Here is a 72089-nt window from a genome sequence, read left to right on the forward strand (position 1 = left end):
GTTAATGATACTTTTTTATCCGTTTACCCGACTCATACCGTATTCGAAAATATGAGTAAGAATAAAGATATTTTTTCGTTATCATAACGGATATGAGTATGAAAATATCTCCACCCGACCCGTATCGTACCCGTTAACACCCCTAACTACTAGGTTATTACTAATTGTCATCTTCTTTGAATAAAAGCTAGTGGAGCATTTAATTCCCCATTTGTCATATATTCATATCTATATGTAAGTCTGCTATCGTATATATATCGTACCTAGCTAAGTGTAAATATCTAATAGTAGAAGACAAAATAAAATCATTCGTCAATTATTTTCTTAGGAGAATTTCATATATATCACTCAAAAACTTTGAAATTACATATTTACCACTTTAAATTCTATGTATTTACCATTGTAACAAAATTTAAATTAATTATGTTTAAAATTCTAAAAGTTACAATTACTTAACAATTAATTAAAACTGGACTCATTCTCCACATTTAGATTAGAGATCTTATTTTCTCCAGCTCTTGCCTACGCTCATTGGATGCTTTTTATAACCTCTATCGTTGTCTCTCGTATGATTCGCTGCCCCTTTATTACAGTTAGTTTCTGATAGCGCGCATGAGTGTTAGTGGTTGTAGTTGGCTGCTTGCGCTGGTGGTAGGAGAAGGCCTGACCAAATTAAATAAATATATGAGTTATTAGAATTTAGAATGATAAATATGAAATTATAGAATTTAGAGTGATAAATACATAATTTCATAGTTTTTGAGTGTGTACACATGAAATTCCCCCTATTTTTTTTTCAAAGCGTATAAATAGCTTTAATTTCCGTCTCTAGCACCACAACAACAAAGTAGGCACTTTTCGCGAGAGAAAAAACGTATTTATGACGGGACTCCATCGCAAAAAGTATCGTCGCAAATAGAAAAAACACGTTTATGACGGTACTCCGTCGTGAAAAGTCATTTCCTGAGTACAAAATTGTAATTAATTACTCTCTAAAATACAAAAAGCACATTTATGACAACACAACAACTGCATCTTTTGTCATCTTTAAAGACAACACAACAACTGCAGTTTCTGGTTATTTCTTTCTAAAATGTAGCTCAGTCTAATTGTAAAGAGAGCTCTTACTTTCAATCAAGATTTTAAATAGTGATTATCGCGTCATGGCAGAAAGGCTAAAAAAAAGCTATCATGAATAGTGCATCTATAGCGGAAGCTATCATACATAGCGTTTTTTGTTTAAAAAAATATATTTTATATTTCTACTAATTATCAACATTATCTAAAGGCTCATAGAACAATAAGTAACACAAACTTGATTAAGGAATTAGAATATTCATATTGAACTAGTACAAAGTCCAAATTGTTATTCAAAATATCCTAATAATATTATAAACTATTTATCTTTTTTCATTCAAAATAACCTAAGTATCATGGCATAAAATATATATATATTTTTCTATTAAAAAAACATAGACATCATGGAATAAACTATCTATTTTTTTTCTATTTAAAAACAAAATCAATATAGATATTGAAAAAATTGATTTTTAAAATTATTTTCAGTTTAAGCCTTTATATAAAAGCCTATGTAGCATAGCGTGCACTATAGCACGTAATGTGTAGCGCAGATAGCAGACCACTATCACCGCTATAGCGGTCGTAGCTGAAATAACACACTTTTATCTTATAGCGTAGCATTCAAGATCCGAAAACGCTATTAGCGCCGCTATTACGTTGCTATAGCGCGCTATTTAAAACACTGCTTTCAATTGATATTTGAATTGGAATTTATAAGTTTCTTTCATCTTTTCTTTTTTTTTTTCAACCAAGGAGCCCAAAGGGCATTTGAAAATTTAGTTGGGTTCATGGGAAAATGAGAATTGATGTGTTCTTCAAATGCATTTAAAAACAAGTAGTTACTATATTAGAATTCATAACTTGGGCTATATTTGACTAGGAAACAAGAAATTTGGTCCCTGGAGGCAGAGGCAAGGGCTAGGCTAACTCAGAAATAATTTCAGAGCTCTGTTTAGTAACATTTCCCTTGAAAGCAACTTATTTTGCAGGGTGATATGAAATGAAGCACAGAGCCAGGTACCTAAGGGCATTAAATATAAATATAAATAAATTCGCCTAACCTCTCTAATTAATCACAACAAATATTTGTTGAATAATTAATATGTTTCAAGTTCTCTAACAATCAGATCAGTTATAACAAGGTTTTGATTTTAAAAGAAAGAGTGTGTGTGTGTGTGTGTGTATAAACCCTAGATCTTAGTGTGGGGGAAGGGGGATTAGAATACATATTATTTGTTTTAATCCTTGCTATTTTTGAAGGAAAAAAAAAACAATCCAAAATAAAAAAATTCGGATTGGAATGTTGAAATAGCATGAACCATAGTGACAAATGAATGATTCGAGAAATGTTCAACATGATCAAAAGTTTGTGATTCGAGAATAATTAGAATATAATTCGGAATTATATATTGAGTTTGGATCAGAGATCTTAGTCCTACAAGAGAGCAAAGGAAAAATTCAACAGTCTGAATATAGCGATTTTGTTAAATACTTAATAAATAGTAAAAAAAATTTCAAAAAATGCAAAATTTGATATGCAAGCACATTTTAACATATCCAACAAGTTGAACGCTTTGGATCGATTGTTTGGACTTTGTAAACTTTAAAAATGAAGAGTGTAATTCGGTGTCACCAAAAAAAAGGTGTAATTAGATCCTCCTCTTGTTTAAGAGAGAATTCAAATCAGAATTATTCACAAACAAATAATTTGCAAAACCTTATCTGTGAAACAGCAGTGAAACGGTAGCAAAATAAAGGGTGAGAATTGAAATCCGTGATGCGCACTATCCAAGATCCATTATCTTGCTGAGTATGAAGAAAGGCTATTTATTAGATCGAGAAGTGGTAGCGCTCAAATCCATCTTATATTAATTGTTTGGCACTATTATAAAAAAAAAAAAAAAAATTAAATTGCAGATGTCGGCAAACAATTGTAAGTTTTTATTAATGAAGATTTTATAATTTTATGATGAATCAATCAAATATCAAATAAATTTTATTTTTATTTAAATAATATTAAAGATATACAAGTGGATGTACCACAAAAGTTGGATCTAAGATAGAATTATCCAAAAGGAAAAACACAAGAAACTCTTGATTAAATTAAAAAAAACCCACAAACTAATAATTGAGCTCTAAAACTAAGTGTTTTAATTAGTGGCCTAAATAATTTAGGCTCAAACACATACAAGGCGACAAAAATTGGAATAAGCAGCATATGGGCCTTTTTTTTTTTTTTTTTTCTTCTTCTTCTTTTTTGAAGTAACCACTATTGTTTTTTTGTTAGAAGTGGATCGGAAACTTTTAAGTGATACAATGTAGGTAAGTACATCGATTTGATTTATAAAAAGGAAAAATAAAAAGAGGAGGGATCGGATGACACCGTTTTTTGGTGATATCGGATAACATCGTGCATTTTCAAAGTTTTCAAAGTCCAAACAGTCGATCCAAACCGTTCAACTTGATGGATATGTTAAAATGTGCTTGCAGATCAAATTTTACATTTTTTGGAATTTTTTTACTATTTATTAAGTATTTAACAAAATCGCTATATTCGTACCATTGAATTTTTGTACCCATCTTAATAAATAGTAAAAAAATTCAGAAAAATATAAAATTTGATCTACAAGCACATTTTAACATATCCATCAAGTTGAACGGTTTGGATCGACTGTTTGGGCTTTGAAAATGCACGGTGTCATCTGATGTTACCAAAAAATGGTGTCATCCAATCCCTCAAATAAAAATTATAATGTACTGATCAGCTGTTAAAAGCGTGATGATCATATAAGTTAACTGCATTGGTGCATGCTGTAATTAATGTGTAAATTGGATAAACAACACTGTATATGTTACCTTGTTGCTTCAACATCACTGGTACAGAAACACAAAACATACAATGCGTATTATACACATTTGCTTAAAATTTCTACTAAATATGTGTCTAAAGCAAAAGAGCCACTGTTCCGAAAATATGGTCAAATTGTACACGATTTTACTGTTTACAATCGTATATAAATGTGCTCCAACATTCATACACGGCTATAAACAGTAAAACTGTGTACAATTTGATAATCCATGTGTGATGCTCCTACAATTTGAGAAGTTCTGGAACGTATTTTCGGATGGGCATTTTATAATGGTCCTACGATTCTACACAGTTTTACTATATAATCCGTGTGTGATGAAAGAAATACAAACTTAGCCTTCCTGTTATAATGCATTTCTCTTTATTTTTTTCTAAGTCATTTCTAAAACATCTCCTCTTCTCTGTAAGTTGCACATGTATTTCTCTGAGTCATGTAAATCTAAACAAGTGAGGCTATGGCTAAAGATAAGGCAAGAGAGACGATATATTCACTGAAAAGACAATTTTTGGCGAAGAAATTTCAAACATACATATCTCGAAGCTCGAGTGTTTGATTTCAGCAAAAGACCACTTTCCAACGAAGATGCATGCATTGTTGATGGCTAGCTATGCGAATCGCAAAAAAAAAAAAACAAAGGAAAGAGCCTTAAAACTTGAGTTGAAGTTTCCGATTAAGTTTTTTATTTCTAATTTTTGATTTTTTTTTTGTCTTTTACTATACTTTTTCTTAGACATTATTCATATAAATGCATGACGTCTCAAATCTAGGGTTTTTTTGGTATATTTTTTTGTTAGAATATTATTCATGTAAGTAATAATTATACGTGATATATTTATAATTGTTGTTTATATATTGGTAAATGTAGTGTTGTTGTGTTTATATTTGAAATTTAGTTTAGTGTTTTTGGTATTTAGATCAAGAATTTAATTTTAAATTTTAGTTAGAGTTTGATTTGAATTCATATCTAGGGTTTTATGTGATTTTTTTTTAATTCTTGAATTATACATGGTTTTTTATATGAAAGACCATATAAGATGTGCGATTAATTTATACACGGTTTTACTTTTAAAACTGTGTATGATAACCTTAGAGATCGATTATACACCGTTTTTAATAAAAAATTCCGTATATAATATTAGTGTTTATGTACAAGGTTCGAAAACTATGTTAAATTTAGCGATCCTATTGTACACGATTTCCATAGACACAGATTGAAAAACATGTAAAAATCTGTTTTTTATTTTACTGTAGTTAGTAGCGCTTTCTGTACTAGTGCAGATATATATTTCTCTCATCCCTTATCTGTTTGAAATTGACATGGATATTATTATTAGTAGAAGGTGGCAAAATAAAGCTAACTCTAGGAGCACTAGGTAGCAGTACAGATCAGGCGCTCTTTCTTTGGCCTTTCCTTTGGTCTCAGCGCTCTCTCTCTCTAGATCTCTCTCTCTGATGCATGATGCATGATGCAGTGGCATATGCGTAGGAGTTGCAACAAGCCATTTGCGGAGTGGATTTAGCCTATTGGGTTAGAATTTATTTAAAACCAACCAAGTTTGTCGTTCATCAAATTCAATTAAGGACAAATCAACCTCTCATGCCTAGCTAGCTAGCTACATATATATATATATAGATATATCTTTACCTATTTAATTGTCTATTTCCTTCATGTATATATTCCTACTGGTGTATTTAATTGTCTATTTCCTTCATGTATATATTCCTACTGGTGTATTTAATTGTCTATTTCCTTCATATATATATTCCTACTGGTGTATTTAATTGTCTATTTCCTTCATATATATATTCCTACTGGTGTAGTGTGCAGACACATTAACTTTTGTTCATATATCCAACACCTTTTTTATTTAACCAATTTTGACGAATTTATTGATGTTAATTGGTGTGTATATCTGAAAATAGAGTAGGGTTAAAAAGTATTATTGGTTTTATGCTTCAATTAATCATGCTCCACGTTATTTTCTCTATTTTCAAAATTTGAACAATCAATCTGAACTGTTCAATATGATCTTCATATCAAAATGTGTTTAGAGACAATATTTTATATTTTTTAGAATTTCTAAAACTATTATTTTAGATAAGTACAAAATCACTGTTTTAGATGGTCCATAATATTCTAAAAACAATGATTTTGTACCTATTTAGAAAAATTCAAAAAAAAAAAAAATAATTTGGTCTCCAAGCATATTTTAATATGAAGATTACGGTGAATTATTTGGATCGACTGTTCAGACTTTGAAAATAAAAATAAGAATGTAGAGCATAAATAGAGTACAAAATAATTAATGATGTATTTTAACCTTCCTGAAAATATATCATGGTAATAACTAATATATATATAAGAAACTTGAGATTTAATTTGTTTAGTGGAGAGATTAAATATAAACAAGGTGAGCTAGCTAAACGACATAAGCTAGGCCACAAAAGTTGATAATTAATTAAATGAATGGGAGAAAAGTGTGAGGCCTTTATAGGTAAAACACTATTGCCAAAGATTCACTACAAATTTAAAAAAATTAAAAGAATAAATGCACTACATAGTACATACTGCTTTGCTAATTAATTAATTATAAGGACAAAAAGCAGTACCGTTGGTAATCAACCCCGGCTTCAATTATATATATATATATATATATAATATTTTTACAATTATATATTTGAGCGATCTTAATTATGTGCCATAGGTGTAGGTTTGAGTGCAATCTCTAACAAATTCATAAAATAGGAAGACCATCCGGTCAACTATACATATTAATATATATGGAGCATGCATGAACTAATTTATTTTTACTTATTCTTTAATTTAAGGGAACCATATAGGAACTAGTTCTTGTTGTTAATTAAAATTGTTAAATTCTATTTTTCATTCGTCTTTTTAGAATAAGAGTTGGTTAATTTCAATCTTAGGGCATGTTCGGCATTTACTGTTCACGTGGGAAAAAAACAAATTCACTCAGATTGAATTTTTTTTTTCCCACGGGAACAGTAATTTTTCAGTTCAAAATTTCCCGTTCCTATTCCTATTCCTATTCCCAAGCCTCCGCCGAACAGGTCCTTAATTAACCAGTACATGAATTAAACTAACATGTGTTCATATCGGAATTAATTATTAGGAAATTAATCTTGTGAATTATACATGTATTATTTATTGTCGCTTATATCTACCTCAAACTATTCATCATGAAATTAACAAAACACATGTTTTCTAGTTTCTAAAAATATATATTTGACTATATTATTTGCATTAAAAACAATCTGTTTTTGATTTATATTTGTATTATATCCTAATCACGAATTTTAGACTTCCCTAAATTATATATATAGTCGAAATTTATTACTATTCTCTGTATTATAGAACAATTAATTAATGCTACTGATCATCATTATAAAGCAACAGGAAGTTCCTAAACTACCTTATAGCCCTTCATTACTTTTATATTGCAACTATATGTGTGTGTGTGTGTGTGTGTGTGTATTAGCTTAAATAATTATCTGTTTTTTGGGATGCAATAGCATGTTGCCTACTTAATTAAATAATCCATGCATGCATGTTAAGTAATTTATAGCATTATATCGAATAGTCCAATTACTAAATTAAATATCGAAAAATAAAATTCTAGTATTTTTTATTTATAGTTTAATATCAAATTTGATAAACTTGAAATTAATTGGTCAACTAAATGCATTAAATGTTTAGCGTTCAATTTAATGGCCATGTATTGATAATCAAATAATTGTTAAGATAAGTATACTAAAATGTTGATACATGCATTAACGTTGAAATAGCAAAGAGCAAGCATATAGTTTTTTTTTTATTTTTTATTTCGACATATTTTGATGTTTCATTGTCATACATTCTTATTCAATAAGTATTTTTTGAGATAAAAATGAATCAAACCTTTCAATTTTAAAAAATAAAAAAAATCAATTGAATTATATACTTGCGAGTTTTTTAGATGAAAGACATTTAGATACTAAATAAATTAGTTCTCATTACTATTCAAGAAGTTAAGTTTCAGTATATGAATTTCGTCAAGAATCAGTCTTTGATTCAGTGATAATGACAATGCTCTTCATATGATAATTCTTTATGAATATTTAAAAGTGAGAGGCTTATTTTCTATCTTTATAATATTAAAAAAAAAATACTAATTAACATTTGATTTAGTGGCTAAATGTAATACTTTATGTGTAAGAAGTTGCTGTAAATTCAAATATGAGGTATTTTGTATAGGTATTTAAAGGTAGCATATATGGAAAACTTGTCTTCCATCTTTAAGACTTTATTTTAAAAATATAGTTACATGTCAATGCACAAATTTCAATTTCAAAGATGAAGACTCAATCTCTAATTTTTCAATGTATGCATATATGTATGCACGCACGCACGCACGCACGCACGCACGCATGCATGGACAAATCTACCTTGATTGAATGGGGGTCAATTGAACCTCATTCATTTTCAATTTCAATTGATCCCCATTCATTTTTATTTATTTTTTATATTTTTATCTTATTTTTAATATAGTTTAAAGAAAAATATTATGGATAGTGCAAAATTTATTCCTATTCGTAGTAGGAAAATCTTATATGCTTGTCTCCATTCACGTTTGATCCTTATAGTCTAGAAGTCTGACTCAGTTTTTGAATGTATGTATGTATGTATGTAAGTGAAAGAGTATATATTTTTGGATAAATAGTTTGTCTATTTCTAAAAGTTTTTTTTACAAAGAGACGTGGCTATCAGTGAAAAGTGACGGATAGACTAAGAACATCATTATCTATTTAATTTGTCACTGACAAATTACAAAGGCAGTGCACTCTCCACTTGGTGCAGATAGAGAATATATATATATATATATATATATATAATCTCTACCTGTCTTAGGCTTTTCAAGAAAAAAAGAATTGTGTGGATGCATGTGCACTTGTGCATACATTAATTTATATAATTGATTGAGGGATGTTTACATCCTTTGTTCAAGGTAGACAAGATAAAAATTCAATGTCCGGATGTCTGTCTGTATTAAAGCACTTTGATTTTGCTTTGATGTTACACATGCCCGGTTTCCATGTTTTCTTTTCTTTCTTTCTCTTTTATTAAAAGTTGGTGGCCTTGTCACTTTTTATCCAAAATTTATTTTTTCTTACAATGTACTTTCACTAAATTAGGTTTAGTAAAAGTTGGTGGCCTTGACAATATTTTGTACTGAAATTTAGCAAAAAATAAATAAATTGACCTCTTTCTTTCCTTAAAAAGAAAATAGGAGAACTCTTGATATTTCACAATTTTTATGTAAATAGCTTATTATCAAAATGTTAAGTATTCGAGTGAGGCTATGATACTTTGCAATGTGCGGATCATTCCGTGCATTCAAATGGGATCCAATTGGTACATGTTGCTGCTCATAATTAGCAGGACAAAAAAAGGGGATCCAATTGGCGTCCAAATGAGACAAGAGATGAGGCAAAATACTACTGAAGAATACATAATTATATTAAACCATGTAAAGACAATTAACATCCACTATTTGAAGTAAGGAATTTTAGTGCAGATTAACATGCCCGGTTCTGAGGCAAGGCACCCAGAGCAATGGCCCCGGGCTCTAAGATTCAAAGGGCCCCAAAAAAAAAATTTAGTATGTATATATTAAAAATAAATAAAATATTATAAATCAAACTTTGTACAAATAAAAGCTCTAAATTTTTCTATAAATAAGAATGATCTATTAGCATATTAATAAAATAAAGATAAGGGTGTAAAACTGTAAACAGTCGGATATGGATCGGATAGTTATCAAACTGTATCTTTATCCATTATAATTTTTCAAATACGGATGCAAATATGGATAGTCTCAGATACGGATACAGATTGGATATTAAATGTATACGAATACGGATCAGATATCGGATGGATATGAATATAATTCGGATAATTAAAAAAAATTACTAATATGCATTCTAGTAAAGTATAATATCGAAATATAATTTTTTTTTCATTCATTAATTATATCTCACTAATATTTTGATACTATGATTTATGTTTTGTATCCAACAAATTTATTATGAAAAATATTAGATATAATTAATGAATGAAAAAAAAAACTATATTTCAATATTATACTTTACTAGAATGCATATTAGTAATTTTTTTTAATTATCCGAATTATATTCATATCCATCCAATATATGATCCGTATTCGTATACATTTAATATCTAATCTGTATCTGTATCTGAGACTATCCATATTTGCATCCGTATTTGAAAAATTATAATGGATAAAGATATAGTACTATCTGATCCATATCCGACTGATTACAGTTTTACACCCTTACCTTTATTTTATTAATATGCTAATAGATCATTTCTATTTATAGAAAAGTTTAGAGCTTTTATTTGTACAAAGTTTGATTTATAATATTTTATTTATTTTTAATATATACATACTAAATTTTTTTTTGGGGCCCTTTGAATCTTAGAGCCCGGGGCCATTGCTCTGGGTGCCTTGCCTCAGAACCAGGCATGTTAATCTGCACTACAATTCCTTACTTCAAATAGTGGATGTTAATTGTCTTTACATGGTTTAATATAATTATGTTTTCTTCAGTAGTATTTTGTCTCATGTCATGTCTCATTTGGACGCCAATTGGATCCCCTTTTTTTGTCCTGCTAATTATGAGCAGCAACATGATCGACCAATAATTAATTAATTTCATAATTTGGTTTGGTAAACAACAATAAATGTGACAAATAACAACTTGGAAGTTGGAAATCATATCATGCACAAATGTACAAACCACACGATCACAATATAAATAAAACAAAAATTATGAATAATTGCTTTTAGGATACCCCAATTTGTACCCTAATGAACTCATCTTCTTTTTTTACAGAAGCTCACACTAAGTGTTTTAGAAGACAAACAACAAAATATATATTCCTGCGTGTCGTAGTTGCATTGCATGTGCTATTTTTGTTGGGCATTTGATTTTCAGCTCATTTCTTGTCGCCATTCGCACTTTGGAAAAGCAATTCATGTTAAATTAAATGATGTGATCCATCAAAAACAAGGCCACCATAGTCACTTTACTTTGTCCAAATTAACTGGTAAATTTTCTAAAAAAATGTTTTATTCAATTAACATTCGATTCATTATGATTTCAAAAATTTGCAAGTAACATCTTTGGTACCATAACTATCTTTTACTTGTTAGTTGCATAGTATTGGTATGTGATTGTTAATGTAGCTGGTTCAAGACTTTTTTTTTTTTTATTCTATATGCTTAGAAAAAAACATTATTGATCTTGAATTGATATATTATGATTAACAATATAACATTATGAGATGAATAGTGACTAATATTTTGATACTATGATATATGTTTTGTATTCAACAAATTTATTATGAAAAATATTAGATATAATGAATGAATGAAAAAAAAACACTATATTTCGATATTATACTTTACTAGAATGCATATTAGTAATTTTTTTTAATTATCCGAATTATTTTCATATCCATCCGATATCTGATCCGTATTCGTATACATTTAATATCTAATCTGTATCCGTATCTGAGACTATCCATATTTGCATCCGTATTTGAAAAATTATAATGGATAAAGATACAGTTTGATCACTATCCGATCCATATCCGACTGTTTACAGTTTTACACCCTTACCTTTAATATGCTAATAGATCATTCTTATTTATAGAAAAGTTTAGAGCTTTTATTTGTACAAAGTTTGATTCATAATATTTTATTTATTTTTAATATATACATACTATTTTTTTTTTTGGGGCCCTTTGAATCTTAGAGCCCGGGGCCATTGCTCTGGGTGCCTTGCCCCAGAACCGGGCATGTTAATCTTCACTGCAATTCCTTACTTCAAATAGTGGATGTTAATTGTCTTTACATGGTTTAATATAGTTATGTTTTCTTCAGTAGTATTTTGTCTCATGTCATGTCTCATTTGGACGCCAATTGGATCCCATTTTTTTGTCCTGCTAATTATGAGCAGCAACATGATCGACCAATAATTTATTAATTTCATAATTTGGTTTGGTAAACAACAATAAATGTGACAAATAACAACTTGGAAGTTGGAAATCATATCATGCACAAATGTACAAACCACACGATCACAATATAAATAAAACAAAAATTATGAATAATTGCTTTTAGGATACCCCAATTTGTACCCTAATGAACTCATCTTCTTTTTTTACACACGCTCACACTAAGTGTTTTAGAAAACAAACAAAAAATATATATTCCTGCGTGTTGTAGTTGCATTGCATGTGCTATTTTTGTTGGGCATTTGGCTGTGAAGCTGATTTTCAGCTCATTTCTTGTCGCCATTCGCACTTTGGAAAAGCAATTCATGTTGTTTATTGGTCGATCATGTTGGAACTCATCTTCTTTTGGTTTTACATTTTTTTGGAACTCATCTTCTTTTGGTTTTACATAATTAAATGATGTGATCCATCGAAAACAAGGCCACCATAGTCACTTTACTTGTCCAAATTAACTGGTAAATTTTCTAAAAAAATGTTTTATTTCAGGGGAATTAATTATGTAAAACCAAAAGAAAGCATCAAAATACTGGGTGTGTCTAGAGGTGCTACTTTTACCCGATTATCCGGATCCGATCCGAAACCGAACCAGATCCAACCCGGAACCGACCCGGATCCGATTAATTTGGATATGATATGGTTTAAAAAATATAACCGGTTAAATTATGGGTAATGGTTACCAAATTAATAATTTAATATCTGATCCGGATCCGAACCGGAACCGATACTGTAATGGGTAGGATATGAGTTTCATTTAATTATCCGACCCATAACCAAACCCGACCCGATACTCGTATAAATACCCGATAAAACATATATTAATAACTATTAATATATAAAAATATAACTTTACATATTAATTTTTGCATAAACCGTGGTGAGCCCAGTACTTTTTTTAATATGAGAAAATAGAATACAATGACATATTCGCTATGTTTATACACATAGATGGATGTCAAATTTATTCCTTCTATAACAACCGCATTAATTTTTTAAATAAAATTTATTACTATGGATATATCTTCAATATTTGCCTTGATATCCTCTGCATAATAATGAAAATTTATTGCTCTCATTGATATATCATTTCTACAAATTATTAGTATTTAATTCATATATTTTTTGAACCATAGAAAATGAAATCGTCATCTCTAATATTTTACTTTTTAAAAATTATATCTCTTCTTCAATATTTTTTTTTCAAAAGTTATTCTCTCCATCCTCCTGATTTTTTTGTGACATATACCCGCTCCGGATCCGGAACCGCCCCGTATTCGAACCGGATCCGATAATCTACAAACAAGTTATGGGTATATATCTACCCAGAACCGAAAGACTGGACCCGAAATATCTACGGGTAGATAGGTACCCGGATCCGGACCCGACCCGAATTGAAACAGATAAGTGTGTGGATCGAAATTTGGACCCGAACACTTTTAGGATACAGGTCCAAATATAATAGTATCCGGACCGGACCGGACCCAATAGCACCTCTAGGTGTGTCATATATAAAGAGAGCACAAAAACACTGGTGGTGGCATTCCAGTCAACCGGAATGGATTTAAAAGGCTTTACCATATTCCATTTGTGATTCCATTTCCTTTTATTTTCTTTTTTTGTAGGGGGGGGGGGGGGGGGGTCTCAATTGTAACAGTATTTTGTTATATACAAACAGAAGATGTATGCTCGAATAATGATTTACATGTACAAAATTAGTTATCTCACAAGAGTTTTGTTTATTAGAAGTACAGAAAGTAGAGCTTCATATACAAACTAAAATCCTACTTTTTTAGCCATGTTCTTTAAATTTAGCTGCAATAAATAGTTGAAAATAGAACATGTTAGCATTTTGTATTAATACAGACTGGACACTACCAGAATTGTATGGTTCTATGCCAAATTGTCTCTTCTATTGGCAACTAGTTTAAACTACAAAAAGCTTTTCACAAAATAAGAAAATCAAAAAGGTCAGTACTGAACCCACCAGTACAGGCATTACCAGTACTGGTGACGAACTGACCATACCAGTCCATTAGTATTATGTTTTCTTTGACAAGAGATCAATGTTTAATTTTACTTATCCCTCAATCACAAGAATTAACTAAATAAGCCATATTCTCAACACAAAAGAGAGGTAAAATACAATAAATAAATAAAATGTAAAATAACTTGTACCTTGGTTCAAGCTTCTGCAGGTTCAGGTAGAGTAATCAGGCGTGACTTTGAATCATAAACCAGTTCTGTAGCACAACTGAACAAGTACATGTAACCATATTCCATTAGAGGACAGTTCAATACATCATAGTTAAATTTTGCAAATATTATAAATAAGATTCAAGGGTGGAAGTGCAAAAAGAAGATTTATGTAACTGTAAGTGCAAATAAAGAAAGAACATCTATAATGATACTTACTTGGCACATTTCACTGTATTTGTTTTACCGCCGCTTGGAACTGTTAGTATAGTTCCAAAGAAGGAGAGGTTCTCTGTACCGCAATTCGGACATGGTCCCTGCAATTCAAGCACCATAATTAAAGGGTTGGTGACCTATTAAACCAAATATAATAGTTGAAAGGGCCAAAATCAGAACTTTTCCCTACATAAAACTGCCCATAGTATTCATACAACAACCAAATTCCAGGAAACTGTCACTACCAGTCCTCTCTTAATCAAAACCGCCCATAATTTTCAAGCGCCACTAATTTCACTATGTGCCTGCTATTGATTCACTGTATCATTTATAATGGCCACTATGGTACAATCTGTTAAAATACGCAATAAAATTATCGTGCCATAACATTTATATAGCTGATAGCTACTTAAACTTTTTGGGCCGCTCAACAGTCATGTTTAAGAGATGCCCAAATAATCTAACTTGAATAAGAGAAGACTGACACGTATAATTTTTTTGTTCTATTTCACAGAGTATAAATGATTCAGTTAAAATAAAGCGTACCTTCAATATCAAAAAGTCTTTGATAACCGCATTAGTTATTCCAGCGGAGATGTAAAAGATAAGAGGCAATGCTGCAAACCATGTGAAGATGAAACTGAATGGCTCTGGCAACTGTATCACACAAAAAAATGTTAAAGGCAGGTCTCAGAGAAAGAAAGAAAAAATTAAAAAAAAAAACAGAGAAAGAGATAGAGCAGAAAAATCAGGTGAAACTAAGGTGTATTAATTACCTCCATAAGATATGTGAGCTCAAATCCAGTCAAATCATCCAGAAAGAAAAACCTACAAGAGTAATGAATTTAAGGATCAACTAATTAAATAATAATAAACAAATTAAGGTTTCCACAGTTTTCATCTAACATCTGAGCTTCTACTATGTTGATGAAGTTATACAACAATTTGCAACGAGTGGAATTCAAAATTTAAAAAAATTCTACATTGTTCCAACTTTGCCCTTTGCAAGGGACATATGCACAACTAAGGTGCAGTAGTGAAAAAGAATTAAGAATTAAAAAAAAAAAAACTCACAATCCAAGAGCCACCACAGCTGCTGGCACATTCAATAAAAACATCTTGAAATAGTCAACCGTCAAATCACTGTACACCTGCAAATACAATAAGATACCCCCATTTAACTATCTTAGAAATTTGGTGTTGCTTGAAGAGTGATGTAAAAATCATTATACTAGATACCTAATACCTTTGGAGAAAAATGAAATGATACATTCACAAAAAGGAAATTATTCAGAAAATAGAATGAAAAAGAGAAGTTGCCTTTCTACTTCGCAGACTGCATCGTGGGCCCTCCACCACAATAGTGCTACCATCTTGCTGGAAAGAAAAATGAATTTTGCATGAAATAATAAAACTACAAATTAAATATTATTAAGATTTTTAGAAAACTGAATTTGAACTGCCATCAAACTCAGTAGTTATCTGTGGCCAGTTTGTCTCAGTGCCAAGTGGCCAACTGGTGCATACCAGTTTGTCTAAGTTTCCAATGCGTTTGCAATATTTTAAAAAAGTTCACCCAAATAAACAGAAACAGTAAAAGATCTGAACAAACATAACTTAAAACCTAAGTTCAACAGTATAGTTCTTCATTATAATTTGTTAGTTTTATGATATTTAAATAGTTTATTGATGAGCAGAAAACCTTTAGTCGCATCTTCAATTCATCAAATTCAGCATCAGACATAATGGCTTTTCCTTCTGCATAAGCCATTGAAGCCTCCAAAAGCCTCTGTTCATCACCACCTTTATATTAAAAAAAAAAAAGACAAAGAAAGAAAGAATGACTCATAAGTTGTTTGTTCTAATTTTCTTCAAAAGAAAATTTGTATTTCAAATCAACCTGTTATGTTAGCTTCATTGATGAAGAAAAATAAAGGTTAAGAATAAATAAACAGGACAGGAAATGCAAATCAAACAAGTACTAGATATACTGCCATATATCAAATGCAGACTCTTAAGTTTCTATGGTCGCTCTTATCTCTTACATTGCATAAATTACAGTGTCAGAGAATGCATCTATATATTTAATAAGTAAAAATAAAATTACAGTAAGTAAGCAACATACTGAGCATAACAACACTGCTTCCCTCCCACATGAGTTCTTCTTTGAGGTTGTCGAACTCTTCATTCGACATAATGGCCTTCTTGTCATAGTAAAACGACTGAAAAATTGAACCATATATATAGCCATAAGTAAAGAAGAGCCACACCCGATCCTTAAATTAAAAAAATAAAATTTTTGCTATGGTGTTCCCCATAAAAAATTATTTTAATCACCACTCTTGATATGCGAAAGGGCAAATTAGTCAAATAAAAAATTATTAATCATAGGCATTAATTTCTTCCTTCAAGGAATCCTCTTACGATTAATGGAAACAAATAAAAAGGAAATATGCTAGAACAAAGGAAGTGGGAAAAATTAATTAAGATCTTCCTGCCCTCAAAATTGGGTAAAGATTTTAATAATGCAGTTTTCGCTTCATGCAGCACAAGTACTATAGAATCAAAACAGCGCTGCATGAAGCCAAAACTGCTCTGTTAACTCTTTACCCTTAAAATTTATATGCATCAGTTTCTCATTTTTCCCCAGCATTTAAGCTTAACCATTATTACTGCTAGTTAAATAAATAAACAATTCTTACTTAAGTTCACCATGTTTAAAAAGGTACAGAAGCATGCATATTCACATTAAAATGGAATAATGGATCAGTGAATAGTGTATTATTTTAATTATTTGAATTTATATTATTTTTATGATCAATAACTAAAAGGTTTAAAATATGAAATATAATTTTCACTAAAAGATACATCAAGATAGTATTATCCATTCAAAATTAATAATATCATATTTGCTAAGCATGACTTTTTTTAGCAAAACTTTCCCTTAGCATTGTATACTTCCCACCAGCATATATTCAAATAAATGCTCAAAATAATTCCATACAGCTTTAAATAACATATAATAAAATATACAATTTTTTATTGTTGACAATTAATAGTGAAATCTATCTTACGGATGAGACAATCTTAGTTAACAAGTAACAACTATGATGAGTAGATGGAATCTTGAAGTTTTACTAGTTTACTGGTAATTGAATCAGTGATAGATCAAATGTGTTTTATTGTGCTGACAAATTTGAAACTTTTAAAGGAAATTACCACATTGTTCCCATTTAATTAGATTTTGGGGAACATCATAGTAAATAAAACCCAAAAGTAAAAATAATAAAGTAGAATTGTTTTGTTACTTGTAAAGCTTGTAGGAATTCTTGTTCCATCTCTCCGAGACTCTTTTTTCGTTTCTTGTCTATGCTGCAGTAGGGGAGAATTTTGCTATCTTCTATTTCATCCTCCTCCTGCTGTACCTGACCTTGTTGCTCAGAGGTTGCACGGAGGCGGTGCACATGCAATCTGACTACTTGTCCACGACTCCGAAGCAAAGAACATCTCAAAGAAGAAGAGAAAGAAGGTGAAAGCTTGGCGAGGCGAGGCGATGAGGAGTGAAGGAGGCGCGGTGGCAGAGAGAAAGATGAAAGCCAAACCTCAGACGCCATTACCATTTAGTTGAGCAAACGAAGTCACTCCCAAGAGTCACAAGTGGTGGAAGAATCGAGAGAGAAGGATAAGAGGGTAGAGAAAGAGGAGGCAACGAGTGGTGGAGCAAAGGAGAAACGAGAGGATCTTTTTCGCTTCTGCTCTGATGTGGCGCTCGTTGAGTGGGACTTACTGATCTGGTGGGTCCCACGAGACTCACAACCGGTTTAATTTGGTCCTCTAGTAACCCAACCCAACCCAACCCGGTCCGGTCCATTCATTTCATTATGTTTACTTGGAACAATTTGCATATGTTTATTTCAACAACAAATTACTTTAGTATGCATTTACCCACCTACTAATATTCAATATAAATTTATTGAGCCAGATTATGGTACTTTATAATGTATATTTACTTTCAACATAACATGCATTAAATTTTTGTCAAAATACTTATTGGATGAAAATCTAAACATATCTAGGAATTATGATTGTATGAAGCACACTTAACTGACCAACTTGCAAAATTGCTTATTGCATCAAGGAACAATTACGTCAAATTATAGCTTGCTTGACCTTTTGGGGCTACCAAACTAAGAATCCGTATCCTCTCCGGTATTGCAGAGGATCACCCTCACTTTACAGTTTGAGATTAAATTTCAACCGTTTTGGTATTCGGGCAGCAATAGGGGCAGTATTTTTGGGCTTTGAGATTCGTGCCAAGTTAAAAGAAAGGTTCGGATCTAGTAATTGTAAAAGATTCCCTTATCAATCAGGTATTGGAGAGGATGTGAATTCCCAAACTAAAGGGTTCATTGCATGTCAAAATTTGACCATTTTTGACACCACCAACAAGACAATCCGGTAGATTTCATGGCCTGCTAAAATCTATACAAAGTTACAAACAATGGAAATAAATAAAAATCTGAATCACCCGAGTTTCACAGCCCATAAAGAAGCCCGTTTAGCGCCTCATCGTTAGCCCTGATGATCTTCGAAGCCCAGCCCCTTGTCCTTGCCAATACTACCATGCTGCGTGGAGTTTTTTTTTTTTTTTTTCGTTTTGGCTACGTGTCCGTACAGCGGAGAGAGAAAAATTAGAAAAACATTATTACCACCCGGCGTATCCTAACTGTATCGGAAACGTATCGACCAATTATAAATATTAAAATAACTCGATATGTCACCGGTGTCAAACGCATATCAGTATCTGATACGGATACGGGACTATATACAAAGTATCGAGTACGCATCGATATCTCATATTTTGCGTGACCTACGTGTCCGGTGCCTATTCGGGGATAGCGCGGGGCCAGTATTGTTCGAGCTTTGAGATTCGTGCAGAATGTTTTTGAACGGTTGGGATTTTCCAAAAAGTCACGCAAAATATGAGATATCTCAGAGGATGCGAATTCCAAAGTATCCGATACAGTTAGGGGTGGCAACGAACCAAACCGAACCGAACTTATCTTAGGTTTGAGTTTGGTTTGAATTAATTTCGAACCGAACCTGGTTTGATTCGTTTCGAACCGAACCCATTTCGAATCTAATTAATTGTGAACTACACATTTTTCGAATCGAACCCGAATCGAACCACGAACTAAATTATTTTTTAACAGTCCTAGTTATACTGGTAGTTTATACATTAATTTTTTCTCGCAGGACAATTCACATGGCTTCCTTTTACCGGTATGAACTATGAAATGAGTGTTTTTAAGTTGAAAAATTGTTTATGAAAAAATACATCAGAGACGGCTTTCCTGGTATAAACTATGAGAGACAACCGAAGAGAGAGAGAAGAGACAGTCATCTAGGCCGGAGAGAGGAGTGACAGCCGGAGAGACAGCCAATCGCCGAGAGCGTCGGCTAGATTTTAGAGCTAGAGGGAGAGTGAGTTAGGGAGAGGTGGAGAGAGAACTAGGTTATTGAGATTTGAGAGTGAGGAAGTGTCGGCTAAGTTAAATTATGACTCTCTATCTTGGATTTTAATTTCATCAGGTAAATGGACGGCCGATGTTATTATGAGATTCGAACCATAAAAATGATCGAACCCATTTCGATCGAACCAGGCTAGGTTTGGGTTTGGTTTGAATTAATTCCGAACCGAACCTGATTTGGTTTGTTTCAATTCGAATCTATTTCGAATCGAATTAAACTCGAATCAAATCCGAATCGAATCACGAACCTCGAATTTTTTTGCCAGCCCTAGATACAGTACGTTAGATATTTCGTTATATTTTCTTGGAAAAACTCCATAAAAATTAACAGTGTAACATCTCGTGTTGCGAGTATAAATAAGCAGATATATGCGGCAAATCCGGTGTGGCCGGTGTGTGGCAATTTTCTGGTGCATATTTTGTGTAAATTTCTTTGCACAAATTCCGATTGTGCAAAGCACTCAACTCACATGAACTTAAAAAAAGAATAAGGGGGTCTTCGTTGACTACTTTGACTGATATACTACTTGTCTACTTCTTGTCCGATTTAAAAATATCTTAAGTAGGACAAACTCAACCATGGTATTTTTTTTTTTTCTTTTTTTGAAAGGAGATGTTAATCTTTGCTAGTTGGCCTACGCGGACATTGGACAGAGTAAAAGATCGTATTTCCTTCTTGATCTCCAGTTTCCAAGTATCCAGTTTCCAACCCACCGACTATTTAATATAGAATGGATATATCTGGTTTTTGATAATGGAGAGCTGGAATGGGGATCAGGATAAGGTGTATTGTCGCTTTCTGACTCATCGACGTCGAGCCCCTTCCAGACTTATCCCTTTGCTGCGATTCTGAATCTGCATTTTTTATCACTTCACCCTTATAAAATATTTTTTCAATTCTATATTGGTAATTCACAGTGAATTCAGTCAGATGTTGTTAAAAATAAAATAATAATACTTTCTGGGGTTATGTTATAAAAATGCCAGATTCATCACTATATACTTCACTACTGCTCTTCCAGTCTTCCTCTCGTCTTTCTCGAAGGAACCCTCGAATTTATTTATTTATTTTGATTGAATGACAGCCATGGCGGCAGTGATGCACCATCTCTCATCTCCGCATCCCTCTCTAATCTCCATTAATAAGCGCAATTCCTCTTCTTGTGCTTCGTTATCCCTCAACTGCAGCTTCTTCGGTCACTCAGTATCATTGGTTAGAAGAATTGGAGAGAGTAGGAGTGAGAAGAGAAAGGGAAAGGCAATTGATGTGCTGTGTATGTCATGGAATGGGTCCCTCTCGTCAGTCAACCTCATCATGCAAGGTCGTAATATTCAAGTACGTACCAGTTTCCTACATTACATTCTAAAATGTATCTCATTAATTAATTGATTAGCCGTTGATTTGTAATTTAGCAATAACAATAATAATGCAAATTGTATGTAGTTGAATGATAGTTTGAAGGAGCATATACAAGAGAAGATAGGCAAAGTGGTAGAAAAACACAGTTACTTGGTACGGGAAGTGGATGTCAGAATCTCTGGTCGTGGCGGTGGCGAATTCGGTAAAGGACCCAAAACCCGTAGATGTGAGGTAATTTTCATGGTGAAATTTCAAATTTTATGAAATTAAGGTTGAATTTCCAACATTTGGTTGCAACTGGAATTACAGGTAACTATATTTACAAAGAAGTACGGGGTAATACGTGCAGAGGAGGATGCCGGGAGCAGCTATGCATGCATTGACTTAGCTTCAAAAATAGTGAAAAGAAAACTAAGGAAGTTGAAAGATAAAGTGGTTGATTCTAGAAAACGTTCAGGTAAAGAGTACGAGGATCTTGATTCGGAGATGTTTAGCGAATCTGACGATGACGAAGAGGAAGATGAGCCTTACTTGGATGAAGATGAAATTGAACCAGTTGAAAACCATCAGGATAAAGTTGTCAAAAAGGTTCTTATAAATATTACACTTTTGAGTATTACCAGAAACCATTTTCATTTTCTTGTTGTACCATGTTGTACCAGTTAAGGTTCTCATTTTCTTGTTGTACTGTGTATGTATGTATGTATGTATTTCAGGTGGTTCGTACAAAGGTATTTGAAATTCCACCATTGTCACTTGAAGAAGCCAAGGAGCAGCTTGAGTATGTTGATCATGATTTCTATGCCTTTAGGAGTGAGGAGAATGGTATGATCTTCTTTGAATTTATTTTAGTTTTTTTTGGAATTAATTTGTTCACACTGCAACTGTAGTATTAATGTATAATTTATTTATTGTTGCAGGTGAGGTAAACATATTGTACAAAAGAAAAGAAGGTGGTTTTGGTCTCATAATTCCTAAACCAGATGGCCACGTAGAGAAGGAGATCATCCAACCTGCATCACCAAAGGAAACAGAGAGGTCTGCTCAGAATAATTGACAAATCTAGACTCGTTCTTAAGAATTTCGCTTTTCATGTACAGACTGACACCGGATCTTAGCTTTGTATGCCTTATTTTTGTTACAAGCAATAGCAAGCCAAGTGAAGTAAAAGGAAAACGATATCTTTGCCAAAAAAAAAAAAAAAAAAAATTGATATTTGCTAAGAAGTCTTGATATCTTTTTCAACTAAGAATTTCTGGATTTGAGATCTTTTACGGGGGTAATGTTGTCAGACATATCTGTGGCAAAAGAGTAGAATTAGGGTGTTCTTGAGTTCACCAAGTTATTGGATTGATTTCAAATTACGAATTCAAGTTATTGGATTGATTTCAAATGACAAATTCGTAATGTTAAAATCTGTCTACCTTATTAGGCAATATTTTTATATTTTTAAATTAATTTTGTGTAGAGTTAAGTAGTTAAATTTTTTTAAAAATAAATGTATTAAAATTAATTTATCAATTTATTAATTTTGACCGATTAATTTTATACTAAATTAATTTAATTTGAAAGTTCAAAATTTTGATATGGAAATATATCATTCGTGAGGTAGAAGAAGAATTTTAACGATTTAAATTTGTCATTTAAATTTAATCCAATAAATTTTCTAAGTTGCGTGGTGAACTTAAGGAACACTAGTTGGCTAATTCTACTCGTGGCAAAATATTTTCTCAATTTGATATGATCGACATGTGTAAAATGTCTCATATTTTGTATGGTATTTTATACTTAGCACAAATAATATTCGTTGGCTAATTGCTGGCATATCCATCAGAAGTTCAGAACTTCTAAAAAATATTCAATCTCTCTATCAAAAAATCATTTTATTTTTCACTTTTCTGGTTAGAATTTAACATCGTTTTGTTTGATCCCAATTTTTGTGTTTTACTTTACTATTTGATAATCGTGCTTTGTATGTTTCTTTTTATTGAAATTTGTAAGCAGTTCATATAGTACACTTACATACTGGAGGCAAAAATAGAATACTAAAAAGGAATAATTTATGTGCATTTACAAGAAACAAAAAGCCAAGGAATGCTAATATATTGATTTAATCATTTTAACCCCATTATAAACCAATCTCTCTACACAAACTTGTAATATCAGGGATGACACCACCATTGCAATTTCTAATGATATTGCCTTCTCCTATACATCCCCTTAACAAGGCAGCTGGGTCCTTGGCCCCACCATGGCATAAGAAAGATGTTCTGAGCACATTTCCAGTATTCTCTGACAAAGGATCGACACTGCATATTTCTTGCCAAATAGTTGCAGCAAAACACCTTGCGTAAAGATAGCTGTAATAACCTATAATATAATTAACACTAGTGATTAATGAAGGTTATAATGGTCAGATCTGTACCAGTAACTAGTGTATATAAAACAACCATATATATATATATATATTGAAAAGCAAACCTTGATAGCAAAATTATACCTGCACCATAGTTGATGAGATGACTAAATCGTGTGTGCCAATGGGTGCCCTCCATGTGTCCCCAGCTCGTGTGTTCTCTTTTCAAATCACCATATATTGAAATTGTATCTCTTGGACTCGATAGTTGTTCCCCAAAAAGACTCAGATCAAGCAGAGAATAGAATATCTATAAATTTCAAAAATAGCATTAACCTACTAAATCCATTCACATTTTGAGATGAGAAAAATTAAATTGAAATACTAAAAAGATTCAGACTCAGACCTGGCGTTGTAGTTCAGTTGCTGCAAACATGCTTCGAGCAGAATTCATGGATTTAACAAGATTTTCTGGAATGGGATCTCCACTAGTTTCCTCTCTAGCAAATTTCTTTAAAACACGGTAATCCCATGCATAATACCTAAGTCAAAAATATCAAGGGAATAGTAATTATTCTTCACTGGTCACAAACAAGGGAACCAAATCTCTTCTCTTCCATATGTATGGGTGAGATCTTGAGTTTTGGTACTGGGAATTAAGAATATATTTTGTTCTGCATATATACATACTCAAAAAGGTTAGAAGGTGTTTCAGCGACATCAAGAGCAACTCGTGTCCCCGAGAAATGTTGATAATCCTGTAATGAACAAGTATTCAAATTGTCAAATTTACACGAGAGAAGTCTCAATAATAAAATTAGCTACTATTTAAGGAAATATAAATTCAGATACTCAGCTCAAGAAATTACGAACGTACACACTTATTATCTACATTTCTTGAGAGAGGGCATTCATATAAAATCTAAAAATTAACAGTCAAATTTGCAATATGTTATTCAGGAATGGATACAAAGTCCTTCGAAATCTGGCGAACTTTCTTTTTCACCAGTGTCAAGTCAGTCTTTGAACACTAACAATTGCATGCCATATGAAAAGATATTCAAATAATAAACGCGCAGACCATTCTCCGTTAGTTAATTAACTACATCCAAGCAATCTAATATACTTGAGAAATATATATATATATATATATATATAGAGTATGGCTAACGCGCTTCCTCTAGCATATGGGCCGAAATGCTTCCGGTGGAAATTTGAAATTTCAAAATCCAAAAAGTCGATCTGAACCGTTCATCTCCTTCTCCATATTAATATCTGCTTGGAGACCAAATTTTATATTTTTCTGAAATTTTTTACTATTTATTAAGCCACTTTGAAAATTGCTGATCCAATGGTTTTACTGTTTTGTTAAGCCACCGTTGGATCAGCGATTTTCAAAGTGGCTTAATAAATAGTAAAAAATTTCAGAAAAATGTAAAACTTGGTCTCCAAGCAGATATTAATATGGAGAAGGAGATGAACGGTTCAGATCGACTTTTTAGATTTTGAAATTTCAAATTTCCACCGGAAGCATTTCGGCCCATATGCTAGAGGAAGCGCGTTAGCCGTACTCTATATATATATATATATATATATATATATAATTGTAGAATGGGCATTCAAGCAATTGAAAAAATAAAAAAAAGGTACTTGTTGATTAACATACAGTTCTAGAAAGCAGGGAATGGAGAGCATGGCCGAACTCATGGAAAAGGGTCTCTACATCCCAATGGTCAAGTCTTGTTGCTAACCCATCTGAACTTGGGAAGTTACACACCAGTGCGACAATCTATAACAAAATGTATTACAAGATTAATAATCATTGAAATAACTGGTAAATAGAAAGAATTTTTTTTTTTTGAGAGTTATCCACTCAATCCTAAACGAGTGAGGCTACAGTACTATTCATAGCGCATATTGGTCCATACTATGGATCAATATCTCTATTTTTATAGTCTAAACAATCGATGTGAACCGTTCAACATAATCTCCATATGAAAATGTACTTGTAAATCCAATTTTACTTTTTTCTAGAATTTTTTTAGATAGTATAATATCACTTGATCTAAAGATTCTAGACCATTCAAAAATAGTAATTTTCTACCTATCTAAAAAAATAGTAAAAAATTCTAAAAAATGTATAATTTAGTCTGCAAGTACATTTCAATAGAGAAATTACATTGAACAGCTCACATCGATTATTTGGACTCTTAAAACAAAAATATTGATCCGTAGTACAGACTCATCTGCGCTATGCAAACCAACTCCCCCTCCAAAATAAAATAATTATATTAATCATTTGCAAATGAAGATAATTTAGTATATTTTAGTCAGTCTTAAAAGCATAAAGCATGATGAAAAAATGATCTGGGTTCCGAGGAAAATTACCAAAAACATGTTTGATTGTTGACAATGTTGCTTTTGTTTTCTTTTTGAAAACAAACAAATGAAAATATAAAAATTCATTGGAATTTGGGCTCGAACTTGTTTGACAACAGTATTAAAAGCTAATTGCACAATCACATGCTTGATCCTAATATATTGTTTCTTATTACGTGAATTACTAAAGAATGCTAACATGACTTCAGCTGGTGTTTGTAGTTCATTGGTGGATAAAAATTCTACCATGATACCATACAACAATCATTTTCTGTTAAAATATATTTACCGGTAATTGGTATTCCGCCTTTGATATCTTTCGGCCACCTCTAATGGCAAAATGCGCACATCCTGGATACTTCTCCTTCCTTGAATAGAGATCAAGGTACAAAAAACCTAGGTCACCCTGCATCAAATCCACCAAAATTTGCTCACTTTATGCTGTTACAAATTACAATCACCCGAGATCTCCTGTCAACATCAAATAGTAACCTAGCAATGATATTAAATGTGGAAGCATATAATATAAATGAACCTCTTGAGGATGATGGAGAGAAAGCTTTATCACATCAGGATGCCACGACTCCAAGGGTGAAATTGGAATTCTATGAAATGTAGCACCAAATAACGACTCAACTAGCATCTTTAGCCCCTCAAGGCACCGTGCCAATGGAAAATATCTTGCAATAACCTGCCAGGGGCAAGAAAGTGAAACATGGGTTTATGTTGGAAAAATGTTTTACCACCATAGGACATGGTATTTAATGTGTGCCCCTGCAAAATGAAACCATAATTACCACCTAATATTCTTCTACGCTACCTATTGTGTAAAGATAAAAATTAAGTGTAGTTCAAGCAAATATGGTAGATAATGTCATCAAGATATTATCATAACCATGATTACATTTTATAGAAACAGCTTCCACATGTTGTATAATTGGTTATGCGACAGTTTTCACAAAAAATGCACAAAGTAATAAAATAAAACATTACAGAGGAATCAAGATTGAAAGTAGAGGATTTCATAATCCCAGTGAAGTAGGATTCATCCCATGGTTCCAAATCTACACTCTTCTCTCCCACCATTTTCCTCTTAAAATCTCTTATTTTCTCAAACTCCTGCTCAGAACAACAATATACTAGATACATAAAGAGCTTAACACCTCATGAGATAAAAAAAATTAATTATAGCTAGTGATATAAAAAGCTAGATACAACTTGTGACATCAACAAGTAAAAAAAAAATTCTTCATTATATATATATTAGAAGGGAAGAATAAGACAAGAAAATCATACCTCGTCAGCTTTTGGTCTGACAATACGACTCATGTCATGAAGAAAGGTTGAAACAACTTCTGACAAGCCGGCCATGTTATGCCGAATAGAAAACTCGGCATATGATTTACAACCCATTATCTACACATAAAAGATCAAATAAAATACTTAATTTCAGTTCAAGTAGGAAGCTAATATTTACATCATTCAGGAGACATAAAGAAATTGTTTTACCTGTGCGAGTTCATGGCGAGTTCTAATAAGATCATCTAAGACTCTCAGATTAGCATGTGGGACTGAGTTTCCTCTAATGTACACTTCTTTCCTAACCTTATAAAAAACACAGAAATAGGATGCACAACCAAGATTCAAAACAAAAATTAAATATTATTACACAAGTGTGCAGAGGTTCTTTTGCAAAATCCCTTTATTAAATTAAAGACATACCTCATCATCTGGAATCCATTTTAAAACCGAAGATACACTACTTGGCTCTGTAATTATCCTAAGACCCTTTTCCTTTCTACCATTACTGCCATCTGTGAACCGATAAACTGGCCTGAAATGACGTTGCATGTCTTTCTTGATGCGAGTATATGGGTAAATATCCACCATGCCTGGATCCATCATTATATTCTCATTGAACCTTAAAAGAGAAAAATAATACAAAAAAGTTAAAATGCAGATGCCAAGTACTTCACTTGGTGCAATAACTAATCAAGGACCTCAAAACTGGATTTTCAGTCCCCTTAAGTGCTTACCCATATCATATGAACAACATAAAGCTTCATCGGTACCATTTAACCCACTGTATATATTATTGTTATATTTTTTTTTCACCTTTTTCATTAGCATAACTGAGGCCAATACAAGATGATGATATGAGAAGGGGATGGGGGGTATAGAGAGAGAGAGAGAGATTGGATTACCCAATGAGTATACATACTTTCTACCCAACAAAGCAATCTCAAGGTTGAGCTCACTAACCCGTTGCAGTTTTTCTGCCACAAAACGATACCAAAATTTCAAGATGAAAAAAAAAAACAGAAGCACAAGGAGATAGAAAGAGCACATTGCAACATGACCACTGATGAGAGTTTACTTTGTTAATGGTAAATTTAGTCTTAATCCAGGCATAATCATAGAACAAGGTTGTACAATCAACACTTAATAACATAATTGAGATTTGCTCGAGGCCTACTTTCAAGATACCAAAACTTTGGTTAAGCCTGTACCAGCATCTGCATGTGTCATGTTGTATAAGATAGAATTAACAAATTGAAACCCTTGGTTAGAAAGTAGCAATGTTGGCACAAGATCATAAAATTGGTGTACTGATTTACTGATATCTAATACTGCAATCTTTAGTAAGAAAGATATGATGTACCCGTGGGGAGATGAATTCCTCCCTTCTCAAAGTCAACCCGAAGTGTGTGGGCTGCCCTTCTGGCTTCTTCACTGTGCAAAACATGGTCCCTCTCAGATTTGAACACAGCATTGTACAATGTTGTGTTTGTGTTCAATTCCTAAAAAAAAAAAAAAAGACAAATCCCCTATAAGTCAAAATAGTAGACGAATAATAATAAAATGTTGAATATCTAAAACAAAAGGAGCTCCTTTCACCAAAGGTTGTAACTCTGGTAAGTGTGGACATTTCAACTGGTATTTGCACATGTTAAAGCAATTCAATACAGATGCAGCTCTGGTAAAAAATTAGTTAACTAGCAAAATAAAATGTATGACCAGATTAACTAGGAGTAAGATTCCATGTTCAGTTTAGATTCTTCTCCACATTTAAAAAATTAGTTAAGACTTACTTGGAGGTACTCATAGATTCTCATGGAGGCCTTATCAGCTTCTTTCACATATTCTCTAAAACATGAAAAAAAAGGGGGGTAATATGTAGAAACTTGAGTGGTGCATGTGATCAGAGAGGAGAAAAAGAGAAAGAGAGAGATAGAGACCTGTCAGGATGTGTGTTGCGGCATAATTCAGCAGAGTCTATGACAGAGCAAACCTAGCAGAAAAATAAATCAATTAATTTAAAATTGTTTGGAAAATACTCCAAAACACAAAGCTGCTCCACTCAATTCATGAAAAGAGTAAAAAGGTAAGATATATACAGTGTTAGATATCTCATCCATAGTGCTTATGATCTCCATTGATGGGGGCAGCTTAGAAATGTGAGATACAAGCTCCTCTGATCTTTAAGTAAAAGAAGAAACTTTCTCAATGTAAGGTAAAGAAAAGGCATTAATTAGAAATGATTAATTGTAGGTTGCATTATTATTAGAAAGAAAATGACTGGCCTTTGAATGGCGTCATCAACAAAGCGTCTAAAGCCCTTGGCTGTTCTCAAAACAGAGAATCCGTACAGCCCGATCTCCTCCGAAGCAGCCACTGAGGCGGAGACGGAGGCGGAGGCATCGAAGCAACTTTGAACGGAATACGCACGCCGCACTATTCTCAGTTTTAAAGCACGAGATAGCATCCTTAACTGAGGCGGAGGAGAGAGGGAAGGGATTTGCAATCGAAGAGAAAGAAACAAGGGATGACAGATAGGAGAAAAGGATCCAGTGGCCCAATTTCATCCTACAATTAATCAAGCCCATGATCTGCTCCAAAAAAGAAGGATCCAGTGGCCCAATCTCATCCAAGTACATAAAACTCAGTTTGTAAGATGAATGTCACGTAAATAATGATATCTTAATTTGCAACGGTAATACCTCAAATTAGTGGGGTTTAATTATTATTTTTTGAGAAACGAACGGACTTGAGCCCTGATTTTTAATAGCTGACCTAATCACTTAGCCAGCTTCGAAAAAAAATATATACTTTTTAAAGTTATATCTCAAATAATGATTTTGCTCCTCTCAAAGCTACTTGGAAATTTGTCCCCTCACAGCCACTGTACTCCTATTGTTTTTGCCACAATAGGTCCTAATTTTGCATCAAAATATGGACATTATATGAATCCATTTTGTAAAATATGACATCTATGAAATATAATAAGTCAATCAAACAAGCTTTTAGTGAAATTGTGGAAAAACTTGTATAAAATTACATTGGTTTTGAGATCCTGACACACTTTCATAAATTATTGTCATATAATACTTGAATAATTTGTGGTATTGTACGTTTCGTTGAAAGAATCTGAATAATCGATTTTTTTAATTCAGACAACTAAAAGCTGAGGGCCTGAAAGGGGAACAATTCAAAGTTGGTTGCCATAGTAGAAAAAACTCATTGGGTTGACAATATTCAATAATGCTACTACTATCATATTTTTCTTGAGAAAATATAAATATCCTTTATTTTCTCTTTCTTGAGAAATATAAATATTAGTATCTTAAAAGAAGAGGAGAAAAGTTAGGTTCAAAACCAATTAGTAAGTGTAAAACACATGCATAAGTTACATGCTTTACTAAACATAAATGAGGTGAGTAGCTTATATCACTGCTGTGAGGTGGTTTCCTGACCTTAGTAGCTTGCTCAAATGCATAAGCAATCTCAATCAATTTAGGTTCGAACCCCTTCAACCCACCAAAACAGATACCGAATGGGACACCTGTTTCATCATATCCAGCTGGTACACTAATACCAGGGTACCCTCCTATAGCCAGAATGCTAGACACAGTTGAATCTGGTGTAACTATTGCATCCAGTTGTTTCTCTCTCATAAGGGTTTCAATCCCATTTGAGGATAGTTGTGCCATGTTGGAAATTGCATCTCTCTCTTTTGAGCCAATCCCGTTTGTGCTTTCTGACACGAGGAAAATTAATTGGCCATACTCTTTGATCTTTTCCTGAAATTCACAAAAAAAAAAAAAAAAAATTATAAAATGTTCCAAGTCGGATGAGTGTGTCCCTAACAAGCACTATTAAAGGATAGGGGGCCACATTGGATTCAAATGCTTTGTGCCATTTCATTTAACAAAAGATGATTTAAACATCTCTCAGATATGAACTAGTATTCTAGTTTTGGCACTGTACTCTAGTATCAGAGCTTCCATCTAAATTTGCTACCAAACTTGCAAAGTATAATATCAGTAAATTCATATTCTAGTGCAGCTGACTACTTTCTTACGGTTTGTTACTAATTTACTGTAATTCTTTTGTTATTATTATCAGTACCTCTTTTTTGTGCTTTTCATTGAAAGATATGACATCAGAAAGTGATCTGACAGGAGAAGAGGTCAATTTTGACAAATACTCATTTAGTGACACTTTAAACTCAGCAGCAACTGCAAGCTGTTGGCCACTTTGGTTGTAATCCAAGATTGCACTAATGTTTGGTATTTGAAGATTGTCGATTAGCACTGCACCGTTTTTTCTGAAATTTACATTTTAATTAAGGAAACAATATAAGATCAAACAAATGAAATCATAAGTAAAATAGAGAAATCACTAATTGAATTGTTTTAATACCAGGAGGTCCAGAACTGAATCTTATTTCACCACCAATATTTATCTCTGTTTTATTTCTCTGTCTTTGCTTCTTTTTTTGCGCCTGATTATGGATTAAGAATAAATTGAGGCTGTCAAAGTTAAATTGAGCCTTGCTTTGCTGGTCCTTAATTAAGTCTTAATTGCATAGCTAAAAATATTTGGATCAAACAAGGGTAAAATTAAGCAAGGATAAGATCAGGGCTTAATTGCATGACTGATATATGAGTAGTCAGTAGACAATCAGTGCTTGATAATAAAATGAGAAAAGGTTGTAAAACCAAATATTTTTGAAGCGGTGATTCAAACAAACATCCAAGTTTTAAGGTACATCTTGTCTTTGCAAACATCCAATGACTAAAATTCAAACTCGAGAGATAATAATTTTCCTTTTATATTCAGGAAGAGAGTATTTTCGCTGGTTTATTAGGAGATGGAAAAAATTCTAGTTTCTACCCTTTAAGAATAAACAGCTACTATATTAGCAGGTGCCTTGAAACTTGGATGTATGCTAGAATTAACCAATTTGAAATTTTAATTCTCATGTTACATACACATTGTGATACTCTACTTTTTAATCCCATACCTCATTATACTGAAGTGCTGTTCGAATACTTTTCCCTGCAGAGAATTCTTTGGAAAATCAAAGAAACCCTTCCTAAGAATTCCAATTCTTTTACCCATCAACCCCTCAAGTTTTAAAAATTGCATGTAGCCCCCTTGAGGAATATACTTTGCTGCTCTTTTAGTCGCTTTGGCATCATATCGGTCATATCCTACAATGGCATCTAATACATACACTGCATCTGTCACTGTTCGACAAATTGGGCTGTATTGATAGGATATAATGTCAGTAATATTCCACTATATTTACACTGCATCAAAAAAAATAGAAAAAAAATGATATACGTACCCAATGGTGTCTTGTCTAGGGGAGATGGGAATGACCCCACTCCGGCTGGTGAGCCCCACAGTCGGCTTAATCCCGACCACAGAGTTGGCAGCTGACGGGCAGAGGATTGAACCGTCAGTCTCTGTCCCTAGAGTCACTGTCACCAGATTTGCTGCCACTGCTATGGCGGACCCACTGCTTGACCCGCATGGGTCTGCTGACACCACGTATGGATTCTGTATTATGCAGATCAAAGCTCAGTTGGCAACAGGTAAGTTAGGATATTTACAATTGACATAATCACAACCAACATTTGTTTTGTTTAGGGATTTAGTAGATACCACAGCAACTAGATTAGTGTAACAAAAAAGTTATCTTTAGTAATTTTAGTTAAATATTGAGAAATCTTCTCATACACAGAACTAGCTTTTCCACAAGGTCAGATTCAAATTACCTTTTTGTTAGATGTGTCGGACGTAATTTTCTCAAATTAAGTAAATTTCAGAAGTGATTTACTTAAATCGATAATGTGTTACAAAGCAAGCAAGTTGAGTAATGAAATCAGTGTTTGCTTAATTTAAATTTGTTTTAACAGTTGGCCAGGTGCTATTTCCACTAAAGTCATTAAGTTTCAACAGGCAATAAATTAAATAAATTGGGAAGGGAATACGAGGAAGAGAGAGAGAGAGAGAGAGAGAGAGAGAGAGAGAGGCAAACTAACTTTGCCCTGTCCAGCCCGTGCACACCAACCATCTGGTGCATTGTCTGAACGAAAATAAGCCCATTCACTCAAACTGGCCTTGCCCAAAATCACGGCACCGGCTTCTCTCAGGCGTTTAACCACACCTGAGTCTTGAGTCACAACGGAACCAAGTAATGCAAAGGATCCAGCTGTAGTGTTAAGCTTGTCAGCAGTGCCAATATTATCCTTTAAAAAAACTGGTATACCATGCAATCTGCTCACAAAAACATAAAAATTTCATATTTTTTCAAGTAATAATTAATTAAAGCACTCTTTAACAAAACCTACCTGTTTTTGTTCGAAGTAGAGTTCCTTTCCCGGTCGAGATCGGCACGGGCAGCTTGAGTCAACACGTCTGGGTTGACTTCAATGACTGCACGGAGAAGCGGGTTGAGATTTTGGATGATAGAAAGGTAATGTTGAACGAGTTGTACGGAGGTGAGAGAGCGGTTTGCGAATGCTTCATGGATGGAGTCTACAGTGGCTTCAGTGAAGTCGAAGGAGAGAGTAGAGAAGGGGAGGAGGAAGAGGGAGAGCAAGATTACAACTGTGAAAGCGAAGGAGAAGCGGTGAAGGTAGAACAAATTAGGCATTAGGATTTGGGAAGGAATGGTTTGATGACTGAGAGGTGAAAGTTGGACGGAGCAACGAGACTGAGAGGAGAGAGCGCACCGCATAAAAGGGAATGATTTGGTCAGTGTCTCCTGGAATGCGTATCCTCTGAGATATCTCATATTCTGCGTGACCGACGTGTCCGGTGTCTATTCGGGGATGACATAGGGGGCCAGTATTATTTGAGCTTTGAGATTCGCACAGAACGTATTGCAACGGCTGAGATTTTCCAAAAAGTCACTCAAAATATGAGATATCTCAGAGAATGCGAATATTTTTTTAGAAAAAGCCCTCAGGCAGGATGCGAATTCGTGTCTCCTGCAGGGAGTCAAAAGAGCATTTGAATCAGAACTAAACCGGTCCACATCAACATGATACATATCTATTGTTTGAATACGAATAATTAAAATTCAAAAATATATTTGTATTTGTATCTGCACAGATATTAAAATATTGAGTATAAATCTGAATACGAATGGATAATATCCAACCAATTTACACCACTAGCTGTCTAGCTCCGTTGCAATCATTATTATTATTTTTTTTTTGTGTATGTTGACGTACACGGAGGACATTAATATTATTTTCTTCTTCTTCTTCTATTTATTATATATTTTGATGATAATTGAAAATAGAAAAATGGTGCGGCAACAGATAATAATTGAAAAATGTGCAAGAAATTAACTGAATATGATTTGTGATCACATTGATCTTATAAGCAGAACTTTTTGTAGCATTGAGTAAGATTACAAGTCAGTATACACACAAACTAATAGTTTGTGATTGCTATCATATTTAGACATTTAGTACTTACTAATATAAGAGTATAAAGGTAGGCGCTTACATAAAATATTATTTCATGTATATTTACTGTAATTTACTGAGCATCTTTACTGTGGCAGGATTGAAATATAACTGCATCTAAAATCATAAATCAGAGAAAAATTAACAAATTTAAAAATAAAAGTTTAATTAAACAATCACAAAACCAATCGTTGTATCTACATCCATCTAATTTTAGTATTGAATTCTTGCCTCAATTAATTCATAAAATATTTACCCTGAATCAAGGTATTGAATCGACTTAGTTGTTTCATTATAATTATTTATTTGATCTGGTCTGTGATCATGCACTTGACTACTTATATATACCACTCAACTAAGAAATATTGAAATTAGAAATTTAAATAAAATTGTTAAATCAGCCAATTATGCTCAGATTTGCTTAGATTGGAAAGTTTCTTACCAATGACATAGTAAAATATCATCATGTGCTTTTGTAGCGAAAAGAAGGAAATGTGTGTTTTTTTTGTTTAACAAAAAAAAAAAAAATGTTTGTATGTCCATCAAATTTTCGAATTTTATGTTCAATCATTGTAATTAATAAGACTACAAAATTGTATCGGCCTTTTTTTTAATACCCAAAAAAAAGAAAATTATAAAAATAACCTTTGATTTTCTTTTTTTTTTATATATGCCCCAACCGCTGGGCTGTGGGACGGGCGAAAATTCAAGCAAGCCGCCTCATGCCCGGGCGGTCCGACCTTATACCAACCCGCCCCAGGAGTGGGCGGTCCACCCCTTTTTTTTTTTTTTTTAAGAAATCTTAGTATTTTGATTTAAATAATTTTGTGAAGAAAAAATTGTTTAGAGTGTATGCCAAAAAATAAAACATTTGACATATTTATGAAGTGATGTCATAATTCTTTATATACATATACATATATACATATATACATATATACATATATACATATATACATATATACATATATACATATATACATATATACATATATACATATATACATATATACATATATACATATATACATTTATACATATACATATATACATATACACATATACACATAGACACATAGACATATACACATATACACGTATACATATATACAATATTTTTTTATAAACTCATTTATTTATAATATATATATATATATGTATATATTATAAATATATACATATACATAAATCTGAGTTTGGATCGGCCAAACCGTTCATCTCGTCCTCCCCTTTCCGAAAAGTGCTCATATGCGTAAATCTGAGTTTCCTAGCCAAAGTTATGGTTGTTTAAAGTTTTTTCGAAAATTCATAACTGATTGTAGAAAAATATAAATAAGTTGAAATTTATATCAATTCTGTGTATTTTTGAATGCTCTACATGCTAATGCAATCACTTTTGCAGTTTGGTCCCTGTATTAGTCCAAACTTGCAGATTTATCAGCAAATGTCAAATTTGATATTTTTAGTGCATTGCACTATACCAGTGGCTTTTGCCTAGCGCTTGGCTGCTGAGTTTGGACTTGATACCATACCATAGGTTAGTCTAGGATACTTTGTGCATGAATAGAGATCTAATTTGATGTTTGAACATATTTTAGTAGCTCTAAATTACTATTTAGTTCCATAAACAAAGAGAAGAAGATCAAGAAGCTGTCAGAGCTTGAAAATTTTTGAATAAAGACCAAGTTCTTAATTAGTGTTATATTTAGAATTGTGACATCTAACTGACAAATAAACTCAAAGTTCATAAAAAAAAATCAAAGTTATAAAGAATTACGACATCACTTCATAAATATGTCAAATATTTTATTTTTTGGCATACACTCTAAACAATTTTTTCTTCACAAAATTATTTAAATCAAAATACTAATATCTAAAAAAAAAAAGTGGACCGCCCACCTCTGAGGCGTTTTTTATTTATTTTTTATTTTTAAAAGGTGGACCGCCCACCCCAGGGGCGTTTTTTTTTTTGTAAAAAAAAAGAAAAAAAAGGGTGGACCGCCCACCCCTGGGGCGGGTTGGTATAGAGTTGGACCGCCCGGACAGGAGGTGGCTTGCTTGAATTTTCGCCCGCTCCACAGCCCAGCGGTCGGGGCATATATATATAAAAAAAATCAGAGGTTATTTTTATAATTTTTTTTTTTGGTATTATAAAAAGACCGAAATTGTATGAAGTTAAGTGCGCAAACGAGAGTCATGAGCTTAACTAAAAAAAATCAATTGCCTTCCAATAACAATTTTTACAATTGATCAATATCTAATTAGTAATTAACAAGCTAAACCTTTATATTATAGCTGATGCCTTTCTAAAAAGGTTCCTGCGACTTGCACATTATAAATTCTGATTTATAACCTTCCTAGAATTGTAGATCTCATTGTCCTCTTTCCAGTAAGCTTTTATTTGCCTAAAACGGAATTTGTATGACCAAGATATGGTAAAATACGAAAAGATGTCAAAAGTTGGAATTTCCATATATGCTCTGTCAGCTTTCTGCGCGACCCGCATCACAACTAACGCGACCCGCTTGGAGTCTGCACGGCCTGCATCCTGCCTCTGTTTATGCTGTGAACCAAACTTCAAATGGGCATAACTCATTATCCGTAACTCCGTTTTCAGTGTTCTACCACTTTTCGGAAAGCTTGCGAGAAGATCTATAATTTGCTCCATTTCCTGTAATTTAAATAGACTTCAGCAGTAATTTGATTCGTGGTATAATTCTAAACTAAATTAACCTAAATGCATAGAAATTGGTCAAGTTATTGATAAGAAACCCTAGACAAAAGTATACATATTTCATGGTCATCAAGGGTTTTGAAAAGTTTATTTTTAATAAATTTTCTGAAATAGCATTTACAAATTTAGAAAGAACTTTCTAAATTTGAAAGGTTATTTAAGGTGCTTCCAATTTTACAGTTTCTCTCTAGATCGTGTCTTAATTCAGCATAACAATTGAAATTATTTTGGACTTTCCCTAAATTCAGATAACATAACAAAAAAAATTGGACGCACTCATCCTCAGTGCGTCCGCACTGGGCTCGGGAAAATCCTGAAAATAAAAGCAATTGTTATGATGCAATTATAATTTGTTTATGTTATTTGGTATAGATTATGATTCTTACAAAGGAATTGAAGTAGTATATATATTGAATTGATTAGTTGAGTCATTATTGTACCCTCCAGTGCCTCTTTTGACAAGATTAATTTAATTCATTATATAAAAGGAAATCAAGTGTGCATATAATGGAAGCAATCATTTATCGGCCCTCCAGAAGATAGTGATTGTTGAAATTTTATGTACAATTTAGTAATATTAAAGTATGGTGATGATTATTATGATTAATACATATGTCAATAATGTCGGCCCTCCGGAAGGCATGTTGTCAATATGTTATTGAATCATCAATACTTTATTATTACACCAAAGTATCAAAAGAAGTTAATTATTTTACCTTCCGGTAATCAATTAATGGAAACCGATACTTTGTGAAGATGGTAGTGTCTGGCCTTTGTTTGATCATAATTTATAAAATTCAGAATTTATTTTGCTAAATCGTGGTTGTTTTGTGTGTTTTTTGTTTGAAATTTTTAGCTAGCATTACTACTAGCCTAAAAGACATTCGTATGTTGAAAAATACCAATTTCAAGTTTTGGTAGGAGAATGTTATGATAACTCTCGGTGTCATAGATTTAAACTTAGCATTCAGAACAGATCGTCTCAAAATTACTGATACCTCAACTGAAAAAGAACTAAGGGTTGAGAAAAAGTGGGATAGATCTAATAGAGTGAGTCTAATGATTATGAAAAGGTCTATTCCAGAGACATTTTAGAGGCTCGATTTCTTATACGATAAATAATGCTAAGGAATTTTTGGCTGAAGTTGAAACAAAGTTTGTCAAGAATGAAAAGTCTGAAATTGGTATACTCTTGACTAAACTTGTCTCAATGAAGTATAAAGATAAGGGAAGTATTAGGGAGTACATCATGGAGATGTCTAACGTTGTTTCAAGACTAAGAGCACTTAAGTTGGAGATCTTTGATGATCTCTTGGTGCACTTAGTATTAATATCCCTTCCTCCACACTTTGGGCAGTTTAGGGTGAGCTACAATTGTCAAAAGGACAAATGGTCACTCAATGAACTCATCTCCCATTGTGTGGAAGAAAAGAAAAGACTAAAACAACATAAGGCAGAAAGTGCACATGTTGCTACTACTTCCAAATTTAAGGCTTCAGTTAAGCGTAAGAGATCGGATCAGAGTAAGGATAATAAGGATGCTGCAGTAACCACCAACAAGAAACAGGATAAGGGCAGTTGCCACTTCGAAAAATGCTTGTTACTTCTGTGGTGCGGTTGGACACAAGAAGATTCATTGCCAGAATTATCACACATGGCGTGTTAAGAAAGGTAAATCTCTTGTTATGGTTTGTACGGAAGTTAATTTATCTTATGTATCTAAATATACTTGGTAGGTAGATTCAGGTGCAACTACTCATATAAGTGTATCTTTGTAGGGCTGCCTAAATTGCCGGAAGCCAAGTGATGATGAAAGATTCATTTTTGTGGGCGATGGCAATAAAGTTGAGGTGGAGGCTATTGGGACTTATAGATTATTGTTAAAATTAGGATTTTATTTGAATTTGTATGAGACTTTTGTTGTATCGTCTTTTAGACGTAACTTAATTTTTATTTCTGCATTGGATAAATATGGCTTTACTTGTACTTTTGGAATTTGTTTCATGATTCAAATCAAGTTGGTTCTGATTTTCTTTATGTTTATAATAATCTATATTATTTAGATGTCAATAGCTCATATATTGAGGCTTTCCATGTGTGTACAAATAGTAAGAAAAGAAAATTAACAAATGAGAATTCGACTACATTATGGCACAAGCGATTAGGTCACATTTCTAAACATAGAATTGAGAGACTTGTGTCAAATGATATTCTCCAACCCTTAAATTTTTCAGATTTTGGCGATTGTATTAATTGCATAAAAGGGAAACAAACCAATTTCAGAAAATATGAAGCCAATAGGTGTTCGGAAGTCTTGGAACTAATTCATACTGATATCTGTGGTCCGTTTTCAACGGCTACAAGAAATGGTCACCGGTATTTTATTAGTTTCATAGATGACTATTCAAGATATGGCTACATATATTTAATTAAAGAAAAGACTGTTCAAAAGTTTCAAAGTGGAAGTTGAGTTACAACTTAACAAACGCATTAAGGCCATTAGATCTGACCGTGGTGGTGAATATTACGGCAGATATGATGGATCAGGTGAACAGTGTAAAGGGCCTTTTGCACATTTCATAGATGAATGCGGGATTGTGCCTCAATATACATTGCCCGGTTCGCTGGCAATGAATGGTGTTTCTGAGAGGCACAATTGAATTCTTAAGGACATGGTAAGAAGTATGATTAGTCGTACTACTTTACCAAAGAATCTATGGGGTGGAGCCTTAAAAACAATAGCATATATCCTAAATAGAGTGTCCACTAAAGCAACTAACAAAACCCCATATGAGATGTGGAATGGGCGAAAGCCTAATTTGAAACATTTGCATGTATGGGGATGTCAAGCTGAAGCAAAGCCTTATAGGCCTCAAGAAAAGAAACTGGATGAGAGGACTGTTAGTTATTATTTTATTGGGTATCCCGAGTGGTCAAGGGGCTATAAGTTTTACAATCCCACAGAATATTCAGTTTTTGAGACGGGAAATGCAAAATTCTTTGAGGATGTTGAGTTTGTGGGGGGGGGGGGGGGGGGGGGGGGGGAGATACAATAATGGATTTTGAATTCGAAGAGGAATGTGAAAATATTCCCACGGGTGTTGAGAGTTTTGTGGATATTGAACCCATTTTAACTCAAAATACAATTATCAAAAACGAAACCATTATTGAAGACCAAACTCAACAAGATCAAACAGCACAAAGTGAAATTGCAGAAATTCTAAATGATGCTGTTGTTGGCCAGATTGTTCATGACAATGTTGGAAACCCTCAAGAAAATTTAGAAGTGCCAATAAGAAGGTCCACTAGAGAGAAAAGGTCTGCATCTTCGGATTATGTAGTTTACCTGCAAGAGCATGAGTTTGATGTTGGTATGTTAGAAAATGACCCCATAAATTTTCAACAAGCCATGAAAGATTCTAACTCTCAAAAGTGGATCGATGCCATGAATGAGAAAATAAAATCTATGACTGACAATGACGTTTGGAAAATTGTCCCATTACCTAAAGGAGTGAGACCCATTGGTTGTAAATGGATATTTAAAACCAAAAGAGATTTGAAAGGTAATGTGGAGAAATATAAGACCCGTCTTGTTGCTAAGGGTTTTTACACAAAAGGAAGGCATCGATTATAAAGAGACTTTCTCTCCAGTATCATTGAAAGACTCTTTAAGGATTATATTGGCATTAGTGGCGCATTTCGATTTGGAGCTTCATCAGATGGATGTTAAGACAATGTTTCTCAATGGTGACATTGAGGAAACAATCTATATGGTGAAATCAGAAAACTATGTGTCGGGAGACACAAAGTCTATGGTATGCAAACTCAAGAAATCCATCTATGGGCTAAAACAAGCATCTAGGCAATGGTACTACAAATTCCACAATGTGATTATCTCATTTGGTTTTAAAGCAAATCTTGTGGATGAGTGTATATACCTCAAGTTATGTGGGAGTAAGTTTGTGTTTCTGGTTTTATATGTGGATGACATATTGCTTGCTAGCAATGATATAAATATGTTGCATGAGACCAAAAAATTTATGATGAAGAATTTTGAGATAAAAGATCTTGGTGATGCATCATTTGTCATAGGGATTGAAATACTGAGAAATAGAACCCAAGATATATTAAGATTATTCCAAAGGAATTATATCAAAAAAGTCTTGAAAAGGTATGGCATGCAAGACAGTAAACCAGGAAATACCCCTGTTTGCACATAATATATGCTACAAAGTTTCAGTATAGCAAGCTATACCTTTTAAACCTTTGTTATACTCTGTCAAATCAGATAGCAAGTGTACTATCCTATCGATAAGTATGCTCAGGTATCGATCCACAGGGACGGAAGAAAATGACCGGACTCGTCTTAAAATTACTTGAGATTCTAGAAGTGAGAGAAATTGGTTTGGTTCGGTTCTAACAATTCTAATGATTTATGACAAGTTTAAAAGATAATAAAGAGAATTAAAGTTGTTTTCAATTGATAAAAAGGCATTTCCAGGGTTCAGATTTCATTTCTGTTCAGCCCCGAGGCATACGGCCCGTACGGATTCCCGTATGGTCCGTAGGGGACCCCGAGTTAATGCTGCAGCTACTGTTTTCTGCGTTGATGCTAATGTTTAGGGTTTCTATCGACCAGATCTAGATACCTAACCTCAACTTTTGCATTTTGGCCTAGTACCCGATTACCGGACTCAAATACTTCCCTCTTAGATGCGTTAAACCTCAACTTTCGCATTTTGGCCTAATTTATCCAAGTTACTTGTTGGTTTACTAAAAGTATCAAAGGACTTTTGCCTCAAGGAAAGTTTCACCTTTCGGGTACTCCTTGGTTTCACCTTACTTCATATACTTTATTCGGTTGGATTAAATGTCATAGACTTGGCTCCTAACACTTAGATGTGCGCATTCATCTAACGGGATGACTAATCAATTCAAGCAAGCACAAATAAAGCAATCAAAATACTACTCAACAAGGTAAAAACAAAGCATTCAACACAAAATCCAAGTAGCATGCAAACAAAGCCAAACTAGAAACTACATCTTAGCCCTAGAAACAAAGTAAATTAGCTACTCATGTTCACAAGATAACACAAATAACAAGAGATGAAAGAGTTCATGACAAAACAGTGAAAAATCTGAAGATCCGTTGCAAACTCGCATTTTTCACTTCTCTTCCTCTTCTCCTCCTCTTCTCTTTTGCTCCAAGAAAAGTTGTCCAGGTTCCAGTGAATGAATCCCTCTTTTTTTGGTGTGGAATATCTCATTTAATGCCTCAGATCGCGCCCCTAGAGGCTTCCTTTTCGGCCTCCTTAAATTATGCTCATTTCAGATTCCAGCTAAATTTTCCGAATTAGCGTCCTACGGCCCGTAGGGGACCCCGTACGGGCCGTATGCCTGTGCTTTGTATTGGAGACTTTGTGCCTCTGTTGTGGAACCTTCTGTGTGGTTGGGCAGATTTTGTACGGTCCGTAGGGAATGTCATACGGACTGTATGACAAGTAGTCAGATCCAGTTTTTCGCCCTTTTTCCTGCAAAATACCAAACAAAGCATAGCAGTACCACATTTCAAAGTAAAAATCCACATTTATAGGCTTTAAAGCACAGGTTTTAGTGTAAATCAGGGTTGTAATTTAGATATAATATGGAGATATCAACCCCTGTGGCAAAAGGGGACAAATTCAGTCTCAGCCAATGCCCAAAGAATCCTTTAGAAAAAGGAAGTAATGCAAAAGTATCCATATGCCTCAGTTATTGGGAGCATCATGTATGCACAAGTGTGTACGCGTCCAGATATTGCGTTCATCACTGGCATGTTGGGCCGATATTTATCTAATCCAGGTCTAGATCATTGGAAAGCAGCAAACGAGTCTTGAGGTACCTGAAGCGAACAAAAGACTACATGCTCACGTATCGGAGATCGGACAAGTTAGAGGTCATTGGGTATACCGATTTTGATTTTGGAGGATGTCAAGATAGCATGAAATCTACATCCGGCTACATTTATATGTTAGCTGGAGGGGCTATTTCATGGAAGAGTGCTAACAGTCACTTATGGCATCTTCCACAATGGCCGCAAAATTTGTAGCATGTCATGAGGCATCGAATCATGGTGTATGGCTATGCAATTTTGTCACTAGACCGCGTATAGTGGAGTCTATTGAGAGACCACTAAAATTGTATTGTGACAATAATTCGGCTGTGCTATACGCAAACAACAACTGAAGTTCGTCAAATTCAAAGTACATTGACATTAAGTTCTTGGTTGTAAAAGAAAGAGTACATAATGGTCAGTTAGTAATAGAACATATAAGGACGGACTCCATGTTAGCGGATCCACTTACGAAAGGATTATCACCCAATAAGTTTGAAGAGCATGTTGCTTATATGAGGGTAATTGCTATTGAGGAAATTCAGTTTTAGTGGGAGTCCATTTTTTGTTTATTTTGATGTCTATTCTGTAATTTTGGATAATGAAACAAGTTATTTTTGTTATATGCATGACATTGCAAAATGATTGATTGTATACATTCTGTCTCTAATTTAGCTTTTGACCTTACATTTTGAGTATGTGATTTGCGAATTGTTTATTTGAATTTTGCATTTTACAACAAGTTTATGAAATTCGGTTTCAAGATTTTAGTGGGAGACCTAATTAGAAATTGGCATGTAAGATCACAATTGCGTGTAATTTCTATGCTACACATCCACATCATGATTCATGTCATTTGGTTATGTTAGTATTGTGATTATTGATGGTTTAGTCATGACTAAAATAAATGTGATGAAAGCTGCTTTAGTCCCTTGCTAATGTAATTGATGGACGGAATTGATTTGGGAATACATAAGGATGACAGAAAAATATGTGCGCACATAAGGTTGACAATACATAATTAAAAGAGTATAACATATTGCTTAAGAAGGATATTGTTGGATCTTAATCCAAGGTTGAGCATATATGTGATATAATTATGAATTGTTTACTGTCATATATGGTTGTCACAATTAAAGTGATCTAATATGGATTTAAGATATTAGACAATCAATGTATTCAATAGGATGTGGTCTATAAGTGTGTAGAACAATTTGCACAAAGATCAAATCATTGATGGGCTGATTCTGAGATTTGCAATTAAGAAAACTGCCTTTTTGGAGCCCAATGCAGGTGGCCCACCCGCACTCAGAACTTAGCTAATTTTTGGGAGCCCAGTGCGGGTGGCTCACCCGCACTGGATCTGAGTGCGGACGCAGTCAGTACTTAGCCAATTTTGGAAAACTTCAGGAAAAAGTCCGAGCCTAATGCGGATGCACTGGACTCCAGTGCGGGTGAACCACCCGCACTGGGTACTTAGTAAATTTTAGAAGTTTTGTGTTAAGCCCAGTGCGGGTGGTTCACCCGCACTGAACCTGAGTGCGTCCACACTAAAGATACAGGCTATTTTCGGGGCTAAGTAAGGCGATTATCAGGACGCTCCTTTCGACCCAGTGCGGGCGGGTCACCCACACTGGACCTGAGTGTGAACGCACTCGTGTCGCCAGAAGTGTATAACTATATATAGATGGGTCCCCAAGGCACAAGATGAACCAACTCTTTTTAGAAGTTATTTTCTACAGAATTGAGTGCCTTTCTCCCTTCTTCCATCAAAGAATAGAGAGGAGAATTCCATTTTAGAAAATTGGAGAGGAATTCTCAAGATGCGATCTTGTTGCTTTGGAAGATCTAATCTAAGATTCAACCAAAAGGGCGTGAAAGGAAAAGCTTGCTAGAGTCTTGTCTCGCGCTCACGGAGACGGTTGCTTCTCCAACCTAGGGTTTGATATTCCATGGCAAACGACATGGAATCAGGTATTGAATTCCGCACTAAAGATTTATGTTTTGAGTCTCTTTAGCATGGGACGGTCTTAGGTTAAGGTGGGGATTGTTTCTTCTTTCCCGAGGTGTAAGTGTTTGACCCCTAGATGAGATGTAATTGTTTGATCTCTAGATAAGGCGTAAATGTTTGGCCTTTATGATTCCAAACACCCTTGAGCAGTTCATCGAAAGCTGGTTCACCTCTAAGTTGTTTTGGCAATGGCTCGGCTGGCCCTGGCTTGGATACCTTTGCAAGTGAAAAAGGTGGGGCTTGGGGATTGAGGTTATGTTTAGGGCAGTAGGTACCAATGTGACATTCTCGCCAACATTTACCACACTTCTTTTGAAACTGACAAGTCACTGCCGTGTACCCCTGTCGGCAACATCGAAAGCACCGTCCTCTCCATTCCTGAAAGTGTGGTGATGGTGGAAACCTCAAAGTAGTTGGGCTATGGGGAGAAACATAGTAGCTGGTCTTTGGTGTGGTTGGAGATGTCGGGCAGGTAGAGATCTGAGAGGAGGTGGATATGTGGGTGTCGGTTTCAGATCGAGCGATGTCATCATAGGTTGGGTTTGTGTTGAAAGGTTGGTAGGTTTTTGTGATTGGTGTGATGGTCGGAGAAGATGACCAATGAGTGGGGAAGGGCTTCTTGCGGGTTACAAGTGCCCAGTCACCTTCAAAATTGCCTCTGGCCGAGAGAGGAGAAGAGAGCAAATTAAGTTAGAAGTTCCTCCGTCACGATTTGTTTGGCCACGATTTTAAACTGAATATATTTCTCTTAATCAGTTTTTGTATTTAGTTTGGTTGACGAACTTTCTTAATTGGGAACTAAAAATTGATTTGGACCGCATTCGGTTTAAAATATTTTGATATGAAATTCTGAAATTTGAACTATCAATTTACAACTTGTTATAGAATGATACTGAATTTAACGATTTGTCTTTTCCCTTATAAGTCGATGTCTTTCTATTAACTCATTAACTGCCTGTCACTACACATCTTCCATATTTTATCTCCTCCTATTTGGAGGGTATTTATATTGGGAAATAAATATTCTGTTATTTGGACAACATAATTTTTAATTGACACAACACTATGTAATTTTTGTTATTTTATAGTCAAATTTTTTTTGTCCCTGAAACAACACTATGTTATTATTGACACAACACTATGTATTTCTTCTAGCATTAATTGGACACATTTCTTCAACTATTGCACAATATTAGTTTGCTTAAATTCCATTATAATAAAGTAATTAAACAAATTTCTTATACAATTCCTATTTCTAGTAAGATCATTTAAATATAACTAGTATCGTACCCGTACATTGCGACGGGGATATTTTATAAGACAACAAAAACATATTTCTCATACAAGATGGCATATGTTCATAAAGAAATAGATCAATAAAAAAAAAATTCAATAATGAAGTTAAATTAGCTTAATTCATGCACCTTGTTTCATTGGACTTTTAATTTAACTTCATTTTCCTAAATTGCAAAAATCAAATAAATAATTAAATAGAAATCTCTATAATATAAACAAAGCTAAAAGGTAAACCATACAAATTCTCTACATTTTGAATGATATAAATCTACAATATAACTTTAAAAAAGAAACCAAACTTGCTCCTGTTGTAAGGCTTGCATCTCCAAGTGCTAAAACAATTTCTCATGTACATACATTAGAAAGTTTCAGCACTGTGTTTTTTTAAAAATAAAAATAAAATGATAAAAATTCCTTCAAACAAATTTCTTATACAATACCTATTTCTAGTAAGATCATTTAAATATAATTCATTATATAAGGTGTTCATTTAAAGAGAGGAAACACAATGCAAGTAGAGAGGTAGAGGAAACAAAATGAAAAACATCATTAACATACATCATTAACGACGAAATAAAAAAAAAAAAAAAAACCGGAAAGACAAATCAATGATAAATCCTAATTGTATGTTGAGTATATTAATTTCCCAAATGTATGTTGAGTTGTTTAATGAAGTTTCTTTCAAGAACAGATAAGATAAGGGAATCCTTAATAATCTCTTTTCAAACTAATTGATTTGTCCTTGGTTGAATTTTATTACAAAATTATCCCTATAATTATTGAGGTGAAGAATTCACACTTGTCTCGTCTCCATTTATTAAGACGCGGTTTCACTTCTCACCTTCTTTCCTTCCAACCAAAGAGAAAAATCCAGAAGAGAAAGAGCAGAGAAATGGCGAACTCAACTCTCCAACCCGTTCTCTTTGTTCTTCTATCAGCTTTCCTCTTTCTCTCCATACCAGTACCACCTGTTTCTGTACAAGCACAATCTAGTACCCAATCTTGCGCTTCGAAACTGGTATCATGTGCCAATTACCTGAACTCCACCAATCCACCAGCTAGCTGTTGTGATCCCCTAAAAGAAGCGATCACAAATGAGATGCAGTGCCTCTGTTCAATTTATGAAGATCCAGCTATTTTAAAGGCCTTTAATATTAACTTGACTGAAGCTGACCAATTGGCTGGCCATTGTGGCATCAATTCTGGCACAAACCAGTGTAAAGGTAAATTCTTAGTCTTTTAGGGGTATTAGTGCAAATTTTTTGTCCAACATATCCATAATTTTGGTCCCCAGTGGTAGGTGTTCACTGTTCAAATAGTGGAACATTTATGGATGGACCCTTTTTTTTTTATCAATTCCTCATTAATACCTGCAATTAAGAAATATTAAATCAAATGGTCCCTCAAAAGTACAAAAATTGAGCTTTTTTTTTTCTTTTGGTATCACATAAGACTAAATTTTTTTTTCATACATAGTTTGATTGGGTTATCATTTCTTAAGTCTAATATTTGCAATTTTATTTTTTGGTTTGACAGCTTCTGCACCATCCGGTACACCGACTCCACCACGTAAACTATTTTCACTACTTGGCTCTTTCTTATGATCAATAGAATGTTATAGTAATATAATAATATGTTCTCCTTTGAACATTATTATATGATATGATAAGCTATTCTCCCTTTGAACATTTTTATATGATATGATAACCTTCAATTATTACCGGTATCCGGCATCAACATCCAAAATTATTATATCATATAGTGGATGTTAATTAGTGTAGCAAGGATAAAGATACGAAAAGCATTGTTTTGGCTTCATGCAATACACAAACAGTAGAATCAAAATGAAAAAAAAAATGTATGACTCGTGTCCAGCACGAAATCAAAACAACGCTCTTATTATATTTATTCCTGCAACAAAATACAGTAGTAATGTTTAGTATGGTGTATCGACTCAGGGGCGGAGGGATATTTAAGTTATGGGTGAATTGACTTCATTTATTTATTTTTTATATTTATACAAGTTTTGAGTAGAACATAAATCTGTAAATTTGATTCTCATTGGCCACATAAAAATTTTATATAATTGATTTGTTGGGTTGAAGTCAATTATGGGCCAAGGCCCATTAAGCCTTTTTTAATTGGCAGAATTATTTCCATAAGGAAATAGAACGAGAGAGAGAGAGAGAGAGAGAGTGAATGTGAGCCATTTCGTGAGAAAAAGAAAGAGTCGCTGCTTTGTCTCTGTTGCTTTTTCACCAAGTCATATAGGATTTTGCTATCTTCTTCTTGAAATTTGTAAGAGAGTGTGTGAGAGAGTGTTATTGAGAGTTATAATCTCTTGTGCTTGTAAGACTCCTTTGATTTAGTGGATTTGTGCCGTGTGCTCTCATGATTTTTTTCCAAAAGAATTTCCATGTAAAATCTTCTGTCTTCTCTTATTTCTTGTGCTTATTTGGTTGTTGTCTTAGTTTCTTGTGTGACTCTCTATTTCTCCATTTATTTGTGATTTGGTGTATGCACACAAGATGTTTGAGAAAATTACTTTTAGAACCATTTGTGTGATACAACCTTGTTATTTACCTCTAATGCCCAACAAGTGATATCAAAACTGATCTACACTACCATTGGATCTAATCGGTGGTTCAAGAACAATATCGCTCTATCATTTGCCCTGCAGTTTAAGGTAAATCTCTGAAATGGAGGAGGGCAGTAGTAGTGGTACCATGATTAAATTGAACTCCATAAACTACTCTATTTGGAAGTCCAGAATGAAGAATATATTATTTTGTAAAGATGCATATGAACCGGTTACCGGGTTTAAACCAGTAGACGTTACTGATGCCGTTTGGACTACTAGAAAGAGAAAGACAGTTGTCTTAATTAGGCAGTGGGTTGATGATTCAGTGTTTTATCATGTGTCAACCGAAACTGATGCCAAGAAATTGTGGGAGAAGCTTGAAAATTTGTATGAGCGCAAAACTGCTCAAAACAAAGCATTTCTCATTCTAAAACTTGTGAACATGAAGTATCATGAGGGCTTATCCGTGAGTGAGCATTTGAGTCGGTTCCAAGATTGTGTGAATCGGCTGTCAACCATGAAATTGGCTTTGGAAGAAGAATGGCAAGCCTTGATCCTTTAGAGTTTCTTACCGGATAGTTCGGAGACTCTTGTGGTGTCTTTGAGCAATTCGGCACTAAATAGTACTGTCACTCTTGCCATGGCTAAAGACAGTATGCAAAATGAGGAGTTAATGCGCAAAGAGTTAGGCATTACAAATGAGTCGGCAGCTCTTGTTACCGAGAACCATTAAAGGAGTTAACATAGAAATTCTCACGGTCATGACCACAATGACAAGTCTAAAGGGAGATCAAAGTCTCGCAAGGGCATTGTTTGCTACTATTGCTGCAAGCCAGGCCACATAAAATTTGAGTGCAGAAAATTGAAAGAAAAAGGTAAGGGAGATCAATCTAGACCTAAATTTGATGAAAATGAGAAGGAAAGCACTGCAGCAGTTGTGTGTGACAGTGAAGTGTTCATTGCTTGTGATGACGGGTTTGTTAACTACACAAGTCAAGACTCCACTTGGGTGATCGATTCAACAGTCTCATTTCATGTCACTTCTCAACGTGATTTGTTCACTTCTTACAAGCAAGGTGATCTTGGTAAGGTAAGAATGGGGAATGATGGGGTATGCAATATCTTTGGTTTCAGAGATATGTATGTGAAGACTAGTGTAGGGTACAAGTTACTTCTCAAGAATGTTCGGCATGTGCCGGATATAAGACTTCATCTGATTTTTGTTGGTTCTCTTGATGATGAAGGGTACCGTAGCCACTTTGCTGAAGGTAAGTGAAAATTGTCTAAAGGCTCTCTTGTTGTTGCTCGGGGTGAGAAGACAAACTCGCTTTATACAATACAGGTAAAACTGTGTGGTGAGATAAATGTGGTTGAAGGCAACTCAACCGATTTGTAGCATTTGCGTTTGGGCCATATGAGTGAAAAAGAGCTTCAGATTTTGGCCAAAAAGGATTGTGTGCCAAGTGACGGTATATCTCTGACATCCTGTACGCATTGTTTGGCGGGTAAGCAACATAGAATTGCTTTCAAAAGAAGTTATACCACTAAGAAGTCGAATGTTTTAGATTTAGTTCATACCGATCTGTGTTCTATAGGAGATAGGACACTTGAAGGAGCTCTTTACTTTGTCACTTTCGTGGATGATCATTCCAAAAAGTTGTGGGCCTATGCCTTGAAGACAAAGGATTAGGTCTTGGAAGTGTTCAAGCACTTTGTTGCTGAAGTTGAAAGAGAAACGGGTCAAAAATTGAACTGCATTCAATCTGACAATGGTGGTGAATGCCGTGGGCCATCTGAGACTTTTTTGCAAAGGTAATGGCATTAAGCTTGAGAGAACAGTTTCAAAAACTCCGCAACATAATAGAGTAGCTGAAAGGATAAATCGCACAATTTGTGGGAGAATTCGATGCATGCTCTCTCATTCAAATCTTTCAAAAGCGTTTTGGTGCGAGACATTAAACACAGCTGTCCACTTGATCAATTTGTCACCTTCACATGCGTTGGATGATGATGTTCCCGAGCGGGTTTGGACTGGCAAAGATGTGCCTTATGGACACTTGTAGGTATTTGGTTGTAGAGCATTTGTGCACATTCCTAGAGATGAAAGGGTTAAGCTTGATAACAAGTCAAAAGAGTGTATTTTCTTGGGTTACAAAACTGGTGAGTTCGGGTATAGATTGTGAGATTCGATTGAGAAGAAGTTGGTGAGAAGTCGAGGTGTAGTTTTCTTTAAAGAAGAAACTATTCAAAATTTGAGCAACCTTGACAAAGAAAAACCTTATTCTATTGCCCATGTTGACCTTACCTCAATCTCAAGTAACCAAGAAGTTGAGACCAACCAAAATCTTGAAATTGAAAACCAAGGTGAGCAACCCAAAAATGCTCTTGAGGATGATATCTCAGATCCAAATCAAGACCCACCTTAACAAGAGTTGAGAAGATCAAATCGCGAACGAAGACCAAGTTCAAGATACTCTTCAAATGAATATGTTTTGTTGACAGATAATGATGAACCCGAAGATTATGAAGAAACTTGGTGTCATGAGCACAAAAATAAGTGGATTGAGGCTATGCAAGATGAGATAAAATTCTTGCATGAGAACTCCACTTTCGATTTGGTAGAGTTACCGAAAGGTAAGAAGATGCTTAAAAACAAGTGGGTTTAAATTTGGAGATTGGCTGCTAGTTTAAATTTGGAGATTGAGCAGCTTGATGTGAAAACCGCATTTTTCCATGGTGAATTGAAGGAGGAGCTATACATGGAGCAACCTGAGGGGTTTATTGAAAAATATAAAGAGGACATGGTATGCAAATTGAGGAGGAGCCTTTATGGCTTAAAGCAAGCGCCACGAAACTAGTATAAAAGATTTGAATCTTTTATGTGTGACAATAATTTTAACAAGACCACTTCTGATAATTGCGTCTTCATGAAAATGTACTATAGTGGTAATTTCATAATTATTTTACTTTATGTTGATGACATGTTGGTTGTAGGGAATGATGCAAATGAGATTAGAGCTTTGAAAGCGAAACTTGGGAATGAATTTGCAATGGACTTGAGTCCAGCAAAGCAAATTCTTGGCATAAAAATCACTAGAGATCGCAAAAGATGCAAAATTTGATTGTCACAAGAAAGGTATTTGCAGAAAGGTGCTTGAACGGTTTAATATGAGCAATTGCAAGCTGGGTTCTACTACGCTTGGAAGTCATCTCAAGTTGACACTTGATGATTGTTCGAAGGATAAGAAGGAGAAAGAAGAAATGAAGAAGGTGTCGTATGCATCTGTGGTCGACTCCTTGATGTACGCAATGGTGTGTACAAGACCCGATATTGCTCATGTTGTTGGTGTTATAAGTCGTTTTCTTTCTAATCCTGGTAAAGTTCATTGGAATGCTGTGAAATGGATTCTTACGTACATTTGTAGTACCACTGATTATAGTCTCTGTTACGGGGCTAAGGAACCAGTTTTAGAAGCATACTCTGATGCTGATTGGGCCGGAGATGTTAACTCAAGAAAGTCAACATCCGATTTTTTGGTTAATTTGGCGAATGATGCTGTCTCATGGCAATCAAGACTACAAAAGTGTGTTGCACTTTCCACTATCGAAGCTGAATACATCACAATCACAGAAGCATGCAAAGAACTATTGTGGATGAATAAGTTCTTTTATGAGTTGGGCATTCAGTAAGAAATATATGTGTTATTTTGTGATAGTCAAAGTGTCATTCATTTGAGCAAGAATCCTACTTTTCATTCTAGGTCTAAGCATATTGAGATAAGTTATCATTGGATACGTGATGTGCTTGAGAAGAAAGAATTGTTGTTGGAGAAGGTCTATACAAGTGAAAATGGATCTAACATGTTCACAAAATCCTTATCGCCTTTGAAGCTTGAAGTTTGTTGTGACAAGGTGGGTCTGATTAAGGGCTCTATCTAAAGGGTAGGTTGGAGCATGGCATGATGTTTATGAGATCAAGGAGGAGCATTGACTTCAAGGAGGAGATTTGTTGGGTTGAAGTCAATTATGGGCCAAGGCCCATTAAGCCTTTTTTAATTGGCAGAATCATTTCTGTAAGGAAATAGAATGAGACAAAGAGAGAAAGTGAATGTGAGCCATTTCGTGAGAAAAAGAAAGAGCTGCTTCTTTGTCTCTGTTGCCTCTTCATCAAGCTATCTAGGATTTTGCACTCTTCTTCTTGAAATTTGTAAGAGTGTGTGAGAGGGTGCTATTGAGAATTCTCATCTCTTGTACTTGTAAGACTCCTTTGATTAATAGATTTATGCCGTGTGCTCCCGTGGTTATTTTCTGAAATGATTTCCATGTAAAATCTTGTGTCTTCTCTTATTTCTTATGCTTGTTTGCTTGTTGTCTTGGTTTCTTATGTGACTCTCTATTTCTCCATTTATTTGTGATTTGGTGTTTGCACACAAGGTGTTTGAGAAAATTACTCTTAGAACCATTTGTGTGGTACAACCTTGTTATTTACCTCTTATCCCCAACATGATTCTCATTCACGTTTGACTCCCATAGCTTGAAAATCTGGCTCTGTCTCTGTATCAACCCTCATACATCGATTCGGCAAAGATTATAAATTTAATTATATTTTTTTATGTATTTATGTTTTTGATTGTTGATATTTCAGCTCCTAGCAATGGTGCAGGAGAAAGGGCAATATCAGTATGGATTGGAGTGTCAGGCTTAATTGGATTGTTCTCCATCTTTTGGTCTATTTCTGCTTAATAGACTAAAAACATGATATATTTATTATTTGTAAAATGGTAGTAAATGTTATTTTTGTTTGTTTATTATATTGTTATAGTTTAGTTGGAATAAAGGGACTATATGTGTCCCAATCGTGATTTGACATTTTGCATTCGTTGAACCTATATATAGAATTTATGTTGTTAGTTTTAATTACAGTATTTAGTGACCATTTGATATTGCAATAAAGAGTACAAGAAATTAGGATTTAGAATACAAAATTTAGCATCTCTCTCTTTCTATATATATTTTTCTCCAATTAGATAGACCCTGAGAGAGAATTGGGCTTGGATTTTGGTAGATTATCCCTGTTTGGCAAGAGAAGAACAATAACACAATTTAAAATTCATCTAATTCATTTATTCTATTGCCTATGACTCATTTTATCAAAACTAATATCTGTTTATGGGAACAACACAAAAGGTAATAAGAGTAACATTAAACAAATTTCTTTAACTACATATGCTATACAAAGCTGTGGTATATACTGTATCTGACAAGTCTGTTCTCATTCACCTCAAATGATGCCTGACACAAAACAAAAGAAAATGGCACAAAAACAGAAACAAAACTTCTTGGTATGAGCTGATTTGACAATGGACAGTTTTACCCTCAGTATGATGGGTCTGAATCCCCTAAAGTAGCCCAAAATTTGAGTTTACCGTTTGATCAGAATCCGGCCCGAAGGGGAATGCACAGGGCTCCTTAATATTCTCACTAGAACAAATCAGACGGACCAGATCCAAACTCAAAATTTGAGTTACTTTAGGGGAACTGAATTCCGGTATGATAGGGTTATTTTACAAAGCTTGGTTCATATGGTATTGACAATTAACAAAAGAAAACGCAGAAAATAAAGGAATAAAACTTCTTGGTGTGAACTGATTCAACAATGGACAATTTTACCATTGGCATGATAGTGTTATTTTAACAATAAATGTGTTGTACCCTAAAATGTTGCTAAATAAAAAATAGCAACATTTTAACGCTTGGAAAGTACCAAGAACACATGAAAGCTCTTTAAAATGGATTAGGAGCAATGCATTAAAATGCATTAAAATGGATTAGGAGTGTTGTGCCCTAGAACCACTGACTTGTGGGACCTGAGTTCTGACTTTGTCTTCTCCCCTCAGCCCGAGCTCCAAACATGAAATCAAAGCGAAAATTCGAGGAAATGGCTAGAGTATAGCATGAATCCTCACCTCAAATCAAAAGATGTCAATAATCTCCTCCCTGCTTCTGAGAATTGACCAATGTTTCTCTCTCACAAGCTTGGATTTTAGCCGAGAAGAGAAGGAAGGTGAATTTGGGAACTTGGGCTTGAAGCCAAATTGAACCTTGAAAATTGGTAATGGTGCTAAACAGATGTAGGCGATGCCACTTGCACTCTTAATTTGAAATGAAATGGATTTAGAAAGATGAATTGCTCAAGAAGCACTAGCTCGGTTCAAGCCATGGCCGAGAGCATTGGATTCGTTATCCAAATGGTAAATTGGACTCTAGAACATTATAAGGGAGTTAATACGATGCTCTCTGTCATCCCTACAAGCACTGAAGCATAACAATTGAACAAGGCCCATGTTAAGCTTTGAAATGGCTCGGGTCCAACACAACATGGCTTGTTACGCTGTTAAAACTTTCCCTAGTCCCCAGGACACGTGCCCAGAGCACCTGAGGTCAGTCCAAAATAGAGGAATCTTTCCCCTGCACAATGGAAGCATACAATTCACCATGCCTCTTCTATATGGCAGTACATCCAATGGCTATCATGCCCTACACTGCTTTCAATGCAATCCAAAGGCCGAAATACATCCAACACACGATTGATGATGTGTTTAAATACAATTGGGTGATCCCCTACACAAATACACATGGAATGAAGCCAAACAACCACAGACATTTGATCAAACACCTATGGTCAAGATGAGACCACCTCAGCCCTACCAAACCCTAAGCTGAGCTCTTTGCCTATAAAAGGGCACCTCAAATGAAAGAAGAAAAGGAGACAAGAAGCTGAAAACACACAACCACACAGAGAAGGAGATACACACACACATACACAAGTCACACACACACCTACATACATACATTGGCACACACACACACCATAAGCTTCCTCTGTGATAAACAAGTCTAATTGATAGGTAATTAGAGCTTGAATTCGATGTAAGGCCCCTAGGGGGCTGTGTCATGTATTTATTTTCATTAATAAAGCTTCTTTTCTTGTCATTTGATCTTCTTTTGTTCATTTTTGCTTCTTTACTGTTTTGATCTGATGCTTTCCTCTAAAAACATTTAAAGAATGTATATAAAGATTTAAAATACAAAAATCTGCTGTTTTGATACAAATCTTTCATAAAAATCACATTTTTAGTACATTTTCTCTATTTTCTTTCACTCTTCTCTTTTTTGTCTCCTTTGATCACTTTTGCAAATTGATTAAGGGCTAGGATGAGTGTAGTGAGCCAGCTGGCATCCTTGCTCATCTAATCCCTTGATTTCTTTGATTAAAAGTGATTAAAAAAGGAATAAAGTGACTTAAACAAAAGATAAATACACAAGGACTGTTTAAAGTGAGCCAGCTGGCATCCTTTGCAGTTCTCAACCGTCCACTTGAGAGAGCCTAGCTGCAGCTAGATCCAAAGAAATGGTGAAATTATGCCCTTTAAATGGTTAATTTCACTATTTTGGAGGATCTAATTGCAAATAGTGAGAAACTGAGGACTAAGATGTAAATATGCAGCAGTTATACTGCCATATGCTATTTACATTCTTTGTCTAATGAAGTTTTGATGATATTGCTCTCTAAAATCAAGTTGATATGCTCAAAACATGATTTTTAAAACGATCAGGGGCCTTCCTGCATATTTCCAAGCTCTGACATGTTTAAAATGTATTAAAATGATGATTTTATAAACTTTGAATCCTTTGATCTTCATTTTACATTTTTCTGGTATGAAAACAGTGGCTTAAAGCCCTTGAAAACCTGTTCTGAATCAAACTAGACCCATACCAGACCACATGATCCTCTCTGATAACCCCTGGTACCATGCCAAGTCAAGGCTCAGCAGTTAAGCACATATATGACCCAACTGGTACAGTGCAATGTACCAAAAAAACAGTGAAATGCACTGTTCTGATAAATCTGGCAATTCTAACAAATATAAGGACTAAAATGAAATTTGGATTTCATAGTCAGATAGAACACATCAAGACACATAAAATTGATATAAAGTTTGTGTCATTTGGACTTTCCTACACAGAATTATGATCTGTCAAAGTTCATCATTTCAAAATGAAAATTCTGTAATTAATTTGGTAAAATTACCATGCATACCCCTGATTGCTGTTCAAGCCCTTTTGATTGAGCTATGATGCTCAGAAAAATCTGAAATTTGGAAAAAATATCCTTAATACATATATCTTTGATCCTGTAAAATAAAAATAACACATCTTGTATAGAATTCAAGAGTAATTGGATCTAAAGATTTGAAAAACATCATGTTCATGCACCTTCCTTTGATCCAAATCCAATTCAAAGCAAATTAGTGCTTCTGTGATGATCTAAACCCTTCTAAATGATATAAAAGTCTTTAAGGAACACTTAATTCAGCTTGAAATCCTTTGAATTGATCACTTGTCACACCCCAAATCCACCGGATCTGACAGCCTGCCGCGTGTATTTATCTAGTGTCACATATACACGCAAGGCAGTGGATCTTTTATATGCATTACCAATATCCTCATTTGCTGCGTCCGTGTAATGAACCTGAAAATAATCGGGGAGAAGGGGTGAGAATAAATTCTCAATGCGAAATTTGCCACAGTTTAGATTATTGGACTTGCAATCAAACTCTATATTCAAAAATGAAACCCAAACAATAACAATGCAAACAGATATATGTATAATCATAAATAACAGAATGCCAATGCTCGAAAACAGTTAAATCAACCTGAAACACAGTTTACGAAATTTCCAAGATGGATTTCAAAACACAACCTATATTTTGGCTTAACTCGATTCATAACTCAGTTCATTAGGGCTTGTAACAACTACAGATGTTCTTTCGAACTGGACCGTTATCAAACCCACATCTGTAGGGTTACAGGCGCCTACAGATGGCCAACCAAGCTGGACCCTTTATCTGACACCCATCTGTAGCTGTTTGGCTTAACCATTTCCTAAGGTCCGGTTACAAGTCACCAATACAGGTCAACTTGACAAATGCAATCACATAGAATCAAAGTTACCTATACAGGTCAACTTTGCTAAATCTCAAGCAAATATATATGTCAAAGCCACACATACAGGTCAGTCTCGCAAAATCATAACAGGTCAAACGCATAAGTCAGCAGCGTCACCCTATCCAGCCACCTAAACAGGTCGGTCTGGCAAATTCTAACAGGTCAAACGCATAAGTCAGCAGCGTCACCCTATCCAGCCACCTAAACAGGTCGGTCTGGCAAATTCTAACAGGTCAAACGCATAAGTCAGCAGCGTCACCCTATCCAGCCACCTAAACAGGTCGGCCTGGCAAATTCTAAAACACAGGTCAACGGATAGGTCACCGTTACCTTATCCAGCCACCTAAACAGGTCGACCTGGCGGATTCATTCACATCAAGAACAATTAATATAACTAATCAAATAATAACCATACCAACATGCCAAGTAATCTTAACCAAACAATTCAACTCATTCTCAGTTATGAAAGAATCAATCTACAGCATGAATTCCAAAGTATGCAACAATTAATCATTCAACATGACAAACGAATAAACAGTTTAATTCCTGAAAATAAAGTATCAAACAAGTCCAAGAATCCCGCACCTTATTATGACGAGCGTACCGCTTAATTTAAAGATCAGGCGTCTCGAATTGCCTCGCGAAATCTGGCTCGACTGAGCCTACACCTATATTATACGATTACTTGGTTTAGTTCGGTTACATTCTCAAAACTTAAATTCCAAAAGCCGTCTTTCAATTCGTCAATTCTTTTATACCTTTCGGCTCATTTATAATCATTTTAATTTAAGTCCAATTTCAAATTTACATATACACATCATGTCATATTCATTTCAATTCGATTCAAGTATATCCCAACCGCAAAGTCACGGCTATCATTCATATAAACTCACATCTTTTTCATATTGGTCCTCAATTAATATAATTTCACACATTGGTGTCTACTTTGCAATTCAACCCTTTTATTCCTCTTTATTACTTAACATTTATCCAATCTCACATAAATACACACATTTCACGAATTTTAGAAATTAACCGCAAGAGGAAATGTCGAAAGAAAGTGATCGGTTCCGAGGGTTTCGTCTCGCCTCGCGGCCATCTCACTCGAGCACACGCAAGCACTATAGCAACACATGGAACGCACCAGCGGGACCAATTTGCAAGCATGAGGCACAACCCGCTTTTCTAGGGTTTCAGATTCTCACGGAATTAGCGGCAACCGGTGCAAAAGAGAGATATTAAATGGGAAGAGGAGGTCCACGGGTTGGAGATGAAAGGTTTGGTGGTGATGGCGGGGGTCAGAGAGCGAGGAGGGGTGGTGGTGCGGAGGGGCAGGGAAGGTAGAACCGAGAGAGAGGGGGCGGTGCTGGTGGGGCTCACGGTGAGGGAAAGAGGAGAGAGTGAGGGTGGCGGCTGGTGCGGCTCGCCGGCGGCGGGAGGGGGCGGAGGGGCGGAGCCCTCTCTGTTTTCTTCTTTGGCGTAGAAGAGAGGAGAGGGGACGGAAATGGGGAGGGGCTGTCACGGGTAGGAGGGAAGGAGAGAAAGAGAGAAAAGGGAAAGGGGTTGGATTAAATGGACTGCTTCGAGATTCGTGCTGGATCAAGATGAGGGGTTGATATAATTCCAGCATTTAAATTACAATATTTTAAGATCCGTGTTAGATTAAATCCAAAGGTCCAAACAAATCCAAAATTTTAACAAGGTTATTTAATTGGTTTAAGAAATCTGTTTCTACTCTAATTCGAATCGAAAGTTCATAATATTTTTGTAACTATATTTGTACATAGAATTCGTATATTTATTTCTAAATTTAAGATTCGAATAATTTGATTTCCTTTTATATAATTATGTATATTCAATTAATTATCTAAAAGTTCTAAATGAACGAGCTTTATAAATTCTATATTTTATTTGTACGAATATTTTCGTATAATTATACTTTTATTTGGAATTCAATTACTTATTTATTCACACGAATCCAATTAAATCAATTTCTTCTTTTCTAAAAATTCGAAGGAATTGTAACGGATTTTCTAAGTTTCCAACTTACCGATTAATTATAATTTACTATATAGTGCTATATTTTATTTTATTTCTAAATCTCTAAATTTTATTATACATAATTTTATACATTATTTACATTACGAAATTTTAGTTTCGTTTTAGTCGGTCAGAAAATTTCTGAACGATCGTTAAAATAATTAAACTCTTTATTTAAGTCAAATGATCGATTTATCAATTTAATCAAGTTTTAAAATTTCGGAATGTAACATCACTGGTACCGAACTGGTACTGGAACCGATACCAAAATGTTTAAATTATGTTCAAATCCTATTCAAAGGTCAAATTAAATGTTTTAAAGTCTTCTGTGACATCAAATGATCTCAAGTGATCAAACAAACTGAAGAAACTCCAAAGAAATCGACTGAAATAGATATGGAGTTCAATCGGTACCGACAGGTACTGTTCATGCCCGTTCCGTCGCCTCTGATGGCCGCCAACGACCGACAACGGCACCAATGGATTCCTGACAGTCCCACGATCACAACCGTACCTTTGGCCGGCGCTGCCGTGGCTTAGATCCACCAGACTCAGTTTATCGGGGATGAACCCTAAGCCGAAAACCCTTTGGCACGATTCTCAAAACAGGGAATACGGATCTCAAAGCAACCTGTTTAATCCAATGAACCAAATTCAAATCAAATCCAACGGATCCTGACGTCTGGGCCCTATCTGTCATATGTTTAATTCAAAGCTTAAACCGAATCTCAAAACCCAAATGATTGGCATCCATGCTCTGCACATTAGTTGATGATCCAACACACCCATTAAGGCCCAAAAGCCCAAATCTCAAAGCCCATTTAATTAAATCATCTCTGCGCCAATCTCAAAGCCCAGTGATCTCAATCCAATGGCTTGTGCATATCTCAAAGGCCCAAAAGCCCGAATCTCAAAGCTCTACACTAATCTTAAAGTCCACATGTGACCAGAAGATCCCTTTTTACATATAAACCCCTCTGTTTATTTAAAATATGCAGAGAAGCCCCCTGTAAATTTACATAAAACCTTCTCAAATAAGCCCTTAAAGGCCCATTTTACAATCCAGACCTTGTCAAAAGCCCAAATTACAGCCTCAGGTCCTCCAGAAATTACAAACAAGTCCCTGGAAACATAAAATCTTTACAAATAAGTCTTTTAAAGTCCTTTTGACCATAACTTTTTCATACCAAGTCCAAATCAACTCAAATCAGTCCCAAATGAACCCAAATTCAATCCTCTATAATTCCAAACAACATTTGAACATATTCATATCTCAGCCATAATTTGAAATGACCAAAATACCCCTCTCTCGACATATTTCTTTTTATAAATAAAAATATAAAAATGATATTTTAAATACTCCTTTCAAATTAAAAACACATAAATGATATTTCTCATGAACGTTCTCACATTTTAAACATATAAAATCCATGTTTTCATGCATACATAATGACAATTAACCAAAACATACCTGTAAATCAAATGAGAACCAACCATATGACCAAAACATACCATACATGAGCCCTTTTTAGCCCCATTATCCGGTTCAACCCAAATAGGCACACATCCCGAAATGCATAAGGTCCTCAGATAGACTCGAAAGGTCTTTCTGATGTAATTAACGGCGGGGGTTTGCACCCGTCGGGAGTAAAACGTTCTCACAATCGAAAACAATAAAACCTCCGACAACTGATCATGAACGTAGGTTGTCACAAGGGGTGAACCGGAAGGAATGCAGAAAGGACCACCGAGTGGATGCCTTCCCCTGAGTTCGGTGACCTGCTCATGGACCAGAGCACTGAACCTAGCTGGGAGCATTTCCACTCACCCAGACATAAAAAAATCCGCACCGTTAGCTAACCTGACGCCGTGCAACTTTCTGCGCCCTACAAAATGGTACCTCAATGTTTCTTTGGTACTGCATTAGATTGTTGGAAGGCCGAGTTACTGATGCGCCTCATACCGGCGACAACCTAAAAACCCTACAAAAAATTACGGTATAAAAGGTGATGTCAGTGAACCAAATGTAAAAATAAAATAAAACAAGAGTAGCTATTATTTATAGAAACTACTATATTAAAACACCAAATACAGAGATAAAGCTGCAAAAGAGACTTTTTTTTTCATTTTTATTGGTGATTTTCTGATTTTCTGGTAAATTTGGGGAGGATACTGGTACACAACATCTCAGGCAGTTGATTATCTATACCTTAGTAAAGAAGTAAAACAAATGAACAGAAAGATTGAAAATAAATGGAGTCATATCATATGAACTAACAGGTACTTGGAGACCAATAACCTGGATACTATCCATTAACTCCTTGACCTTCTAAGTGTTATAATGAATAACAGGAATTTTGAAGTTCCATCAAAGGAATTAAAGGACTTAGCAAAGAAAATATACACAGCTTTGTATATTTATAAGAGTTTTCGTACCGAGTCCCAATTGATTGAATATTAAAAATCCAGTTTGCTTAAATTAATTTGCTCAGATAGAAAAATAAATCTAGCCATTTGTTCCGGTCAATACAGTTTTTAATATGAAACTTCTGTTGAATGCAAAAATGTATTGTGTGCAATTTTAGTTTCTTGATTTTTTTTTCATATTTTATTGGGGACGTAATAGCTTAAATTTACCACCATTGTATAACAGAATCAAAGAAAAATATATAAAAATTAAAACAAAGCAAAACCGACAATCAGGTTGTGCAAGACTGTACCACTTGCATACCGGCATTTAATGTACCAGTACCAATACAGCCCAACAGTAAACTGCACCTCCAATACCAGCAGCATCCAATACCGACTTACTTTGTACCAGTGGCGAGAAAAATGGAGTATACTACCATCAAGCAAGAAACCAGAACAAAAAAAAGGACAAACCTCCTGAGAAGCGTTGGCAAGGCTGTGCACAGTGGACCAGCACTCCATCCAGCGGTTATAATATGCAACCACAGAAGAAACCCTGGTTTGCTGGAGCATGACTTCACTCACCTACACCTCATATGCCTATTTTTCCTTCGCGTCCCCGTCATCGTCCCAGGCCCCGCCATGCTTCCTTCGCCAAGGAAGATCTCTCTGGTTGTGGTCGTACCACCTGAGAAGTTAAAACCCTAAACCTAGACGATTGGGAGGCCGGGATAAAAGCATCTTTCGTCGCCTCCAATTTTTGTTTTGGCGCGGTCTTGAGGGGAAAAGGAGACGCCGACTGATCATCTCTCTCATTTGATTTTCTTCCGATCAGAGAAAAGGAGAAGGGAAAAGAAAAAAAGAAGACGTAACGGGAAGGAGGAGAGAAATGAAGCATCGGGAGGGTTTGGAAGTTCCGAGGAAAAAGGTTTCGGCACGATATTACAAATAACGTGTGGCCTTTTGTGTGGCGGGTCCAATTTGAACTAAATTTAGACTTCTACACATATAAATGATGTATTTAATCAAAGGAAGACAGATTATTTAACTGGAGGGTTCAGATTCAATCTGAATTTTGATCAAGCAATCACAACCGTTGCAGTTTCAGGATAGCCAATTTAATTTAAGATGCATAATATAGAGGAGATATATACATGTATATATGTATATATATATGAGGAGGGATCCGATTACACCCTTTTTTGGTGACACTGAATTACACTCTTCATTTTTAAAGTTTTCAAAGTCCAGACAGTCGATCCAAACCGTTCAACTTGTTGGATATGTTAAAATGTGCTTGCAAATCAAATTTTACATTTTTTAGAATTTTTTTACTATTTAATAAATATTTAACAAAATCGCTATATTCAGACTGTTGAATTTTTGTACCCATCTTAATAAATAGTAAAAAAATTCAGAAAAATGTAAAATTTGATCTGCAAGCACATTTTAACATATCCAACAAGTTGAATGGTTTGGATCGACTGTTTGAACTTTATAAACATAGGATGTAACCGGTGTCACTAAAAAAAGGTGTAATCCGATCCCTCCTCTATATATATACATGTATATATGTACATATATATAGGAATTGGCTAGCATGCTATCCATAGTTAACTCCATAATTTTCTACGGTATTGTCTACCATCTGATTGCTTTAAATTTTGTGCACATGATGGAGCGCTGATTGAATTAACGGAGACGGAAAATTTTGAATCGCTCTCTCTCTCTCTCTCTCTTATTTCCTCTCCCGTCCCACTTCTCTCTCCCGGTAGGGTTTTTTTTTCATTTCCCACCTCGCTCCCTCCCAGGCCCCTTTTCGCCCAGCCCTAAACCCTCTCCGCACCATCCCTACCCATCTCTCTCTCTCGCTCTCGCTCTCTCGCCTCAGATTGGTGCCAGCACAGAGACACCATCTCTCTCTCAATCTCTTGCCTCATACCCCGACCCCAGCACAGACGCGCTCCCGTCAGCCTCAGCTTCACCCCCACACAGATGTACCCCGTCGTTTAGCACAGACCCTCGCCCCTTTTCGTGAATTGCAGCTTTTCTTCGGTAAATCACTCTATGCCTCCTTGCTTATTTCTTTTTGCTTCTTTGTGGTCTCTCTGTGCGGGGGTGAAGCTGAGGCTGACGGGAGCGCGTCTGTACTGGGGTCGGGGTATGAGGCGAGAGATTGAGAGCGAGATGGTGTCTCTGTGCTGGCACCAATCTGAGGTGAGAGAGCGAGAGCGAGAGAGAGAGATGGGTAGGGATGGTGCAGAGATGGTTTAGGGTTGGGCGAAAAGGGGCCTGGGAGGGAGCGAGGTGGGAAATGAAAAAAAAACCCTACCGGGAGAGAGAAGTGGGACGGGAGAGGAAATAAGAGAGAGAGAGCGATTCAAAATTTTCCGTCTCCGTTAATTCAATCAGCGCTCCATCATGTGCACGAAATTTAAAGCAATCATATGGTAGACAATACCGTAGCAAATTATGGAGTTAACTATGGATAGCATGCTAGCCAATTCCCATATATATATATATATATATATATATATATATATATATATATATATCTATATATGTGTGTGTGTGTGTGTGTGTGTGTGTGTATAGAGAGTACGGCTAACGCACTTCCTCTAGCATATGGGCCGAAATGCTTCCGGTGAAAAGTTGAAATTTCAAAATCCAAAAAGTCGATCTGAACCGTTCATCTTCTTCTCCATATTAATATCTGCTTGAAGACCAAATTTTACATTTTTCTGATTTTTTTTACTATTTATTAAGCCACTTTGAAAATTGTTGATCCAACGGTGGCTTACCAAACAGTAAAAATCAGAAGCTACCGTTGGATCAGCGATTTTCAAAATGGCTTAATAAATAGTAAAAAATTTCAGAAAAATGTAAAATTTGGTCTCCAAGCAGATATTAATATGGAGAAGAAGATGAATGGTTCAGATCGACTTTTTGGATTTTGAAATTTTAACTTTCCACCGGAAGCATTTCGGCCCATATGCTAGAGGAAGCGCGTTAGCCGTACTCGATATATATATATATATATATATATGTGTGTGTGTGTGTGTGTGTGTGTGTGTGTGTGTGTGTGTATAGGGTCTGTCTAAATTGCTGCTGGCAGCATTTCGGCAGAGGTGCTGCCGGGGCTATATTTAGTCGTGTGATGTCCAAACAACAAATCCAAACCGTTAGATGTTTAATCTATATTATAATCTACTTGGAGACCAAATTTTACATTTTTTTGAATTTTTTTACTATATATTAAGCTGGTTTGAAAACCGCTGATTTCAGTAAATTTCTGCAGCATTGAAATCAGCGGTTTTCAAACCAGCTTAATATATAGTAAAAAAATTCCAAAAAATGTAAAATTTGGTCTCCGAGTAGATTATAATATAGATTAAACATCTAACGGTTTAGATTTTTCATTTGAACATAAAAAAATAGAAAAAACAGTGGCAGCACCGTCGGCAGAAATGCTGCCGGCAGCAAATTATATATATATATATATATATATATATATGTATATATATATATGGAGGTAGTCTACGGTGAGTTGCGAAGTAAAACGCGTTTCTACTTCACGCTGTATTTTTATTTTGAAAGTCCAAATTACCGATCCGAACCGTTAGATATTTAATCCATATTGAAATGTGCTTGGAGACCAAATTTTACATTTTTTGGAATTTTTTTACTATTTATTAAGCATTTTTAAAAATTGCTGTTTTGCTGTGAACAGTAAAAAACAGTAAAATTTTCTGGACCATCAGATCAGCGACTTTCAAAATTGCTTCATAAATAGTAAAAAAATTCCAAAAAAATGTAAAATTTGGTCTCCAAGCACATTTCAATATGAAGAACAAGATGAACGGTTCGGATCGACGTTTTGAACTTTAAAATCGCTAAATATGAGCGTGAAGTAAAATAGTCGCTTTATTTCGCAACTCACCGTAGCCTAGCTGTATATATGTATGTATGTATATATGTATATATATATGTATGTATACATATATGTATATATATATGTATGTGTGCATATGTGTGCACACATATGTATACATATATATATGTACATATAGAGTAAGGCATATATATGTACATATAGAGTAAGGCTACTCTACTTTGCAAAGCAAACAGCCCCTTTTGCTTTGCATTTCAGACCATTGGATATGCTTTCAAAATTGTGCAGATCACATCGCTGATGAACAAATTTTTTCGCTGGAATCAGCGTCCAGTGGCTGGAGGTGTCCAGTTTTCCCCTCCAGCCCGTCCCCATCTCTCTCAGCACTCTCCCGACTCCATAATTCCTGAAAACCAAAAAACTTTTAACCCTGTCCCCTCTTGCTGACCACCCCTTTCCGCCGCTCTCTCATGTCTCGCATAGGACTCAGGATCTTACACAGGCACTCTCGAACTCTAAACATAGAAGCTTTCCTTCACCCTTTGACCCTTCTCGTGGCATCGGGCGAGCATATCTCTCTGTCTCGATCTCGAGACTACAACCAGGTCTCTCTCTCTCTCTCTCCAATTTTAGACAACTTTCTATATATTTTTGAAGAAAGAGGAAAATTGAAATTGGGGGGAACTGGGGGGAATTTCTGATTTGGCCACTGTCAGACACTGTAGCATATGATTCTTGTTGTACAGAAATTTAGAAATTGAAAAAAATGCTAAAAATTGAACCAGTGAACCAATTTGGATGAAAATTAAAATTCAGTGATAATAATCACATAAATATGAATGGCCAAAAAGGGAATAGAGAATAAAATTTTGTGGCCTCACATAAAAGTTGTCCTAATTTTGTTGTTGCAATATGTGGATGTGTAGTGGTGGGCTAAGACTGAAACTTGCTGACTGGTACGAACTCTCAAATACCAGTAACATAAATGTAGGCTATTTATGACTAGTGTATTGTGAATTCTCCTATAATGCTTTTCACATTAATTTCAGCTGATAAAACTTCAACATTATTTGCAAACTTTGCAGCTATATCTCAAGAATAACAAAGTCATTGCGTGATTCGTGTGAAGTTGTGAGGAGGAAACATTTGGTATATAGAGTATTTTCTACATTGATAGAAGAGATAATTTTGTATTGTTATACTTAATTGTTAATTGATTAGAAGATATAGTTTTGTATAGTAATACTAAATTGTATTGAGAATTTATGCTTGTATGAAATGATCAAATTTCTTTATAATTAAATTTGGTGTTTGTCTGATTAAATTTGTTGCTTTTAGTCATTTGCTTGATTAGTGAGATTAAAAATGTAGAGGCATAGTTTAATTCTCTTCTACAATATACTCACTGTTATTGTAGAGGCATCGCTTGATTAGTGTGAAATTTGGGGTTGTTATGGGTGCTTCGTTAATTAAGAGACATAATTTCTACATGCTTATTTTATCTTCTTTATCTTCTTTTATTTTGTTCTATTAGCATATTAATATCAAAATGCTTACATCAGAGTCAAATTCCTTGCAACAAAGAGGAGTCACTAGATTATTAACTTTTATCTTCAATTTTATTCCATTGCAAACTGGACCTGTTATTCACTCTCATTGATTATATAAATTAACCATTTGAACGCATGATAGACTCGGCTCTTCATCCAAAAACTATTCAACTATGATCTGATTAGCTACGAATAAACAACAACTCATGAGACATAATTTGCAATGTACATAGGTTGATCTCAATTAGCAAGGTATCAATTTTAACAATAGTCCAATGATCTAGAAATAAGAATGTAACAAAATGACATAGTCTAAAGTCTAAACAAAGGACAATTTATAAATGACTTCATCAGATTCGTAAATTTCGGCCAGCTTTTGAACACTACTCTCCTCATCATCAACCGCCTTTCGTTTGCCATTTCCATTATTTTTCAGCTATCACAATGAACAAAAACAGCAAACTTGTGAGATGCAAAAATATGTAAGCAAAATATAAAAGTAAACAAAATTAAGATAATGAAACAGTGAGGAAAATTATGAATTCAAGCTTGTGATATGCTTGTCAAACTTGAGATTATGAAATAGTGAGCTTATGGAACTGTCAAATAAAATCAAGCTTGTCAGATGCATTGAAATTTTAACAGAAAAGCCCTCGAATGTTTTCTACAAGCATTTCATTCATAGTTTTTGGGTATTTATGAACAAGCCTAATTCCATTATTCAAAGCCAGGACAAAATAATGAAACCATCGCACTTTCAAAACTGGACTACTTCCTTAATGATTTACTTTAATTTCAAAATTTAACAAACCTAATTCCATTATTCAAAGTCAGTGCGACAATACTCTGATTTGAAGGACTACATTTGCAAAATATAAAATTCACCTGATGCCCGCACAAGAGAGAGAGAGAGAGAGAGAGAGAGAGAGAGAGAGAGAACTTGCTGGAGAAAGAGAATAGCGACTAGAACGTGGTGTCGAGAGGAAAGGAGCACCGAGAGAAGGTGCCGCCGAAAGTTGCAGTGATTAGGTTTGCGTGACGAAGATAAATCGCGTGAGAGAGAAAGAGGGGTGTCGGGCTAGGATTCGGGGAGAGATTACTCCACTGGACGGGTCCAGTTAATGGACTGCCAAATGCAATGAATTCAGCGACGATTTTTAGATCAGACCCGATTGATCTGCACGATTTTGAAAGCAAATCGAATGGTCTGAAATGCAAAGCAAAAAGGGTTGTTTGCTTTGCAGAGTAGAGTAGCCTTACTCGTACATATATATATATATAGAGTTAGGCTGGGGTGCTATGGATAGCATAGTGGCCTCTATGCTACGGCTCAATATTCGAGTTTTCAAAATCCAAACGGTCGATCCGAACCGTTCATCTTATTCTCCATATTAATATCTGCTTGGAGACCAAATTTTATAATTTTATGAATTTTTTTACTATTTATTAAGCCACTTTGAAAATCGCTAATCCAACGGTTTTACTGTTTTGTGCAGCCACCGTTGGATCAACAATTTTGTAAAATACTTAATAAATAGTAAAAAAATTCAGAAAAATGTAAAATTTGGTCTCCAAGCAGATATTAATATGGAGAATAAGATGAACGGTTCAGATCGACCGTTTGGATTTTGAAAACTCGAATATTGAGCCGTAGCATAGAGGCCACTATGCTATCCATAGCACCCCAACCTAACTCTATATATATATATATATATATATATGTACATATATATAGAGATGGGCTATGGTGCATTGCAATGCATAGGTACCCTTGTGCATTGGACCATAAATCATCGATTCAAAGTCCAAATTACCGATCCAAGCCATTCATCTTGTTCTCCATATTAATATGTGCTTGGAGACCAAATTTTACATTTTTTGGAATTTTTTTACTATTTTTTTAAATTTATTGAAAATCTGAAAATCCGGATGAACAATAAAAATTTCTGGACCACCGGATCAGCGATTTTCAAAGTGGCTTAATAAATAGTAAAAAAATTTCAAAAAATGTAAAATTTGGTCTCCAAGCACATATTAATATAGAGAACAAGATGAACAGCTTGGATCGGTCATTTGAACTTTGAATCAGTGATTTATGGTCCAATGCACAATGGTGCCTATGCATTGCAATGCACCATAGCCCATCTCCATATATATATACTAGTATCGTGCCCGTGCATTGCGACGGGACCATATTATATAATTGAATATAATATGAAAATATCTTGTTATTGATATTCGCACAAAATTAAGAAAAGAACAGAGATCCAAATAATAAATAACAGTAAAAGAAACAACAATAAATGAAAAAGAAGAAGATAAAATATAACATGAAATTTTTTTTGAAGTATTATTGCCATTGATCCTCTTCAATATAGTCCAACATTTTTGAAAATAAATAAATAAAATATAAAAAGTATATTATAATTGTCCAAATTGAAAAAAAATATAATAAAATACTATTTTCAGTTTTGACAAATTAACATAGATTGATGAAAACACACAGCATTAACTTGTTGACAATGCAAGATGCTGAAACCCAAGATGTTGCTAAGTTGCCTGAAAAACCAATACGTGATAGACTCCTTTATAGAATAATTAAGAAACAGTACAGACAGAAACACTTTCACCAAGTTAAATGTTCAAAGGGGACATGAACCTACGTAGGATGATATTGAGAAAGTAAAGCAAAATAAATTTATTGAATAAGCAAACTAAATTTATTGAACACACACCAGTTGAGGACAACAAAATAGAAAATTCTAGCCAGGTGAACAGAACCCCCAAGAAAGAGTAAGAAGCACATACAGCAATATATAGTATTCAAATAAAAAATACCAAAGAAAGCATCACAAAATAATAAATAAATAAATAAGTAAAAAAAAAGGGTTATCATTACTTATGATCTGGTTCATAGCAGTACTTGGAATATACTGGCAGACTACCAAACATCACAAATAAGGAGAAAAAACAAGGGGTTCCTTGTAAGTTTGCCATTTCAATTCTGACAGGTCATCCGCTTGGTACCAGCATCTTGAATTGGCACCATCTTCACAATTTTAAAACCTGAACTGATCTACATGTTTACCAGTAATCCTCCTATCTCATACCAGTTGTGTTACATGTACCAGTCCCTTCTTGCTCCAGCTGAAATATTATAGGCCAGTTCGTTAGTTGCTTTGTACCTCTTATGATTTGATGTGAGGGTGAAAAGACAAAATAATTGGAGCTATATAGTGACTTCAACATGAAAGATTAATCTGTCAAATTACTTTGGTTGCAACAAGGTATGCTATTTTCCATCTAACTATAGATAGTATAACGGAAATACAAATTATTATGAAGCGAAACTTTCCAAGTTTGCAACTGTCAGAGAAGCTCCTGATAACATGTCTATGTATAGTAAAACAGAAGTAGATACTACATATGGCCTACAGCAGAAGAAAGATGTAACATGTGGAAACATATTTAAATAGAATTCAGATGGTTTGGTAATTTTACATACCCCTGTCTGGCCTTGGTTATCTGCAACAAAAGAAGAGCTTTTCATTGATTCATCGAGGTATGACTTCAGAAGAGGTACTGGTGGATACTTATCTTGGAGTCCGGCTTCATATGCAAAATTTACCGCATCAAGCTACTGACCCTTAGCAATGAGCTCCTCAATTATATCTAGAAATCAATTATGGTTCTCAGATTAATTCATCTTAAATAAGCATATCAATTCGAACCCTGTTTAAAACTTGCAAGAAAAGATAATGCTACTTCAAGTTCTTTGACTATACCCAGAAGAAGGCTTCTAAATATAGCAAGTTACCCAGAATGACCCTGACACCGCTGA

The 72089-nt window shown here is 34.6% G+C and overlaps 5 protein-coding genes and 1 long non-coding RNA gene across 7 annotated transcripts in view; 2 read left to right on the forward strand and 4 right to left on the reverse strand.

Moving 5' to 3' along the window:
- Positions 1-13687: 13687 nt before the first annotated feature.
- On the reverse strand, positions 13688-18205 carry LOC144568084 (PGR5-like protein 1B, chloroplastic). Its single transcript, XM_078318315.1, has 10 exons — positions 17766-18205; positions 16583-16679; positions 16160-16260; positions 15778-15834; positions 15532-15608; positions 15234-15285; positions 15004-15114; positions 14461-14558; positions 14224-14299; positions 13688-13860 (listed from the first exon to the last, which is right to left on the reverse strand). The coding sequence occupies exons 1-9, from the start codon at positions 18075-18077 to the stop codon at positions 14230-14232; spliced, it is 975 nt and encodes a 324-aa protein (XP_078174441.1). The 5' UTR covers positions 18078-18205; the 3' UTR covers positions 13688-13860; positions 14224-14229.
- Positions 18206-20935: 2730 nt separating this feature from the next.
- LOC144568073 (30S ribosomal protein) lies at positions 20936-22527 on the forward strand. Its single transcript, XM_078318304.1, has 5 exons — positions 20936-21324; positions 21433-21579; positions 21658-21936; positions 22065-22173; positions 22269-22527. The coding sequence occupies exons 1-5, from the start codon at positions 21067-21069 to the stop codon at positions 22403-22405; spliced, it is 930 nt and encodes a 309-aa protein (XP_078174430.1). The 5' UTR covers positions 20936-21066; the 3' UTR covers positions 22406-22527.
- An 859-nt stretch (positions 22528-23386) lies between these two features.
- LOC144568090 (Zincin-like metalloproteases family protein) lies at positions 23387-29950 on the reverse strand. Of its 2 annotated transcripts, none has more exons than XM_078318327.1 (17): positions 29668-29950; positions 29482-29558; positions 29323-29375; positions 29176-29230; positions 28746-28884; positions 28305-28359; positions 27806-28004; positions 27593-27688; positions 27380-27499; positions 27077-27202; positions 26619-26774; positions 26373-26489; positions 25371-25493; positions 24395-24462; positions 24111-24246; positions 23849-24014; positions 23387-23718 (listed from the first exon to the last, which is right to left on the reverse strand). In XM_078318327.1, the coding sequence occupies exons 1-17, from the start codon at positions 29681-29683 to the stop codon at positions 23477-23479; spliced, it is 1944 nt and encodes a 647-aa protein (XP_078174453.1). In that variant the 5' UTR covers positions 29684-29950; the 3' UTR covers positions 23387-23476. The 2 variants fall into 2 exon arrangements, with proteins under 2 accessions (XP_078174453.1, XP_078174449.1); XM_078318323.1 differs by having other exon boundaries at positions 29482-29563; positions 29668-29884.
- Positions 29951-30545: 595 nt separating this feature from the next.
- Positions 30546-34045, reverse strand: LOC144568102 (putative amidase At4g34880). The gene is made up of 6 exons (XM_078318333.1): positions 33727-34045; positions 33418-33652; positions 32718-32932; positions 32391-32633; positions 31493-31691; positions 30546-31164 (listed from the first exon to the last, which is right to left on the reverse strand). Exons 1-6 carry the CDS (start codon positions 34029-34031, stop codon positions 30700-30702), a joined length of 1662 nt encoding a protein of 553 aa, XP_078174459.1. The 5' UTR covers positions 34032-34045; the 3' UTR covers positions 30546-30699.
- A 13569-nt stretch (positions 34046-47614) lies between these two features.
- LOC144568078 (non-specific lipid transfer protein GPI-anchored 7-like) lies at positions 47615-54265 on the forward strand. The gene is made up of 3 exons (XM_078318308.1): positions 47615-47990; positions 48304-48336; positions 53994-54265. Exons 1-3 carry the CDS (start codon positions 47660-47662, stop codon positions 54089-54091), a joined length of 462 nt encoding a protein of 153 aa, XP_078174434.1. The 5' UTR covers positions 47615-47659; the 3' UTR covers positions 54092-54265.
- A 16857-nt stretch (positions 54266-71122) lies between these two features.
- The window catches only part of LOC144548616 (uncharacterized), a 1902-nt gene continuing 935 nt past the window's right edge, over positions 71123-72089 (reverse strand). The window contains exons 1-2 of the long non-coding RNA XR_013509402.1: positions 71754-72089; positions 71123-71395 (exon numbers count right to left, since the gene is read on the reverse strand). The exon at positions 71754-72089 is cut by the window's right edge and continues 935 nt beyond it. This is a non-coding gene — a long non-coding RNA (uncharacterized LOC144548616). The remainder of the gene's footprint in view (positions 71396-71753) is intronic.

Source organism: Carex rostrata, chromosome 2 (genome assembly GCF_964058835.1).
Source record: "Carex rostrata chromosome 2, lpCarRost1.2, whole genome shotgun sequence".
Classification (NCBI taxonomy): Eukaryota; Viridiplantae; Streptophyta; class Magnoliopsida; order Poales; family Cyperaceae; genus Carex; species Carex rostrata.

What these genes read in the sequence shown, in the direction of transcription:
- LOC144568084 (XM_078318315.1), bottom strand. Translation starts at nt 18,077, where the DNA reads ATGGTAATGGCGTCTGAGGTTTGGCTTTCATCTTTCTCTCTGCCACCG. An exon ending in AATTCCTACAAGCTTTACAA is followed by an intron (nt 16,680 to 17,765) that starts GTAACAAAACAA and finishes TCAATTTTTCAG; the next exon opens with TCGTTTTACTATGACAAGAA. An exon ending in AAGCAGTGTTGTTATGCTCA is followed by an intron (nt 16,261 to 16,582) that starts GTATGTTGCTTA and finishes TTTAATATAAAG; the next exon opens with GTGGTGATGAACAGAGGCTT.
- LOC144568073 (XM_078318304.1), top strand. Translation starts at nt 21,067, where the DNA reads ATGACAGCCATGGCGGCAGTGATGCACCATCTCTCATCTCCGCATCCC. An exon ending in TGCAAGGTCGTAATATTCAA is followed by an intron (nt 21,325 to 21,432) that starts GTACGTACCAGT and finishes AATTGTATGTAG; the next exon opens with TTGAATGATAGTTTGAAGGA. An exon ending in CCAAAACCCGTAGATGTGAG is followed by an intron (nt 21,580 to 21,657) that starts GTAATTTTCATG and finishes CTGGAATTACAG; the next exon opens with GTAACTATATTTACAAAGAA.
- LOC144568090 (XM_078318323.1), bottom strand. Translation starts at nt 29,849, where the DNA reads ATGCTATCTCGTGCTTTAAAACTGAGAATAGTGCGGCGTGCGTATTCC. An exon ending in GAATCTATGAGTACCTCCAA is followed by an intron (nt 28,885 to 29,175) that starts GTAAGTCTTAAC and finishes TTTTTTTTTTAG; the next exon opens with GAATTGAACACAAACACAAC. An exon ending in ACACCTTCTAACCTTTTTGA is followed by an intron (nt 24,247 to 24,394) that starts GTATGTATATAT and finishes TTTTTGACTTAG; the next exon opens with GTATTATGCATGGGATTACC.
- LOC144568102 (XM_078318333.1), bottom strand. Translation starts at nt 34,031, where the DNA reads ATGCCTAATTTGTTCTACCTTCACCGCTTCTCCTTCGCTTTCACAGTT. An exon ending in CACGGGCTGGACAGGGCAAA is followed by an intron (nt 32,933 to 33,417) that starts GTTAGTTTGCCT and finishes TGCATAATACAG; the next exon opens with AATCCATACGTGGTGTCAGC. An exon ending in CAGCACTTCAGTATAATGAG is followed by an intron (nt 31,692 to 32,390) that starts GTATGGGATTAA and finishes TGTAAATTTCAG; the next exon opens with AAAAAACGGTGCAGTGCTAA.
- LOC144568078 (XM_078318308.1), top strand. Translation starts at nt 47,660, where the DNA reads ATGGCGAACTCAACTCTCCAACCCGTTCTCTTTGTTCTTCTATCAGCT. An exon ending in TGGCACAAACCAGTGTAAAG is followed by an intron (nt 47,991 to 48,303) that starts GTAAATTCTTAG and finishes TTGGTTTGACAG; the next exon opens with CTTCTGCACCATCCGGTACA. An exon ending in CGGTACACCGACTCCACCAC is followed by an intron (nt 48,337 to 53,993) that starts GTAAACTATTTT and finishes TTGATATTTCAG; the next exon opens with CTCCTAGCAATGGTGCAGGA.